This window comes from Pristiophorus japonicus, chromosome 13 (genome assembly GCF_044704955.1).
Source record: "Pristiophorus japonicus isolate sPriJap1 chromosome 13, sPriJap1.hap1, whole genome shotgun sequence".
NCBI lineage: Eukaryota > Metazoa > Chordata > Chondrichthyes > Pristiophoridae > Pristiophorus > Pristiophorus japonicus.
In genome coordinates, this window is record NC_091989.1 from 85511640 (window position 1) to 85583728 (window position 72089).

At 41.5% G+C, this 72089-nt stretch overlaps 1 protein-coding gene across 1 annotated transcript; it reads left to right on the forward strand.

Annotated features, from left to right (window-relative positions):
• Positions 1 to 8845: 8845 nt before the first annotated feature.
• On the forward strand, positions 8846 to 55626 carry LOC139278141 (natural cytotoxicity triggering receptor 3 ligand 1-like). Its single transcript, XM_070896797.1, has 5 exons — positions 8846 to 8951; positions 22024 to 22341; positions 25391 to 25702; positions 48500 to 48537; positions 55240 to 55626. Exons 1-5 carry the CDS (start codon positions 8846 to 8848, stop codon positions 55399 to 55401), a joined length of 936 nt encoding a protein of 311 aa, XP_070752898.1. The 3' UTR covers positions 55402 to 55626.
• The last annotated feature ends 16463 nt before the right edge of the window (positions 55627 to 72089 follow it).

A 72089-nucleotide genomic window follows, 5' to 3' on the forward strand; every position in this document is an offset into this window, starting at 1 on the left:
CAGGCTGTCATTCCCTGTTTCTTCACAGGCTGAGCTTTGCTCCGCCTGCAATACAGAGCCAGCAGTCTGTTAAATCACAGAAAGTGATGAAGATGCTGGCTCTTCCGCAGTAATTAAATAACCAACTCTATTAGATTAGGTGTAACTGGGGTGTTAACAGCGTGTTGCTTTGGATACTGTAGCATAGTATTTACGTTACTAGACCTAATCTAATAATCTACAGACCTGGATTGATTATCCAGAGAACTGAATTCATAATCCCCCCACAGTAGCTGGTGAATTTGAATTCAATTAGTTAAATCAATCTGGAATAGAAAAAGCCAGTTTCGTTAGTGGTGGCCGTGAAACCACCACATTTCTTAATAACCTATCTTGTTCATTAATGCCCTGTATGTATGGAAATCCTTACCTGGTCTGGATTACATTTAAATCCAGACCCACAGTAATGTGGTTTATCTTTGGTGCCCTCTGAAAAGACTTAGCAGGCTATTCAGATGTACTGCTACAGCAAAGTTACTGTGGGGATACCTTTGCAACATGGATTTCAGCTTTTCAAAATGGCTGCTCACCACCACCTTCTTAAGGACAATTAAGGATGGACAATAAATACGTGTCTTGCTGGCAACACTGACACTGCATCATTTGTCTTCCCAAAGAAAGTGCGTATTGTTTGAACGTGACACTAAAGGAGGAAAGGGAAGTAAGGACAGGATAGCCATATATAGGTAAGATATATTTAAAGCATACACATTACTACAGTTGCCAAGTAACTTGGGCCAGATTTAAGTCATGCTACGTTGATGAAGGACGTCAATATAGAAGTAGCAGAGACATTGGTCACAATCTTTCAAACATCATTAGAAAGCTGGTAATGTGATAACATTATTCAAGAAAGGGAAGAGGGCTAACCAGGAAACTACTGGTCAGTCAACTTTCAAGCTACCTTATCAACAGATTGGTGAGTCTGTAGATGTTTGTTTACCTCCCCTGCATGATTCAGATGTCTTGTCTAGTGACCAGCCTACCAAATATAATTTTGCTTCATTATTCAGTAAAGGCAATTCACAGACAACTCTAAGCGAAACCAACCAATAACCTATTCTTAACATCACTTTCTAACTTTACCTAGACTGTACATTCATACCAGCTAGATATATTTGGTCAATCGTGCCCAGATTATTCATATTAGTCTTGGGTGTACCCGCACATCTTTCCCTAACCTATTGAGTTTGGGTTCCATAATTAGTTGACGGTTGACCGATTTAGTGGTGTCATTTTTCTGTTTCTATTTTTTGCCCTCAGTCTTGTCACCTCATCAAATTTATACATCTTAATCATGCATGAGACATGGAGGATTCATACTGTCCAATAAACTAAAAATAAATTCCCCAGACACATGACTTAAAAGTTCCCAGGTTGGTCCAAAGTAATATTTATACTTTTGTTTAATTTATTGAAACTCTTCTTAGCCCTTACTTTGAAAACCTGCACACTATTGTTCATGAGTCCTTTTAAGCATTACAATTTTGTTCAATTCCGAACAGCAATCCAGTCTGCAAGATGAAAGATGTTAGTTAAATGCATATAAATCTCCCTCGTGCAACACCAGCAACAGGTTCAGCCGTAACTGATATTATTGAACCAACAATACTTTTCAATGTTCAGATTAATATCCAAACAAATAAAGTTGCACACCAATGGGCAGGAACCGCCATACTGGGCTTTCTATATCTTAATTAACCATTGAACTAAATGTTACCTTTTCGATTGCATGAACAGAAACTCATATCAATATATCTTACCAATTTTTTTTCAAAAATAATGTCCGGTTACGGAGGTTCTACAATAGAAACAAGAGGAAACTTCAAATTTCTCGCAAATGACGCATTCTAACACGGAAGATGAGAAATGAACCTAAATGTTTCAACACCGATGATTTGAGAGACAAAGTCTTAGTCCACTTTGTCACCATTTAGTTGCACATGGGGAAGATAATCTGATGACTGCAGAATTCTTCTTAATTTTTCAACACCACTAGATTTCCTCTTTGCAACAACACCTTTGCAACTTAGGATGCTTAATAATTTTGTGAAGTTACCTTCATTTAAAATCAATATTTTCATTATTCTGTGACATCAACGTTGATTTGCCCCAGAATGCATGGTCAAATATTAACAGAAACAGTGAGTCTATTGTAGTTCTTCTTGCGATAAATGAATAGATTAATTGTAAAGAGAGGCAAAACACATCTCGCTACCTGTTAATTATTCTGCAGCGGATCAGAAGGGATAGCTGCAGAATCACGCAGGTTACCCGTAAGCTTAAATAAGCTTTGCCGAAATGGAACATTTCAACATCCTTTTATCTAGGTTTAAGTTTAAATGTGTTTTACAATTAAAATAAGATTTTGACCTTGTCCAATGGAGCACATGCTCTACTAATAAATATTATATAGTGAGTATAAATGCATATCAAACTATACTGCCTGGTGTGTTTAATCTAACAAGGGCCAGAATAGTATAGGTTGTTTCTATTCCTCCGAAATCAGGTAATATATTGCGTCTAAAAAGTTACTACTGATCAAAAAGAGGAGAGCGTAACAGGAGAAAGAATAGGCCTGAAAAAGCAAGGGGTTGGGGAAACATTTGATGGAAAGATGAAATGTAGTTATTGGTGAAGAGGAGAAAGATTTCAATATTATCAGAATTTCTCGCACAGTGATTAAATAGGTCCATAATGCTCATATAGATTATAACTGTTTTATATGTAAACTTGTATATACACTGTACAGTCACCAGAGGGCTCATCACCTGGAGTCCCAAGAGATCCCATCATGCCTTGGGAGCAAAGCTATTTAAGGAGCACTCACAGGTTGGAGAGGCAATCTGGAGACCTGCAATAACAGTCTAAGATCACAATTTACTTTCAGCTCACAGTATTGACTCTTACTTCATACATAACAACTGGCGACGAGATACTGATAGTGAACCCAAAGATGCAGAGAACCGTGAGTTTCCTGCAGAAATTCTCGGTGGGAGATGATTGGGAAACATTTGTGGAGCGACTCGACCAATACTTCATAGCCAACAAGCTGGATGGAGAAGAGAACACTGCCCAATGAAGGGCGATTCTCCACACTGTCTGCGGGGCACCAACGTATGGCCTCATGAAAAATCAGCTTGCTCCAGCGAAACCTAGGTTAAATCATACGATGATTTGTGCACACTGGTCCGGGAACATTTCAATCTGAAGGAAAGTGTTCTGATGGCGAGATACCAGTTCTACACCTATAAAAGTTCTGAAGGCCAGGAAGTGGCGAGTTATGTCGATGAGCTAAGAAGTCTTGCAGGACATTGCAAATTTGAAAGAAATTTGCAGCACATGGTCTGAGACTGTTTCGTACTTGGCATTGGCCATGAAACTATGCATCCTAAACTTTTGACTTCGCAAATCCCAACCTTGAATAAGGCCATAGCGAGAGCCCAGGCCTTCATTGCCACCAGTGACAATATTAAACAAATCTCTCAGCACACAAGTGCTGTTACAATTACTGTGAAGAAAGTGATGTTGTTTTCAAATCGCAACATACAAGGCAGTTTACACATGCCTGCAGCTGCACGTCCACAGATATCTCGGAGTCCACCATCAAGGATGATGAATGCAATAACACCTTTTTGGCGCTGCAATTCATGCTGCTTCAAAGGGTACGTTTGCAAGGGCATAGTAACAAAGTGACACCTCTAATGTATGTGCAGGCGAGCTGAAAATTCTGTTAATCCTGCAAAGCACGACGTTGCAGATGGGGACAGATCCATGGTGGAGCACGCCGAACCAGATCCTCAGACCGAGGAGGCAGAGGTACATGAGGTGCATACATTTACCACAACGTTTACCCCGATAATGCTGAACGTTGAACTAAATGGACTCGTGGTTTCAATGGAGTTCGATACGGGCGCAAGCCAGTCCATCATGAGCAAAAAGACTTTCGAAAAACTGTGGTGCAGCAAGTCCTCAAGGCTAGTCTTAACTCCGATTTGCCTGAAACTAAGAACTTGTACAAAGGAACTGATTCTCGTAATCGGCAGTGCTATTGTAAAGATCCCATATGAAGCACCGGTGCACAAGCTGCCACTCTGGATGGTACTGGGCGATGGTCCCACACTCCCTTGCAGGAGCTGGCTGGGAAAAATATGCTGGAACTGGGGAAGACGTCCGAGCACTATCGCCCGCTGACAACACTTCATGTGCCCTGGTCTTAAACAAGTTACCTTCGCTGTTCGAACCAGGCATCTGGAAATTGCAAGGCGCAAAAGTGTATATCCACCTAATTCTGGGTGAACAACCCATTCATCACAAGGCGAGAGCAATATTGTACATAATGAGAGAAAGGGTAAAGATCGAAATGGAATGGCTGGAAAGAGAAGCCATCATTTCACCGATCGAATTCAATGAGTGTGCCAGTCCAATTGTCCCAGTCCTCAAGGGGGATAGTGCCATCAGAATCTGTGATGATTACAAAGTAACTATCAATCGTTTCTCCCTGCAGGACCAATAGACACTACCAAAGTCGGCCAAAATCTTTGCAACGCTGGCTGTAGGAAAGACGTTCACGAAGCTGGATTTGACTGCAGCCAACATGAAAAAGGATTTGGAGGAATCATGGAAGGGCCTCAGCTGCATCAAGACGCACAAAGTTCTCTTCATTTATAACAGACGCCTGTTTGGAACTCGATCAGTGGTGGCGATATTCCAGGGAAACATGGAAAACTTAGTGAAGTCGGTCCCGCGCACTGTGGTCTTCCAGGACGACATCTTGGTTAAAGATTGGGACACAGTCGACCATCTGCAGAACCTGGAGGAGGTTCATAGTCGACTCAATCGCGTGGGGCTCAGGTTAAAATGCTCAAAGTGCATTTTCCTGGTGCCTGAAGTGGATTTCCTGGGGAGGAGGATCACGGCGGACGGCGCAGGCCCAACAATTCGAAGACTGAGGCAATTAAGAATGTACCAAGGCCACCGAATGTGATGGAACTGCGGTAGATTCTAGGACTCCTGAACTACTTTTGTAACTTCTTAACGGGTCTCTGCATACAGTTAGAACCACTGCATGCCTTAGTCGGTAAAGAGGATGAATGGGTATGGGGCAAACGCCAAGAAAATGTCTTTGTAAAAGCTAGAAAATTGTTATGCTCAAACAAATTGCTTGTGTTGTATGATCCATGTAAGCGTCTGGTATTAGCATGTGATATGGCGTCGGTTGTGTATTGCAACAAGCTACTGATTTTGGGAAATTGCAAACGGTTGCTTATGCATCCAGGAGTCTTTCTAAGGCTGAGAGAACCTGCAGCTTATTTGAAAAAGAAACGTTAGCGTGTCTATGGGGTAAAGAAAATGCATCAATATCTGTTTGGGCTAAAAATCGAATTGGAAACTGATCATAAGCCACTTATATCCCAGTTCTCCGAGAGAAAAAACCGATAAATACTAATGTATCGGCCCGCATCCAGAGATGGGCGCTCACGTTGTCCACACACAACTATGCCACCTGCCACAGGTCAGGCACAGAAAACTGCGCTAAAGCTCTCAGTAGGCTGCCATTGCCCACCATGATTTAGTCATGGTTATGGAAGAACTTGAGAGTGAGCAATCACCTGACACAGCCCAGCAGATTAAAACCAGGACGTGCCAGAACACCCTATTGCCCCTGGTCAAAAACATTGTGTTTCACAGGAGCTGGTCCAGTGGCCCAGTGGAAATGCAGGAAGAGATAAAGCAGTTCCAGCGGCGCAAAGATGAAATGTCCATACAGGCAGACTGCCTTCCGTGAGTTAATCGGATAGTGGTTCCCAAGAAGGGCAGAGACACCTTCATCAGTGAGCTCCACAGAACCCAACCAGGCATCGTAATGATGAAAGCGATAGCCAGGTCCCACGTGTGATAGCCCGGTGTCGATGTGTACTTAGAGTCCTGCGTGCACAGATGTAACACATGCTAGCAGCAAACCAAATTACCCAGGAACGCACCACTAAGCTTATGGTTTTGGCCCTCCAAACCATGGTCTAGGATCCATGTCGACTATGCAGGCCCATTCTTGTGTAAACTGTTCCTTCTGGTTGTGGATGCATACTCCAATTAGATTGAATGTGAAATAATGTCAGCAATCACGTCCGCTGCCACCACTAAAAGCCTGCGGGTCATGTTTGCCACGCAAGGCCTGCACAATGACCTGGTGAGCGAAAACGGGCCATGTTTTACCAGTGCTGAATTCAAGGAATTAATGACCCGTAATGGGATCAAACATGTTACATCTGCCCCGTTTAAACCAGCATCCAATGGTCAGGCAGAGAGGGCAGTGCAAACCATCAAGCAGGGCTTGAAGAGGGTAATGGAAGGCTCCTTGCAGACTGCCTATCCGGAGTCCTGCTTCGCGACTGCACGAGGCCCCATTCACTCACTGGTATCCCACCTGTTAAGCTGCTGATGAAAAGAGTACTTAAGACAATGCTCTCGTTAGTTCATCCCGATCTACAGGAACAGGTAGAGTGCAGGCGGTTCCAACAATGTCAATACCATGCTAGCGCAAATGTGTCATGTGAGATTTAAATCAACGGTCCTGTATATGTATTCAATTATGGACAAGGTCCCAAGTGGCTTCCTAACACTGTTGTGGCCAAAGAGAGGAGTAGGATGTTTAGGGTCAAACTTTCAAATGGACTCATTCACCGGAAACACTTGGACCAAATCAAACTCAGATTCACGGATTATCCTCTGCAACCCATTTTCGACCCTAGCTTCTTTGACCCACCAACACACAAACCAATGGCAACCGATATAGCGGTTGAACATGAAGCAGAACCCATCATCCACAACAGCCCAGCAGGACTCACCACACCAGGAAGCCCAGCATGGCCAGCTGCACAGCAGCTCAGCGAAGGTCCCACAGATGATTTACCAATAACAGAATTTGTCCCAAGATGATCCACCTGGGCAAGAAGGGACCCAGACCGACTCATCCTGTAAATAGTTATACTGTTGACTTTGTGGGGCAGTGTTGTTATATATGTAAACTTGTATATACTCTGTACAGCCACCAGAAGGCTCATCCCCTGGAATCCAAAGGGATACCATAATCCCTTGGGAGCACATGTATTTAAGGAGGCCTCACAGGTTGTAGAGGCACTCAGGAGACCTGCAATAAAAGACTAAGGTCACACTTTACTTTGAGCTCACAGTATTTAGTCTGACTCTTTCTTCATACATAACAATAACAGTGCCTAAAACTTGTTCAATGCTGAATGCTCATCGGATATTGCGACACAGTTGTAGGTATCGATAATATAATTTGACATTTGAGAGCTGATTGTGAAAACATGTTTTGTATCTCCTCCTATAACAAATACATGCGACACAAAAAATGTAACGTTTCATTTTGAATATCACTCCATGTGTTTTTCTATCTCTTAATCAATCTATCTGTCTGTCTGTCTGTCTGTCTATCTATCTCTCTATTTATCTATCTATCTATCTCTAAATCTATCTATTTTTCTCAATCTTTTTTTCTATCTGTCTATCTGACTGTCTGTCTGTCTGCCTGTCTATCTATCTAAACATCTATTTCTAATTTATATTTCTTTCTAATTATCTTCTGAACCTTATTATTCTCAAACCGCTTGATCATTCCCCTAATAAAGGGATAACTGTTAAAATATTAGTTCTGACCTAGCAGGCAACAGGCTGTTAATGCACATTTGCTTAGAATCGGATACTGGGTTTGAGGTTTCTATTCCTTTGCACATAAATTATATTTTGAACTAAATTGGCAGTGGTGTTGAACGGATTTTCTTCTTAATTTTTGTTAAAAAATCTAACAAAAATGCTCTCCCTTTTTTTAATAATAAGTTGTGACCAGACCAAATCAAAATTGATCTACTGACTTCGCCTAGCTGCATCCTCAAATATTTTACAAATATATTTGCCTGCTCGGAATTTCTAGCAAAATTATAGATGTATTCATCAGAGGGCATGTACAAGTTAGTAGATATGAAAAGCGGATATGTTGATGAATATATGTTTAATACTGCTTTTACGGATCGACCAATGTGATAGCTATCAACGAGCTCGATTAGTCAATAAAACACTCCTTTCCAAACATCAAAAGGCTACAGTAACTGCAAATCTGAAAACAAAACAGTAAATTTAGGAAACGCTCGACAGGTGAGTCTGCATGTGCGGAGATGGGAAGATCATAGTCCTGAAAAGTTAATCACACTTTCCTCTCTCCACAGATGCTGCCTAATACATTACTTTTTTTAAAAAAAGAATCTTCGAATTTTAAGAAAACATAAAGTATTTCCATGCAAAATTACTGTTTCAACAAGCTTATATCGACAGTTTCAAATATGTTTCAAGCCATTAAATATTGTGTCCTTCATCGTTCTGCTTTCTTTATCAACATTGTGGTACCAATAATCCGGAGAAGAATTATATACAACAGGGTATAATTCTTAATGCTGTGCATGGACCGAGAGACCTAGGGGTGTATGTCCACTAATCGTTGATGGTGGTAAGACAGATTGAGAAAGCAGTTTGAAAAGGCATAGTGGATCCTGGTCTTCGTGAATAGAAGTATGGAGTAAACATCCATAGAAATTATGATGAACTTCTATAGAGCACTGGTTCACCTCAACTTGAGTATTGTGTCCAATTTTGGGCAGAACTCTTTGGGAACAATGTGAATGCCTCAGAGTAGCTGCAGAAAATATTTACAAGAATGTTTCCAGGGATGAGGGTCTTCAGTTGCGTGGATAGACTGGAGATGCTGGGTTTGTTCTCCGTAGAGCTGACAATGTTGCTAGAAGATTTGATGGAGTGTTTCAAGACCACGATGGGTCTGGATAAAGTAGATAGCGATAATCTCTTACCACTGTTGGAAGCGAAGAGAACCAGAGGATGTAGATTTAAGGCGATTTGCAAAATAATCAAATGCGTCAGAAGGAAAAAACTATTTTTCATGCAGTGAGTAGTTATGATCTACAATGAACTGCCTGAACGGATGGTGGTGGCAGTTTTAATCACTGCTTTCAAAAAGGAATTTGATAAGTAACTGAAAGGGAAAAAAATGCATTGGTACGGGGAAATGGCAGAGAAATGGCACTGGCTCTGCTGCTCGAACAGAGAGCCGGCACAGGCTCGATGGGCTGTAGTCCTTCATCCATTTTGCAACTATTCTATGATTCTAACACGAAACGATAGATTAAATTGGTGGGACACTGTAAACGTTTTCGAGAGAAAGGTTAATACCTGTTCATTTCCTAATCATTTACTTCATGACAATATCACACAGATCTTAAGGGGAAGTCATGTTTGACAAATTTTCTGGAATTCTTTGTGGATGTAATGAACAGGCTGGGGAACAAGTGAATGTGTTGTATTTGGACATCCAGAAAGCATTTGACAAGGTGCCACATAAAAAAGAACTGCACAAGATTGATGGTATTATATTAGTATGGATAGATGTCTGGCTAACTAACAGAAAACAGAAAATCGGGATAAATTCTCGGTTTGGAAATGAATAGCTAGTGGGGTGCCACGTGAATCAATGATGGGACCCCAGCTATTTACAATTTATATTAGCGAATTGGAAGAAGGGACCGAGTGTAACGCAGCCAAGTTTTCTGAAAATACAAAGATGGGAGGAAAAACAATAGAAGCATAGAAAATAGTTGCAGGAGTAGGCCATTCAGGCCTTCGAGCCTGATCCACCATGCAATAAGGTCATGGATGATCATTGACCTCAGTATCCCTTTCCTGCTTTCTCTCCATTCCACTCGATCCCTTTAGCTGCCAGGGCCATATCTAACTCCCTCTTGAATATATCTAACGAACTGGCATCAAAAACTGCGGTAGAGAATTCCACAGGTTCACAACTCTCTGAGTGAAGAAGTTTTTCCTATTCTCGGTCCTAACTGGGTCAGCACTTTTCCGTAGACTCTGATCCCTAGTTCTGGACTTCCCCAACATCGGGAACATTCTTCCTGCATCTAACCTGTCCAGTCCCGTCAGAATTTTATATGTTTCTATGCGATCCCCTCTCTTTCTTCTAAACGCCAGTGAATACAGGCCTAGTCGATGCAGTCTCTCCTCATATGACTGTCTTGCAATCCCGGGAATCAGTCTGGTGAACATTCGCAACTCTCCCTCAATAGCAAGAACGTCCTTCCTCAGATTAGGAGACCAAAATTGAACATAATATTCCAGGTGAGGCCGCATCAAGGTGCTGTACACCTGCAGTACGACGTCCCTTACCTTATACTCAAATCCCCTAGCTATCAAGGCCAACATACCAATTGCCTTATTCAACACCTGCTGCACCTGCATGCCAACCTTCAAAGACTGATGTACCATGACACCCAGGTCTCGTTACACCTCCCGTTTTCCTAATCTGCCGCAATTTAGATAATATTCTGCCTTCATGTTTTTGACCCCAAAGTGGATAACCTCATATCTATCCACATTGTGTTGCATCTGCCATTTGTTTTCCCACTTACCTAACCTGTACAAGTCACCCTGCATCCTCTTAGCTTCCTCCTCACAGCTCACCCCGCCACCCAGCTTAGTGTCATCTGCAAACGTGGATATATTACACTCAATTCCTTCATTTAAATCATTGATGTATATTGTAAATGGCTCGGATCCCTGAGCCCTGCGGCACATCAGTAGTCACTGCCTGCCATTCTGAAAAGAATCCGTTTATCCCAACTCTCTGCTTCCTGTCTGCCAACCAGTTCTCTATCCACGACAATACATTACCCCCAAAACCATGTTCTTTAATTTTGCACAAAAATCACTTTTATGGGACCTTGTCAAAAGCCTTTTGAAAGTCCACATACACCACATCCACTGGTTCTCCCTTGTCCACTCGACCAGTTATATCCTCACTAAATCCAGAAGATTTGTCAAGTTGATTTCCCTTTCATAAATCCATGCTGACTTGCACCGATCCTGACAATGCTTCGCTAATGCGCTGCTCTTTCATCTTTAATAATTGATTCCAACATTTTCGCCACTACCGATGTCAAGCTAGCCGGTCTATAATTCCCGTTTTCTCTCTCCCTCCTTTTTTAAAAAGTGGTGTTACATTAGCTACACTCCAGTCGAGAGGAACTAATCCAGAATCGATAGACTTTTTGTCATGTATCTCACATTATTATATATAACTGTATCCTAACATGTTATACATGACTGTAATAAGATATGACCTGTAACCACCAGCATACCTTACCACCTGGGGTGCACTTGCAAGAGACAGGTAGATAAGGACAGGTCTCAGGCAAGTGCAGCATTCCAGAGCTGTGAAATAAAGGTGCAGGTCCAGAGTGACCTTGATTTCACTACATGCCTCGTGTGAATCTGTACTGAGGGGACAGGCCTTTACAGCGGCAACGGGTTACGGGATTACAGCATCCAGCAAATGGCGAACAACGGATCAGATGAAAAGTACAATGCGGGAGACAATTGGGAGGACTTTATAGAAAGGCTCCAGCAAATCTTTGTAACCAAAGACTGGTTCGGCGACGATAAGGCAGACAAGAGAAGAGCCCATCTCGTGACCAGCTGTGGCTCGAAAACATACGCTTTAATTAAGGATCTGTTGGCACCCGAGAAACCAGCAAGCAAGTTGTTTGAAGAATTGAGCACACTGGTAAGAGACCATCTGAAGCCAGCGGCCAGCCTACACATGGCCAAACACAGGTTCTACAACTACAGACGCTGTGTGGACCAGAGCATACCCGACTTCATGGTGGAACTTCGGAGGTTGGCTCGTTTATGTGAGTTCTCCAATGAACTGAGGAAAGAAATGCTGAGAGACTTTTTAATTGAAGGAATAGGCCACGCAGGCATATTCCGAAAGCTCATAGAGACCAAGAACCTGACCTTAGAGGCAGCAGCACTGGTTGCACAGTCATTCTTGGTAGGGGAAGAAGAAACGAGGTTGATTTACAATGCAGGTACGGCAACTAACGAAATATGGGAAGAAGTTCACAGCACTAAACAAGGTGCTAGCCCCACACACAGACAAAACCGAGAGAAAAGGATCTCGACAGCAGGCAGAAGCCATCAAGCTGCTACCCCCACACACAGACTAAACCGGGAGAACAGGATCTCGACAGCAGGCAGAAGCCATCAAGGGCCACAGGAACGGCCTTTCACACCTCATCAACCCACAATGCGAGCAATCAACTACAAACTGAGAGAAGTTCAAGAGAGATCAGCCAGACGCAGCTCATTCTTTGGGAAATCTTTGAACAATGGAACAGGTCTGTGCTGGAGGTGTGGGGGTGGGTACACGTCAAGGGAATGTCGATTTTAGCAGGCTGTTTGCAGAAATTGTAAATATACAGGGCATTTAGCCCGCATGTGCAAAAAAACGGCAGCTCGGCCGTATACGAATCAGATGGGGCGGAAAGCGGACCAGAAGATGATGGGGACAGTACCCGGGACACCGGTGTAAAGCGGGTCAACACGATCAATGGCCACTGCTCCTACAACAGGATGCCTCCTACAATGATGAGGGTCCTACTCAATGGAATATCTGTCAACATGGAGCTAGATACGGGAGCGAGTCAATCTCTCATGGGCGTTCAACAATTTGAACAACTGTGGTCGCATAAAAGAGACAGACCAAAACTCACAAGAGTCGACACCACACTAAGGACCGATACCAAAGAAATCGTACCAGTCCTCGGCAGCGCCATGCTCTCTGTCACACACAAAGGGACAGTGAACCGACTTCCCCTGTCGATTGTCCCCGGAGACCCCCCAGCACTGCTGGGGAGAAGCTGGCTAGCAAAACTAAACTGGAAATGTGATTGATGTCCATGCCATGTATTTAGAGGAACGGACCTACTGCTCAAAAGTTATAAAGCGATTTGAACATCTATTTCAGCCAGGTATGGGCACTTTCAAAGGGCCAAAGTCAAAATCTACATCACACAGGATGCTAGGCCGGTCCATCACAAGGCCAGAGCTGTACACTATGTGATGAGGGAAAAGATTGAACACGAACTAGACAGGCATCTGCGTGAAGGCACTTTATCACCTGTGGAATTTAGCGACTGGGCAAGTCCCATCGTCCCAGTCATGAAGCCTGATGGATCCGTATGAATCTGTGGGGACTACAAATCTACCATAAACAGAGTCTCCCTACAGGACCAGTACCCGCTGCCCAGAGCGGAGGAATTGTTTGCCACATTGGCTGGAGGTAAACTTTTCTCAAAATTAGACCTCATATCTGCGTATATGACGCAAGAATTGACCGAGGAATCCAAGCTACTCACCACCCTCAACACACATTGAGGCCTTTTCATGTACAATCGATGTCCATTCGGCATCAGGTCGGCAGCTGCCATATTCCAGCGCAACATGGAGAGTCTGCTCAAGTCCATCCCGGGGATGGTTGTATTTGAATACTTATCACAGGCAGGGACACTGACTCCCATCTCAGTAATTTGGAGGAGGTACTAAAGCGGTTGGATCGGGTAGGCCGATGAGTCAAGAAATCCAAGTGCCTGTTTCTCGCACCCGAGGTTGAATTTTTGGGCAGAAGGATTGCCGCTGATGGAATCCGCCCAACAGAGTCAAAAACAGAAGCAATTCGCCTGGCACCCAGGCCCCGGAATGTCTCAGAACTGTGCGCCTTTCTTGGGCTACTCAATTACTTTGGGAACTTTATGCAGAACTTAAGCACGCTGCTGGAGCCTCTCCACGTGCTACTCAGGAAAGGGTGCGATTGGTTTTGGGGGGATTCCCAGGAACGCGCCTTCAATAAGGCACACAACCTTCTGTGTTCCAACAGTGTTTTGACTTTCTTTGACCCAGATAAAAAAACTAGTTTTCACATGCGATGCGTCAGCGTATGGGGTTGGGTGCATTTTGCAACATGTCAATAGTGCTGGCAAATTACAACCCATAGCTTATGCCTCCAGGTCACTTTCGCGGGCAGAGCGCAGGTACGGAATGGTGGAGAAGGAGGCGCTCGCGTGCGTGTACAGTGTCAACAAGATGCACCAATACCTTTTCAGGGCCAAGTTCGCGTTAGAAACCGACCACAAGCCCCTCACGTCCCTCCTATCTGAGAGCAAGGCAATTATCGCCAATGCCTTGGCGCGAATTCAACGGTGGGAACTCATGCTGGCGCCCTACGACAACACAATAAGGAACAGACCAGGCACAGACAACTGTGCCGACGCACTCAGCAGGCTACCCCTTGCGACCACGGAAGGGTTTGACGAACAGGACTGTGAGATAGTCATGGCAATCAATGCCTTTGAGTCCACAGGTTCGCAATATGACGGCTCACCAAATAAGAGCCTGGACGGCCAGCGACCTCACATTATCCTTAGTAAAAAGATGTGTCCTAACCGGTAACTGGGCAGAGGCTCGCGATGCCTGCCCCAAGGAATTAAAACCCTTTCACAGGCGTATGCATGAGCTATCACTACAAGTAGACTGCCTGATGTGGGGCAGCCAAGTAGTCATGCCTCTGCGAGGCAGAGAGGCATTTGTCCGGGAGCTCCACCGCTCTCATGAAGGCAATAGCCAGATCCCACGTCTGGTGGCCTGGTATTGATGCGGACTTGGAGCTCTGCGTCCGAAGGTGCACCATTTGTGCCCAACTCAGCAATGACCCCAGGGAGGCTCCACTGAGCCCCTGGCCCTGGCCTACCAAACCGTGGTCGCAGGTGCACTAGACTATGCGGGCCCATTCATGGGCAAAATTTTCCTCGTAGTTGTAGATGCATTTTCAAAGTGGAACAATTGCACCATTTTAAACTCGAGCACAACCTCCACAACCGTGGAGAGCCTCGCAACCATGTTTGCAATGCACGGAATCCCAGACACATTGGTCAGTAACAATGGTCCGTGCTTCACCAGCGCAGAATTCTAAGATTTTATAATTGACCACGGCATAAATCACATCAAGACGGCATCGTTCAAGCCGGCTTCCAACGGCCAGGTGGAGAGAGCAGTGCAAATCATTAAACAAGTCATGCTTAAAATCCAAGGTCCCACGCTGCAGGACGCCTTTCACGACTGCTGCTGGCATACAGATCTCATCCGCACTCATTGACTGGGATCCCCCCACGCAATTGTTGATGAAAAGGACTTTAAACACAAGGCTCTCATCAATCCTCCCAGACGTGCACGAAATCATATAGGCAAAGCACCATAAGCTGACTGAGTACCATGAGAGAAATTCGAGGGGGAGATGGAATGAGATAGGGGACAAAGTGTTTGTACTAAACTAAGGCAGGGAGTCCAAAATGGCTTGCAGGGACAGGAACAGGCAAGGAAGGAAACAGGCTACTGGTAGTACAAATGGACAATGGCAAAACCTGCCGGAGGCATGTAGACCAAGTCAAAAGCATATTTACCAACAACACTGCGGAACCAGAGGCAGGCTACAATGTGGAACTTGCACCACACCTGATGGACAGACAGAGGGAACAACCTGAGGAAAGGGCAATCCCAACAGACAGCCCAGGCAAGTCAACAGCAATCACACCAATCGAAACAGACAGCCCAGGCGAGATACCAGCAACCACACCAAAAGAAAAACAGACACCAAGGCAAACAACTGATCCACAACTCAGACGCTCCACGTGAGAGCGTAGACCACCTGAGAGACTGAACCTATAACGACAATAAGACCTTAGGGGAGGATGATGTCATATATCTTACATTATTATATATAACTGTATCCTAACATGCTAAACATGACTGTAATAAGATATGACCTGTAACCACCAGCATACCTTACAACCAGGGCTGCACTTGCAGGAGACAGGTATATAAGGATAGGTTTCAGGCAAGTGCAGCATTCCAGAGCTATGAAATAAAGGTGCAGGTCCAGGGTGACCTTGACTCCACTACATGCCTCGTGTGAATCTGTACTGAGGGGACAGGACTTAACACGTTTGGAAAATGTTCACCAATGCATCAACTATTTCTAGGGCCACTTGGAATGCAGACTATCAGGCCTTGGGGAATTATCGGCCTTCAATCCCATCAATTTCCCTAACACCAATTCATAAGTAATAAGGATTTCTGTCAGCACTTCCTTCTCGCTATATCCTCTGTCCCCTAGTATTTCTGGAAGCTTATTCATGTGAGGATCACACACAAAAATTTGCAAAAGGACATATACAGGCTAAGTAAGTGGGCAGAAATTTGGCAGATGGAGTATAATGCTGGAAGATGTGAGGTCATGCACTTTGGCAGAAAATAACCATTTAACAATGTATTACTTAAATGAAGAAAGATTGCAATGTGCTGCAATGCAGCGGTATGTATGGGCACTTGTGCATGAAACACAAGAGGATAATATGCAGGTAGAGAAAGTGATCAGGAAGGCTAATGGAATCTTAGCCTTTATTGCAAAGGGGATGGAATATAAAAGCAGGAAATTATTTCTATAGTTATACAGGGTATTGATGAGTTCACACCTGGAATACTGCGTGCAGTTTTGGTTTCCATAGTTAGGAATGGATATACTTGCTTTGGAGACAGTTCAGAGAAGGTTCACTAGGTTGCTTGAAGAAATGAGGGAATTGACTTATGAGGAAAGGTTGACTAGGTTGGGCCTCTACTCATTGGAATTCAGAAGAATTAGAGCTGATCTTATCGAGACGTACAAGATTATGAGCAGGCTTGACAAGGAGGATGCAGAATCGATGTTTCCACTGATAGGGGAGATTAGAACTAGAGGGCGTTATCTTAGAATTAGGGGCTGCCCATTTAAAACAGAGATGAGGAGACATTACTTCCTTCTGGTGCTTATGGATCTGTGGAATTCGCTGCCTCAGAGAGCTCTGGAAGCTGGGACATTGAATAAATTTAAGCCAGAAATAGACAGTTTCTTAAACGATTAGGGAATAAGGGTTATGGGGAGCGGGAAGGGAAGTGGATCTGAGTCCATGATCCTATCAGCAATGATCGTATTAAATGGTGGAGCAGGCTCCACGGGCCGTATGGCCTACTCCTGCTTCTATTTCTTATGTCCTTATGTTCTGATGTCTTGTGTTCACAATGCGAGAAAAACGCGATAAAATTAAGAAAGCTGTTTTGCAAGCATATCTGCAAGATTTAAAAGTAATATTACAATTGCATTTTAGCGCTGAATAGAAAAACATCATTATGAATATTGGAATAACCCCGCAAACAATTAACTGATTAGCACAATGTGACACAAATTATATTCAGCAGTGGGGAAATTAATGTGTGGGCGTGCTGCTCAAAGCCAATTCTGAAGTAATATACGTCCAGGAAGTAGATGACCTTTCCAGTGTGTGGTTTGTTCCACTAGGCTTGTAAGCCTTATCAAGTACTGATTAAACCACACGCGCATTGTTAAAAGCAAAGGAAGTTATTTATTACCTCGGCCCACTGCAGTAGCAGTCTAAGTATAAAATTATACCGTTGATTGCAACATCATGGAAACATACCGTTTGCCTATTAGGTATCATGAGATAGCACAAATATATTCGCATTTAATAGCGACCTACTTTCAATGTATTTTTTTCCATGACCCACTACCTGTAAAGTATATGCTGCTTCAGATCTGAATTCTCTTGCTTCTATCATCCTACAAATAGCCACACTTTTTTTAAAGATCGAAGTTCCACAACACCACACCATCTCCTCAGTTTGTCCTTTTGTGGAGGCACTAACCTATGTATTTTACTGGTTAACTGAAGATTTGCTTTACAAGGTCGCAACAGGGCAGGTACTGAGCACAGTTTGTTCTAGTATCGCATTTATATTTCTTACAATGTAAATAATTTTCAGCAGAAATTATATTGAACAAGTTACAAATTGTTACTTGGTTCGCTCAGATATTTTCTAAACAATGTCCAAAAAATGCAAATATGGTGAAGCTTATAACATTGAATGACTTCATACTTCTTTGCTACAAAGATACACAACGCGTGTTATTTGGAGTGAAAAACACTAGAGATCGTCATTACCATTTATTTACCAACTCCATCGAGCTAAAAACCTAAGATCGTTCACTTTAATTCCTTCAGTGATGTTGTAGGATTTTAATATTTTCTGGGCCACAATTTGCAACGGGCTCTCCAATAATTATGTCACTATTCCCGTTAACCTTCCAGTTTTTTTCCAGTTAAGAAACCTATACTATGTAATCGAGACTTCCACATTATTTATTATATATCTTCTATTCTAGATTTACTGAATGGCATCACCAAAGAGGTCTATCGGGTTATGTGGAGAGATTAAAAGAATGGGAATGTTAACAACAGAGCAGAGAAGGTTGATGGGAGATGCAATAGATTCAACAGCAAGTTCAAAACGTTTAGTTAAGTGTACATAGGTATATACTATTTCCACTGGCAGGAGAGGCCGCTAAAGAACTAGGGGGAGATGATAAAAACATATTTGTATAGTGCGTTGGATGCTGTGCAATGTACTGCCTGAAAGGCTGATGGAGGTACATTCAATCGTAACTTTCTAAGGTTAAATCGATGAAAACATGAAAAGGAACAAGTTTTGCAGGGATTTGGGGAAAAGGCCAGCAGAGTGGCATTAATTAGATAGGTCTTTGAAAGAGCCAGTCGCAGGACCATCGGCCGAATCGCATATTTATTTGTTGTAACATTCTATTATTCTGTGAATATCCAGAAGTGAACTGATGCATTTAATACTGTTAGATGAACACAGTACCCTCTAATCTCTATGCAAGCTCTTTATCCCTCTTATTGCCCTTTCCAGTTCTCCTCTGCACTGTCTATATTCTGCTTGGTCATTGGATATTGAACGTGGTATTAATCATCAGTCTTTTGTCTGTTTCACTAGAATCTCCATTGTTTTAGCGCACCAGGGAGCATTAGCTTTTAATTCCATTCGTTCCTCCTGATGGGAATGTCTTTATTCTGTATCCAACGTAAATCCTGCTTGAAGGTCCCTCATTGCTCAATTACTATTGTACGTGAGACTCTCGTCCATTGTATGTATATATCAACCTAATTGAGCTGTAGTCATAATGAGGATTCCCGTGCAACACATATTTCATATACCGCTTTCTAAAATAACCGGTCTAGTTACTAGCTCTATCTTCCTGAAATTTGCGATTTTCTGTAAAAATATCATTACAATTATGTTAGGAGTTTTCAGTTATAATTTCAAGTCCAATTTCGTTATGGTCGCTACTCCATTCCCCTTCTATCACACAAATGTCTCACTTAATGCAATTTTTGCCAGATCTGCAATTAACGCTTCCTTTGAACGCTTTCATTGTTGGAGTATAATAGACTGAAGAGGGAAATAGTCCTGGGTACATTGTCGTAATCTCAATTATCTTTTCCATTTAAATTAATTTCCCTGCTATCTGCATTTACATATTTAACGTTGCCACTCATTATGATCCTGATTTTGCTACACTTTCTCAAACACTACACATCCCTTCCTTTAATTGTTACACAATTTCGACATCAACCTTATACTCTCGTGCGGTCGTGGAATACTTGATTATTCTGCCAATAATGTTTAACACTGAGCCTTTCGATAGTGAAGACAGCATCTCTAAACATGCTAAGTTAACACACATCCTTCAGCATTTTGTGACTGGTTTATCCAATTTTATTGAAATTGTATGTATAATTAATTAACCGCTGAAGTTATGTGTTTTGCAAAGTTACATGTAATGTTTCCTACATTTTTATTGTCTTATTTATGCTTGCTAGACCCTATCAAAATGTCATTCTAATTTTTGCTTCAACTTCTGGTTTAATTCTCCCCGCACATTAGTGCAAATCTACCCACAACGCGACCTACTCTCCCAGTGTGTATATTCATGGCAGCTTTGTTCTGGTGGCGCTCATTTGGCCTGTGCATATTAGAAGATCGGCTTCTAATATTACTGAAGTCTGAGTTTGTGCCATCTACATCATCTCACCCTGCACGCACATGCCATATCTTATTTTTGCCACACGTAATAGTGAATGGAGTAATTAGTAAATGACTGTATTTGCGGCCCTGCTTTTAGATCGGCACCGAATTCGTGATATTCTGATTTCTTGCTGCTAGTCTTCCTTCAGCAGAATATTTTGCTGCTGCTCCATAATATCGATTACATTAGCCTGTGAGTTGAAATAGCACATTTGGGACACGGCTCTCATGTAATTATGGGAAATACTTTAAACTAACTCCAATTTTGCACTACATCTGATACTGATTGCGCAACAGTTGACACTAGCCTGTTGAATGTGTGTCTGTCAATTTAAAAAGTCTCCAGCATGGCCTGAACTGCCTCACCTCTCCTCTTTCTCACTGAAAGAAAAACTCACTATTTCACTTTTCACTAACTCACTGTGCCTGTGGAGTGATTGAATCCTGGTATGTGTGCTACACAATATCTTGCCTTACAAGATGTGATTGCAGGTCCCAGCTTTTACTCAAGGTCAGATATTTTCCACTCGAGTGCAAGCTGTGCTCGACGCATGCTGCATATGTAATCATCTGGGACGCATGCCCTATCCCAACACTTCATAATGCTCAGAGATCAGACGTGTCACATTTCAGCGGTCGCCCATAAAAAAACAGAATCGTTTGTGCAAACATCAATGAACTTAAACAGAATCTCGTGGTTTATCGCTTAAATATAATTTTGAACACCAAAACTGAACTCCGTTGAGACTGGTTATCTACACGCTTCCTGCTGTGTACAGTTTTGTACCTGGTCAGCACTAATTAGTCGCTATTACACTGAAGGTGATCAATTAGCTGAAAGTTACATCTCTTCATTTTGACAAAAGTGCAAGATGCCACACGAAAGTTAAGGCAATTATTGCACAGCAGATCGCACAACCTACTAAGTCATTCAAATTATGTATCACCAACTCTAGCCAGACCAAAATCCAAAAATTTATCATGCAGTTCCCAGAGTTCAACAGCAAAATAAAATTCAACGAAAAAAAAATGTGCTGAAATAAACGTGTGGGAAAGCAGCATTGGCCGCACTGAAGCTAACGGCGCATTACCCAGGCAGCTTTAACTTTGTTGGTCACTTGCTGCTCAGTTAAACTGTTTTTTTTTGTTTCAGCCTGCATAGATCTCAAAGCACAACTTATTCTAAAAGCGATTATTTTGCAATAGGAGACTGGCCATATATTTGCATTTCAATTGTAAGCAACATAGCAAATGATGGAGAAATACAATCTTTTGGAAAGAATGGCTTTCAGACCCGCCCAAAAGCTTTCGCTGTCTTGTGTTGCAACATTTAGTCTGAACAGGCGATGATATTCAGATATCATTTACCCATTTGAAATCTTCAGCTTTCTCACTTCTCTACATGGTCACAATCGACAATTTTGCACTTACAACTTGGCCAGTTCGCTGAATACTATTATTCCTATCACTGCAAGCAACGGTGGGAGGCTAGCTGTAGTTGGCAGTCAATAATCAGACCCAGCTAAAGTACGTCAACAGATTTAAATTTCCAAAGCAAATATTTTGATCAACTGTTTCATGTAGAAATCATATTTAACTGACATAGCGGTTACAGGGTTTACCAGGTTGGCTTTTGTTTTATTTCAGCCAAATTCCCCTGCTTCTGATTTTTCAAACCATGCAAAGGTCACAATTACGACACATTGCAGCACTTTATTTCTTTCATTGCACGGGTGATTTCTACTTGTGGTTTCACACGTCATTACTTCATGGTGTAAAGCAGATTAGCTGCAAATATGTGGATATAAAAGCATCTGAGTTTCTTGTTGATTGGCTGAAAATAATTATTTTCTTTGTTTAATATGTCTCTGCGCATTGTGCTTCAGTGCATCGTGGTCCTGGGGATTATCTCCACAAGTATTTTCCGCAATCACCATTTTTAATGCTACTTTTTGTGCATTTTCTGCCCGTCTATACATCTTCATGTGTCATGCATTTCCCGTCAAGTTTCATATGTTTAATTAATGTCTGCATGTTTTTAATTTTCTTTGTTAGGTTTTGGCGATGCCATCTTCCAAGTGACCCAAAGCCCGCAGCACAAGATTGTGAGGGTCGGCGGAAATATTACCTTCGCTTGTGCATTCCCTCCTTTTCCAGATAATTCAGAAGTGAATGTTTTCTGGTGGAGATTCGACAAAAGTATATATCTGCAACGCGGCTCGGACAAGCGAAAACAGTATTTCATCAGGAAAGGGCAAGGCTCCTTGCAGATCCTCGATATCCGTTTCCAGGATGCTGGGGTTTATTACTGCGGAGTAATCCAACAAGGAAACACGATTATAAACGGAACTGGATCAACGCTTGTTGTCCACGGTAAGTTATATTGCAGGGAATTATCTCACATGTAATATATAACGGAAAACATGAATAAGTGAGGTAAAATGATTTGTTGTTGATTTTTTACATTTTGTGAGCTGTACATTAATCCTCAATGTTCACGATAAAATTCTAAATGAAATACTTTCAGCGCACACAATGTAATCATAAACATGAAGCACAGTATAGTATTTATTTTAACTGTTTCATGTTGGTTTTGATGTAGGCAATGTACAGAGATTGCGAAATAATTTGAAAATAGTTTAATAAGGTTTTGACGGGAAGTATCTAAATCCGCTCTGATTGGCACTGCATATATTTGTATCGACGTGTTTCTGAAGAAAGTATTATATTGCGTACATTCAGGCGATCTTTTAAGTTCTGTTATCGATAAATGACTTACATCTTTATCGATCGTGAGGAGCCTTTTAGGAACTTTCTCAAACGCCAGATGCAATTTGAGGGTTTTTGTTGAGCGGCACATATAATCATAGAATTATAGAAATTTGGAGCATAGAAGGAGGCAATTTCAGCACATCCTTTCCGCGCCGGCTATCCAAGAGCTATCCAGCCGAATGCCACTTAATCGGTAGCCCTGTCGGTTACGGCACTTTAAGTACACATCCAAGTATTTTTTAAATGTGGTGAAGCATTCTGCCTCTACCACCTTTTTAGGCAGTGAGTTCGAAAACCCCACCACACTCTGGGTAATGGAAATTCCCCTAATATCCCCTCTATACCTCTCTGCAAACACTTTAAATCTATGCCCCCATATTTGTTGAACTCTCTGGCAAAGGAAACAGGCCCTTCCTATCGACTCTGTGCAAGCCCTTCATAATCTTATACACCTCAACCAGGTCTGCACTCTGCCTCCTCTGTTCCAAAGAAAACAGACCGAGCTTCTCCCATCTTACCTCATAGCCAAAATTATTCAGTTCACGCAACATTCTTGTAAATCTCCTTTGCACCCATTTCAATGCAATCACATCTTTCCTGTAATATGGTGACAAGTGCAGCAAACAATACTCTAGCTACAGTCTAACCAGTTCAAGCATATGGTCCTTGCTCTTATATTCCATGGCTCGACTAATAAGACAATTCTTCCATATGCCTTTTAACGACCTTATCTAACTGGCCTACTACATTCAGGGATCTGTGCACCTGCACTCGAAGGTCCCTTTGTTCCTCTACACTGTTCAGTGTTGTACAATTTAATGTGCATTCCCTTGCCTTGCTAGACCTCGCCAAATCCGTTAACCCATGTTATTCGAATTGAGTTTCATTTGCCGCTGTTCTGCCGACCTGACCAGTACATTAATATCTTCCTGCAGTACGCAGCTTTCTTCTTCATTATTAACCACACAGCCAATTTCAGTGTGAAATGCAAACTTCTTAATCATAGCCCCAACATTCAGGTCCAAATGATTGATATATACAACAAGAAGCAAGGGATCCAGCACTGAGCCATGAGGAGGCCCACTGGATAATGCCTTCTCATCACAAAAACACCTATTAACCATTACCATTTGCTTCCTGCCTCTGAACTAACTTTGCATCCAACTTGTCACATTTCCCTGGTTCCCTTGCCCATTAACTTTCATGATTAGTCTGCCAGTTGGGACCTTATCGAAAGCTTTGCTGAAATAAACATACATTACATCATACGCATTGTCCTCATTGATCCTCGTGGTCATCTCCTCGAAAAATGTAATCAAGTTATTCAGACACGAACTTCCCTTAACAAATCTATTTTAACAGTTGTTGATTAATTCATGACATTCCAAATGAAGATTTATTCTATCCCTCAGGATTTTTCCCAATAATATTCCCACCACTGAGGATAGGCTGACTGGCCTGTGATTATTCGGTCTATATCTTTCTCTCCTTTTAAACAGATTTTAAACATTAGCAGCTCTCCTGTCCTCTGGCACAACATCTCTAGGTAGTGAGGACTGGAAAATGAATGTCAGACCCTCTTTAGCTTCTCTGAAGAGCCAGTGATACATTTCATCTGGACCCAGGGATTTATCAACTTTTAAAGCTGCTAAGCCCCTGACTACTTCCACTCTCACTATGTTTATCTCTTCTAATATTAAACACTCCTCCCCCCTCAGTGCAATATCAGATGCACAGTATTCATTAAAAATCTTTCCCGCATCATCTTCCTCCACACATTCGGGGGTGGGGGTGGGTGAGTTGTGAGGGAGGAGAGCACCTCTTACAGAAGATAGATTTTTCACGGAATTAAGGACCAGAGTGATCTCCTGGACTAATTTCAATCGCCGAATTGGGTTGGAGAGTAATTTCCCATTTTTCCTCCCAAATTGGACTATGCTTATCTCACCTGTTTTCCCTCTCCGAGTAGGTCAGATGGTTTTGCGTCGGGATGAGTGTCTATGCACAAGGCGTCCCAAATGTGTGTAACCAACTTGGTGGGCCAGAGGGTCTTTACCTGTCTGTCGTTGTGCCTATATTGGTATGTTCGTAAAAAAAACCCACGATAAATGGCCAGACACTGGATTAAAGCTATACTTTTGGGAATTAACCAATAAACCTTCGTTGTTTCTTTCAGTCGAGACGGATTAGCGCTCCGTTGGACCTACTGTATTTGTGGTTAGAATCCAACCGAGTCCGGGCTGCTGGTCATTATAATGTTAAAATATCTTGCAGCGTTGCTGGAGCGAAAAAAAAGCATACCTCTGCTAATCAATATCGCTATAAACAGACACACTGGTCATAAATATCATTGCAATTTTTTGTATTTCCTGTTTGAAGCATTGCTGTCATATTTGCTCACATCATGTAAATGATTTAATTGAAAATAATAACTGTATTTGAGACTTTTGTGACATTTGTGACAGATGTGAAAGTAATGCGAATGATTTTTGGGAAGTTGTGAAAGTACAGCATGGCCGTCAAGGACATGATATTTTAGCAATTCAGTTAAATGCAGGTTATGGATTATCTCACTTTGAATTACGATATAATAATGTTCTAAATTTAAAATATTAAACGTATATATTATTTTCCCTGATCCCCTCTATAGCTGTGCCAGCTAACCCGACGATTGTCTTCAAATCACCTGGTGGAAATTCAAACAATTATCCTATTCTTGTATGTGAGACAGTTGACTTTTATCCGAATACTATCACCTTCAACTGGTACAAAAATACAAGCAACGTTGTAACCGGGATAAAAACCACGAAGCAGCTGAACCCAGCGGGACTATATGAAGCTATAAGTTACCTGCAAGAGACACAGCCAGTTCAGATAGCGACTTATTACAGCTGTTTGATATCTCATCCCATGCTCCAGACTCCAAAATTAGCTTTTTATGTGGTGTCTCATTCGAAACCAGGTAAGATTTCAAGAACGAGGTCTTTATTAACAGCGCGCAGCATCATTCAGTTGGAAATCGGAGGCCAAATTTTGGGGACCGCACATGTGCAGTTAAATGTGGAGCTCATTAAGTTGCTGGCCGAAATGCTCTGCTCCTATAAAATCTCTTCCAGTCTGGCTCCCGGTGTGAATTTGTGGTTCTGAACTGACATATACGAAAAGAGCTGGGGACAGATCCTGAACATAGTGGCTTGCTGAACATAGTGGCAACGCGAATTTGGTTACAATGTGAATTCAGTATAGAGGGGGAAGCGGGTGTGAATTTTATTAAACTAAGTGGCAACAATGAATAATAAATTACCGGACCAGTGGAGTTAGAAAAAGTGGTGACATAATCAAAACACAAAGAGGAGCGGCAGAAATTGAGGACGTTAATATATATATATATATATACTGGCAAGTATCTTGATATCGCTTTGTTTGTGTGATATCTTTGGTGTTTAATGTTAAGCTTAATTAGTAATGATTTAATACTATTGAAAGAAAGTTTAAGTCAAAGGAGTTAATGATGAATTCGAAAAGCATTTAAAATAATTGATGAAAAAGTGGTGTAATTAATCATAGTAACAAATTACTAATTGATTTAACATTAGCTGAAGGGTCCTGAAGTAAATCTACACTTCAAATGACTAATTCGTTAAATAAATAATCTAAATCAAACAACTAAGTAAAACAATTAATTAATAAATAATAAAATGACCATGCTGAGATTGTACTATGTGGGAGATTGCAGAAAACGAGTCTGTAGCAGACTGCGACACTTACAGAAAAGTTATCTGCCTCGTGACAGTAATGCTCAGAGTCGTGGAATTGGAGTCCAAGCTAGACACATTCCGGCAAATAATGGAGCAGGAGGAGAAATCACTGGTTAATTTATTCTAGTGCACAGTTACACACCAAAGGAAAGCATGAGTGCAGGAAGGGGACGCTGTAACTGCCATTCAACCGAGTCATGGGAACGTTGGATAAGTGGTAACATAATAAGAACATAAGAATATAAGAAATAGGAACATGACGAGGCCATACGGCCCCTCGAGTCTGCTCCACCATGCATTAAAATCATGGCTGATCTGATCTTGGACCCAGCTACATTCCTCCCCCGCTCCCCATAACCCCTTATGCACTTATCATTTAAGAAACATTCTATTTCTGTCTTCAATTTATTCAATGTCCCAGCTTCCACAACACTCTCAGGTAGTGAATTCCACAGATTTACAAACCTATGAGAAAAGAAATTGCACCTCATCTCCATTTGAAATGGACGGCCCCTTATTATAAGATCATGCCCTCTAGTTCTAGTCTCCCCCATCAGTGGAAACATCCTCTCTGCGTCCACCTTGTCATGCTCCCTCATAATCTTATAAGTTTCGATAAGGTCACTTCTCATTCTTCTGAATTCCAATGAGTAGAGATCCAACCTAGTCAACGTTTCATCATAACTCAACCTCCTCATTCCCGGAATCAACCTAGTGAAATTCTCTGGGCTGCCTCCATAGCAAGTAGATCCTTTCGTAAATATGGAAACCAAAGCTGCACGCAGTATTCCAGGTATGGGCTCACCAATACATTGTATAGCTGTAGCAAGTCATCCCTGCTTGTATACTCCATCCCCTTTGCAATAAAGGGCGAGATACCATTGGCCTTCCTGACTATTGCTGTACCTGCACACTATCCTTTTGTGTTTGATGCACAAATAGCCCCAGGTCCAACTGCACTGCGGCACTTTGTAATCATTCTCCATTTAAATAATAACTTTCTCTTTCATTTTGTTATGCCGAAGTGCATGACATCACACGTTTGAGCATTATACTCAACCTGCCAAATGTTTGCCCACTCACTTAGCCTGTCTATGTCCTTTTGTAGATTTTTGTGTCTTCCTCACAAATATGCTTTTCCTCCCATCTTTCTTTGATCAGCAAATTTGGCTACGTTACACTCAGTCCGTTCTTCCAAGTTGTTAATATAGATTGCAAAAAGTGAGGTCCCAGCACTGATCCCTGTGGCAACCCGCTAGTTACTGGTTGCCAACCAGAGAATGAACCATTTATCCCGACTCTCTGTTCTCTCTCAGTTAGCCCATCCTCTATCCATGCAAAGATATCACCCTCAATCCCGTGAACATTTACCTTGTGCATTAACCTTTTAAGTGGCACCTTGTCAAATCCCATCTTGAATTCCAAATATACCACATCCACTGGTTCCCCTTTATCCACCCTGTTCATTTCTTCTTCAAAGAACTCCAGCAAATTTGTCAAACATGACTTCCCATTCATAAATTCATGCTGACTCTGCCTGACCGAATTTTGCTTCTCCAAATTTCCTGCAACTGCTTCTTTAATAATGGATTCCAACATTTTCCCAAACACAGTTGTTAGGCTAACTGTTCTATGATTACCTGCATTTTGTCTGCCTCCTTTTTTTAAATAGGGCCATTACATTTGCAGATTTCCAGATTTGAAGATAATGCTCCTGCGCTTCAGCTATAAACTATTCGATGCGAGTGATAAGTTAGAAGCACTGTGGAGCAGGGGCTTTTCCAAGGGGTGGAGACATAGAATATTTATAATTGTACGGTTTTAAGACTTAGTAGTAGTTAGTTATTTTTAAATCAGAATCGAGATTAAGTGACATATCAAAACGGCTGGGAAATACCTGTAAAGAGAGGGATGGGATACAATTGTTGTACTCCATGTCGGAAGCAGTGATATGGGAAAGATTGAAAAGCAAGACCTCACGGGTAATATTCAATGAATTATTACCGCAACCAGTGCAAATTGGCGTAGGGACAATTAGATTTGGAATGTCAACACGTATCTAAAAGAGTTGAGTGTGAAATTGGGATACTGGCTCCAGTAGTGGAATAGGAAGGAGCTGGGCCATTGGCCGGTCTGCATCTGAAAAGGTCTGGCCAAGATTCGAGCAGAATGGTTAAATGGTCTGCAAAAATGATTTTAAACTCATAACAAGGTGGGACGAAACTGCCTTAAATTATCAAAAACCTAACAATAAAAGAGGAAGGGAAAGAAATTAAAGGACAAACTAAAGAAAAGAGTAAGGATAACACGAATGGCGAGAGATTGGATGAAATCATCGAGCATAAATAGAACACAATTATTAAAAACAAGCAGAGAGGAATAATAAGATAAACTGTTGGCACAGCAATGTATTTTGTACTCAAAACATGAAGGATGAACTAGAGGCAATAGTTTTCCATAAGGATGCGAATATCGTAGGGATTACTGAATCATGTCTAAGTAGAGAACAGAATTTTCAACTTAATATTGCCAGATCCGAATCACTGAGAAAGAAAGGGAATGAAGGAAAGAGTGTGGAGTAGCTATACAAGATAGAGATAAAATATGGCGGTAGACAAAAGGGATGTAACTAGCACTAATAAAGCTACATAATCCATTGGAGTGAGTTAAAAATTAAGAAAGTAAGGATATTAAAATAAGTGGCTGCAGAGATAGTGGATGAATTGTTAGTAATCAGCAAAATTCCCCGGATTCTGGAGATGTTCCAACAAAATAGAAAACCGCAAATTTAACCCCACTATTTAAAAAAGGAGGCAGACGGACAGCAGGAAACTAGAGGCCAGTTAGCCTAATATCTGCCGATGGGAAAATGCTGGAGTACATTTTTAAGGAAGCAACAGCAGGATAATTGGAAAGCATGATTCAATCAAGAAGCGTCAACATAGTTTTATGAAAGGGAACATGTTTGACAAATTTGTTGCAGTTCTTAGGGAATGTAATGAGCAGAGTGAATATAGAAGATACGAGTGGATGTGGTGTATGTGGATTTCCAGAAGGCATTCGATAAGTAGCCACATAAAAGTTTACTGCACAAGATAAAAGTTCATGGGATTGGGAGTAAGATATTAGCATTCAAAGAGGATTGTCTATCTAACCAAATACAGAGTTGTGGGATAAATGGGTCATTTTCCAGTTGGGGTGCCGCAGGGATTGGTGCTGGAGCCTCAACTATTTACAATCTATATTAATGACTTGGATGAAGGAACCGTGTATAATGTAGCCAAGTTTGCTGATGATACAAAGATGGGTGGGAGAGGAAATTGTGAGGACACAAGAAATCTACAAAGGGAGATCGACAGGCTAAATGAGTGGGCATAAATTTGATAGATGAAGTGTAATGTGGAAAAATGTGAGGTTATCCACTTTACTGGAAAAATAGCGAAGCCAATTATAATTTAAATGCAAAAAAATTACAAAATGCTCAGTACAGATACACCTGAGGTTCCATGTGCAGGAAACACAAGAGGTTGGTACGCAGGTACAGCAAGTAATCAGGAAGGCACATGCAATGTTGGCATTTATTGCAAGGGGATGGATTATTAAAGCAGAAAAGGCCTCTTCCAGCTGTGTGATTGCTGAGGCCACACCTAGACGACTGTATACAGTTTTGGTCTTCTCATTTAAGGAAGGATATACTTGCATTGGAAGCTATTCAGGGAATTTTCACTCAGTTGATTCCGGAGTTGGCTTATGAAGATAGGTTAAGTAAGGTAGGCATATGCTCATTGGAGTTCAGAAGAATGAGAGGTGATCTTATCTAAACATAGAAAATAATGAGGGGGCTCGACATCGTGGATGCAGAGATGATATTTCCACGTAGGTGAAACTAAAACTAGGGAGCATTGTCTGAGTATAAGGGGCCGCCCAATTTAAACTGAGACGATGAAGAATTTCTTCTCTCAGAGGGTTGTAATTGTGTGGAATTCTCTGCTCCAGAGAGCTGTGGAGGTTTGTCATTAAATATATTTAAGGCGCATATTGGCAACATTTTGAACAATAAGGGAATAAAGGGTTATGGGGAGCGGGTAGGGAAGCAGAGCTGAGTCTTTGATCAAATCATCCATTATCTTCCTAAATGGCGGAGCAGGCTCTAGCGGCCAAATGACCTACTCTTGCTCGTATTAATTACATTCTTATGTTTTAAAAGTAGTATAATTTAGATTATCAAACCACCAAATAGTTGAAGAGAATTGGCAGAAGACATTTGTAGATGAAATCTACAAAGTGAATAGCAGTCATAGAATAATAAGCGTGGAGAGTTTCTACTGCCCCCAGATGAATTGGAAAGAAGAAGAAGCGAAAGGAAATCCCGGAATAACGTTTTTATATTTTATATATAGAAATCGTATCTCATTCAATACATAACTTCAAAAAGAAAATAATCTCGTTGGATCTTGTAATGGGCAATGAACCAGAGCAGGTAATAGAAGTGAAGGTATGATAGTATCTTAGTAGTAAAGATCACACCTTCATAAGCTTCAAGATTAAGATGTAGAGTGAAATATAAAGGACACGAATTAAGATAATAGATTACAAAAGAGCTAATTATGAGTTACTGAGTGTGGAACTAAAGAAGGTGAATGGGAAAACATTCTTAATATGCAATGAAGCACATGACATTGGGATATTGTGAAAAGTATAATCAATATGGTTCTCGGGAATGTTAATCCATGACATGTCAAAACAAGAAAACTGCTTATGGGCATCGTGAATGAATCCAGAACTATAGGGAACAGTGAATGTAAAAACAATGACAGTTAAGAACTATTGGTTACTAAATTGGAAGAGGGTAGAATGATATACGAAGGAGAGAAGTTAATAAAACACCAGGAACACAAAGAGAACTTACGCATTCAAAATATGGAGGAAGATAAAAAGAAATAACAAACTGTTCGCTCGACATAAAAAGAATAACATTAAAATTGAAGTCAGGATAGAGCTATAATGAATTATCAGGATAAACTCACGTGTAATGGCTCAGAAATGGCAGATGTATTCAATAGCTACTTGACTCAGTTTCTAATAAGGAGTGTAAATAAATAGACACTTCGTGACACGATGTGTTAATATGAATATTAAAAAAGTTGGGACAAAAAGAGAGAAAATAATTGACTTACTAGCAAAACGGAAAGTTGAGAAAACAGCCGATCCAGATAGTATGCAACCAAGCATACTCAAGGATTGTAGCGAGGAGATAGCGGAGGCACTCGTTTAAAAAAATGCAATTTACAGCAAAGAAACAAGCCATTAGACCCGACAGGTTCAGACCTTTGCTTATGCATCAGAAGAGCTTCCTTCCTCGTGCTTAACTAGCAACCCCTTTAAAGTTTCTATACTATTCGCCTCAACTATTCGCTGTGCTTGCGACATCCGCATTATCACCATTCTCTTGGTAAACAAATTTCAGCTGAATTCCCTTTCGAATTTATTAGCAACTATCTTATATTCATGGCACAGAAATCTGCTCTCGCCTGCAAGTGGAACCACCTTCTCTACGTCTAGCCTATAAAACCTTGCATTATATTGAAGATCTCGATCAGGTCATTGCTCAATCTTCAATTGTCAAGAGAAATTATCTAAAGGCTGTTCAATCTTTCCTGATATCATCTGGTTACCTTCTGGTGTCATCCAGTAAATATGTTTTGCACCTTCTCCAGTGCCTCTGTAGCTTTTTTTTTATAATATGAAGGGCAGAATTCTTCGTAATGCTCCAAGCGTGACTGTATACAAGTCTAAGATAACTGATCTGCTTTTCAATGTGATCCCTCGAGAAATAACGGCCACTATATTGACAGCCTTTTATATAGCCTAATTGAGCTGCATCGCTACTTTTAGTGATCTGCATATCTGTACCCCCAGATAGCTATGCTCATTTTCTCCATTTAGATTTTATTTTCCAAAAAGTATGTGGCACCTTTATTCTTTCTAGAAAAATTACCTTCTTGTTCCCCAAGTTTATTAAGATCGTCCTGTATTTGCTGCAGTCTTGCCCTATATTAAGTGCACGTGCAATTTGAGATCATCTGCAAATTTCCAAATAAAACGTCTTCTTCCTGAATTGAAATCGTTTTTGCAAATGGTGAGCAAAAGTGATCCCACTGATCTTTGTGGAAAACCAAGTCAGTTTGATGTCAGTGACAGGAAAGGTACTGGAATCTATATTTAATCAGTGATAGGGAGCATTTAGAGGCAGCAAATATAGTACAACATATGCAGCATGAACCTAAAGGCGAAGAAAAGCTAAGTCCACCTCAAAGAATTCCTTAAAGAAGAAACACAAGAGTTGACCACGATAATGAAGTAGAATCATATATTGGACCATCATTTGCGGCCCTTGAGGGTGTGTACAAGGAGCGCATGCGCCTGTAGCGAATGCAGACGTTCTGTGCTTATGCAAGTGCTGCCCATGTGCTAAAAGCCAGAACTGTGATCTGTCAAGCATTATCTTGTCCGATCCAATGCCTGCCTGGGAATAGTGCAAACGCGGGTGGAGATTTGATTATTTTCCCTATTTCTGCCCAGCGAACGCCCGTGAAATTCTAACACCTGATAAAGACATCCGTAAGGCCTGCTTTTACCAGTGTTACTTTCTGACGTAATGAAAAATAAAATATTATCAACAATTTATACATTTAAAAACCTGCGAAATAAGCTAACTTTAGTTTTTGCCCCTTTAAACACATACATTAATTATGTCAAAACAGTAAAATGTTTAAATATTTAATTCAGTGCTATTTATATTTAATTCAAAGAGGTGATTTTTATTTATTTGAAGTTTAGAGATATTTTGGAGGGTTTACCCATTCATATTTTTGGGGATTCCGTACACAGGGAATCTCCATGAGCATGAATTGGAATCGTTTTCATTTACTGGTTCGGCTGGCCCACATAATCAAAGGAATGCTTTCAAATTGTTCGCATCCCTGAGAAAGGTGGGCCTCTTGTACACACCAGGAGAGGCCCAGGACCGCAAATCTCCATACCTCCCTGATCACCATGCATATGGGCATTCTATTTGTGGATTGGAGACATTTCTCTGTGCGGATTTTCAAATCGGTCTTTTATAGTGTGTCAGACGGTAGATCGATCACAAAGGTTAAGGGATGTGATGTCAGCGGGAAAATTTCTGGATGGATAGTAAATTGGCTGCAAAACCCAAAAAAAAAGTGAGAGTTGGTATATCATGGTTATTCAGATTAGAGAATGGTAGAAAGCGGTGTTCTACGAGCATAATTCCTTTGGGCACTGAAATTGATACTTTACTTTAATATTTGCACTTAACGATAACATACTCAACATCAAAATTGGCAGATGATAGCAAACTCAAGATTATAGCAAGCACCGGAAAAATGTAAGCTATTACAAGAATACGTTAGGATAATTGTAGAATGGGCAACGAACTTTGAACATAATGGCACTGACATTCCGATGTCCCAGGTCCATGCAAAATTTGTACCGACCCGACAAGGCTTTAGAAAAGCCGGTTTTCAGCTCGCGATGTGCATGAGCTGAAAACTGGCTTTTCTGATCTATCAAATTTCTGGCCTGACAGATCTTGTGAATATCGGGAGCGAGGGCACTTGCAGGGCAAGATTTCCAATATTTACGAATGTCTTGTCCAGCAAATGTTGTCAAAAATCCTGCACCTAAAAAAGCAGGCATATAGCCTACTTTTACAGGCGCTAGTGTTTAAAAATATGCATTCAACAAGAAAATTTAATTAAATCAATACGCCTGAAAACATGTTTTATTGTTATAACCCTCCCCAATATGGTAAGGTTATGTTAAGGCATCTTTAAAAAAAGACGGGAAGATTTTTTTTTAAGAACTTTAATTTAACTGATTCTTAAATATGGAGTGGATTTTTCTATTTTTTATTAGTGTTTTGTGTATTTGGTAGGGGGTTTGTCATTCATAATAATGTGAACTCCAGCTTACGGAGTTCCCTTTATTATGAATAGAAACATAGATACATAGAAAATAGGTGCAGGAGTAGGCCATTCAGCCCTTCTAGCCTGCACCGCCATTCAATTAGTTCATGGCTGAATATGAAACTTCAGTACCCCCTTCCTGCTTTCACGCCATACCCCTTGATCCCCCGAGTAGTAAGGACTTCATCTAACTCCCTTTTGAATATATTTAGTGAATTGGCCTCAACTACTTTTTGTGGTAGAGAATTCCACAGGTTCACCACTCTCTGGGTGAAGAAGTTTCTCCTCATCTCGGTCCTAAATGGCTTACCCCTTATCCTTAGACTGTGACCCCTGGTTCTGGACTTCCCCAACATTGGGAACATTCTTCCTGCATCTAATCTGTCTAAACCTGTCAGAATTTTAAACGTTTCTATGAGGTCCCCTCTCATTCTTCTGAACTCCAGTGAATACAAGCCCAGTTGATCCAGTCTTTCTTGATAGGTCAGTCCCACCATCCCGGGAATCAGTCTGGTAAATCTTCGCTGCACTCCCTCAATAGCAAGAATGTCCTTCCTCAAGTTAGGAGACCAAAACTGTACACAATACTCCAGGTGTGGCCTCACCAAGGCCCTGTACAACTGTAGCAAAACCTCCCTGCCCCTGCACTGAAATCCCCTCGCTATGAAGGCCAACATGCCATTTGCTTTCTTAACCGCCTGCTGTACCTGCATGCCAACCTTCAATGACTGATGTACCATGACACCCAGATCTCGTTGCACCTCCCCTTTTCCTAATCTGTCACCATTCAGATAATAGTCTGTCTCTCTGTTTTTACCACCAAAGTGGATAACCTCACATTTATCCACATTATACTTCATCTGCCATGCATTTGCCCACTCACCTAACCTATCCAAGTCACTCTGCAGCCTCATAGCATCCTCCTCGCAGCTCACACTGCCATCCAACTTAGTGTCATCCGCAAATTTGGAGATCTACATTTAATACCCTCGTCTAAATCATTAATGTACAATGTAAACAGCTGGGGCCCCAGCACAGAACCTTGCGGTACCCCACTAGTCACTGCCCGCCATTCTGAAAAGTACTCATTTACTCCTACTCTTTGCTTCCTGTCTGACAACCAGTTCTCAATCCACATCAGCACACGACCCCCAATCTCATGTGCTTTAACTTTGCACATTAATCTCTTGTGTGGGACCTTGTTGAAAGCCTTCTGAAAGTCCAAATATACCACATCAACTGGTTCTCCTCTGTCCACTTTACTGGAAGCATCCTCAAAAAATTCCAGAAGATTTGTCAAGCATGATTTCCCTTTCACAAATCCATGCTGACTTGGACCTATCATGTCATCATTTTCCACATGCGCTGCTATGCCATCCATAATAATTGATTCCATCATTTTACCCACTACTGAGGTCAGGCTGACCGGTCTATAATTCCCTGTTTTCTCTCTCCCTCCTTTTTTAAAAAGTGGGGTTACATTGGCTACCCTCCACTCCATAGGAACTGATCCAGAGTCAATGGAATGTTGGAAAATGACTGTCAATGCATCCGCTATTTCCAAGGCCACCTCCTTAAGTACTCTGGGATGCAGTCCATCAGGCCCTGGGGATTTATCGGCCTTCAATCCCATCAATTTCCCCAAAACAATTTCCTGACTAATAAAGATTTCCCTCAGTTCCTCCTCCTTACTAGACCCTCTGACCCCTTTTATATCCGGAAGGTTGTTTGCGTCCTCCTTAGTGAATACCGAACCAAAGTACTTGTTCAATTGGTCTGCAATTTCTTTGTTCCCTGTTATGGCTTCCCCTGATTCTGACTGCAGGGAACCTACGTTTGTCTTTACTCACCTTTTTCTCTTTACATACCGATAGAAACTTTTGCAACCCTGCAAGCTTCTTCTCGTACTCCATTTTCCCTGCGCTAATCAAACCCTTTGTCCTCATCTGCTGAGTTCTAAATTTCTCCCAGTCCCCGGGTTCGCTGCTATTTCTGGCCAATTTGTATGCCACTTTCTTGGCTTTAATACTATCCCTGATTTCTCTAGACAGCCACGGTTGAGCCACCTTCCCTTTTTTATTTTTACGCCAGACAGGGATGTACAATTGTTGTAGTTCATCCATGCGGTCTCTAAATGTCTGCCATTGCCCATCCACAGTCAACCCCTTACGTATCATTCACCAATATATCCTAGCCAATTCACGCCTCATACCTTCAAAGTTACCCTTCTTTAAGTTCTGGACCATGGTCTCTGAATTAACTGTTTCTTTCTCCATCCTAATGCAGAAATCTACCATATTATGGTCACTCTTCCCCAAAGGGCCTCGCACAATGAGATTGCTAATTAATCCTCTCTCATTACACAAAACCCAGTCTAAGATGGCCTCCCCCCTAGTTGGTTCCTCGACATATTGGTCTAGAACACCATCCCTTATGCACTCCAGGAAATCATCCTCCACCGTATTGCTTCCAGTTTGGCTAGCCCAATCTATGTGCATATTAAAGTCACCCTTTATAACTGTTGTACCTTTATTGCATGCACCCCTAATTTCCTGTTTGATGCCCTCCCCAACATCACTACTACTGTTTGGAGGTCTGTACACAGCTCCCACTAACGTTTTTTGCCCTTTGGTGTTCTGCAGCTCTACCCATATAGATTCCACATCATTCAAGCTAATGTACCTCCTAACTATTGCCTTAATCTCCTCCTTAACCAGCAATGCTACCCCACCTCCTTTTCCTTTTATTCTATCCTTCCTGAATATTGAATACCCTTGGATGTTGAGTTCCAAGCCCTGATCATCCTGGAGCCACGTCTCCATAATCCCAATCACATCATATTTGTTAACATCTATTTGCACAGTTAATTCATCCACGTTATTGCAGATACTCCTTGCATTAAAACACAAAGCCTTCAAGCTTGTTTTTGTAACACCGTTTGTCCTTTTAGAATTTTGCTGTACAGTGGCCCTTTTTAATCTTTGCCTTGGGTTTCTCTGCCCTCCACTTTTCCTCATCTCCTTTCTGTCTTTTGCTTTTGCCTCCTTTTTGTCTCCCTCTGTCTCCCTGCATTGGTTCCCATCCCCCTGCCATATTAGTTTAACTCCTCCCCAACAGCACTAGCGAACACTCCCCCTAGGACACTGGTTCCGGTCCTGCCCAAGTGCAGACCGTACTGGTCCCACCTCCCCCAGAACCGGTTCCAATGCCCCAGGAATTTGAATCCCTCCCTGCTGCACCACTGCTTAAGCCACGTATTCATCTCTGCTGTCCTGCGATTCCTACTCTGACTAGCACTTGGCACTGGTAGCAATCCCGAGATTACTACTTTTGAGGTCCAACTTTTTAATTTAGCTCGTAGCTCCTTAAATTCGTTTCGTAGGACCTCATCCATTTTTTTACCTATGTCGTTGGTACCAATGTGCACCATGACAACTGGCTGTTCTCCCTCCCTTTTCAGAATGTCCTGCACCCACTCCGAGACATCCTTGACCCTTGCACCAGGGAGGCAACATACCATCCTGGAGTCTCGGTTGTGGCTGCAGAAACGCCTATCTATTCCCCTCACCATTGAATCCCCTATCACTATCGCGCTCCCACTCTTTTTCCTGTCCTCCTGTGCAGCAGAGCCAGCCACGGTGCCATGAACTTGGCTGCTGCTGCCCTCCCCTGATGAGTCATTCCCCCCAACAGTACTCAAAGCGGTGTATCTGTTTTGCAGGGGGATGACCGCAGGGGACCCCTGCACTACCTTCCTTGCACTACTCTTCCTGCTGGTCTTCCATTCCCTATCTGGCTGTGGACCCTTCTCCTGCGGTAAGACCAACTCGCTACACGTGCTACTCACGTCATTCTCAGCATCGTGGATGCTCCAGAGTGAATCCACCCTCAGCTCCAACTCCACAACGCGAACCGTCAGGAGCTCGAGGCGGATACCCTTCCCGCACATGTAGTCGTCAGGGACACCGGAAGTGTCCCTGAGTTCCCACATGGTACAGGAGGAGCATAACACGCGACCGAGCTCTCCTGCCATGAATTAATCCTTAGATTAACTTAAATTGGCAACACAATGTTAAACGTTACTGACTAATATAAAAAAGAAAAAGAAAAACTGCTCACCAATCACCAGCCAATCACTTACCCCCTAGGCTGTGACGTCACCATTCTGTTTCTTTCTACTTCTTTTTTGCCTTCTCCCTGTAGCTGCACCAGCTAGCCTTTTATTGACCTCTGTTGATCCCTGGACTCACGCCTCAGCGACCACGAACTCCCAATGCCTCTCGCGGCCTTTTATAGGCCTCTGTTGATCCCTGGACTCACGCCTCAGCGACCACGAACCCCCGGTGCCTCTCGCGGCCTTTTATAGGCCTCTGTTGATCCCTGGACTCACGCCTCAGCGACCACGAACTCCCGCTGCCTCTCGCGGCCTTTTATATGCCTCTGTTGATCCCTGTACTCACGCCTTAGCGACCACGAACTCCCGCTGCCTCTCGCGGCCTTTTATAGGCCTCTGCTGATCACTGGACTCACGCCTCAGCGGCCACGAACTCCCGCTGCCTCTCGCGGCCTTTTATAGGCCTCTGTTGATCCCTGGACTCACGCCTCACTGTCCCTTGACTCGCTGCCCAGAGCCATGTGACTACAGCCCCAGCCCTGCGCACATCTGACGTGCACACGCTCCGATGCATAGGAGTAAAGGCCTCAGGCTCGGAAGTTCGAGCGGGAGCAGCAACAACAGGTAAGTGTGCATCTTTTTTTCCCTTTTTCACTCGTTTGCTTATGGGAAGACCTTGATCAAAATTTTAGGCCCAATAAGGAATTTAAGATATACATAAGTTAATACATTCTGTTTAGAAAACCGAAACACGATCTACACCTTGGAAAATAAAACATTGAATGTTGCAGAAAAGAAAAGGCATCACGGGATACAGGAGAACAAATCATGGACAATCAGAAAAATAATTGAAATGCTAACAAAACAATGAGAATTTTTTGTAAGCCTATGAATTCAAAAGTAGTGAAGTTATTTAAACTTGTATGGGATGCTGATCAGGACACAATTGGAGAACTTTGCACAGTCGTGGTCTCCATACCACAAAAAAAACGGGGAAACACTGGAATAAAAGGCTAAAAATGCACGGACCTGTTCCAGCTACTGGAAAAGCTGGAACAGGTTGGTACTTTTTTCCTTAGAAAAGGGAAGAATTGGAGGAGACCTGATAGAGGTGTGAAATTATGAATGGTTGGAAGGCTAGATGTGGAGAAAATGTTTTCACTTGTGGGAGAATCAAAACTAAAGGCCATGAATATGTGATATTTAGTAATAAATCCCATAGGGAAATAAGGAGAGAAGTCTTTACTCAAAGAGTCATGAGAATGTACAACTCGCTATCCCAAGAAGTGGTTTATGCATTCAAATATGAGAAAATGAGAGAAAAGATAATCGAATGCTCTGCACAAAGAATGAGCTGAAGTAGATGGAATGTGGGGGAAGAGCTTTGTCAGGAGAATGTCGACCGGCACAGAACATGCCAAGTGCTTTGCTGGATATTCTAAATAATTACCTGTATAAAGTTAGGGCTTTTCGCTTCCTTCTCAATGAGTGACAAGCAACTTCCCTGGCACTGAAAATTAAGTTTTACAAGAGTGCAGTCTCGTCCCTTCAGATTGAACTTATTGGTTAAAATTTAAATCGTTAACAAATTTAAATATTTAGTTGACATTTAATTCAATGTTCTAACTGACAATTCTTGCAATACACATTGCGTTTCTCCTGAATGATCCTTCAATCTGACTGATTACCGAGACAGAAACAATTGTTTGAGTTTTTCCACAGGTGCCAGATATTATGTAGATGGCATTATGCTTTTGGATCTGCGCTGAGAGCAAAATGTGGTCCATTCTTATGCTGAGCATAGCAAACACTAATGCAAAAGTTCTTCAAAAGTACTTGCAATTTCTGGTTCCATACTGGCTATGTCACGGATCAATGGCCTGGTTCCAGCATATGTTCAAAATAGCAAGAGGCAAAAATTCTGTTGATCTCCCGCTGTTACTTGGCAAAAAATAGATGGAAAACATATGGAATAGTGGTTGATGCTCTTTCAACGTGGTTGCTGCTAATCACGGGACATAAGAACATAAGAAATAAGAGCAGGAGTTTGCCCCTCGAGCCTTTTCCACCATTCAATAAATTCTGCCTGATCTGATCTTGGTTTCAACTCCTCTTTCGTGCCCGCTCCCCATAACGCCTTGACTCTCCTATCGTTCCAAAAGCTGACTAGCTCCACGTTCAATACATTCAATGAACCAGCTTCACAGCTCACTAAGGTAAAGAATTCCAAAGATTCACGACCATCTGAGAGAAGTAATTGCTCCTTTATCTGCGTTTAAATGTGGAATAGATTATTCAGAAATATTCCCCCGTAGTTGTACTTTCCCACACGAGAGGAAACATCGTCTCTGCATCTATCCTGTCATGCATGCTCAGAATCTTACACGTCTCAAAAGGGTCACCTACCATTACTCTAAACTCCAATGAGTAATTGCCCAACCTGCTCAACCTTTCTTCAAAAGACAAATCCTTCATATCAGGAATCAACTTAGGGAACTTTCTCTGAACTGCTTTCATTACAAGTACAACCCTTCTTAACTAAGGAGAACAAAAGTGTAAACAATACTCCAGTATGGTCTCACCAACGCCCTGTACAGTTGTAGCAAGATTTTACGACTTGCATACTGCATCCCCCTTGCAATAAATTTCAATATTCCATTTGCCTTCCTAATTATTTGCTGTAGATGTATGCTAAACTTTTGTGTTTCATATACACGGATACCCAGATCCCTCTGTACCACAGCATTTTGTAGTCTCTCTTCATTTAAATCATAATTTACTTTTGTATTCTTCCTCTCAACGTGGATAACCTTACATTTTCTCGCATTATATTCCATTTGCCAAATTTTTGCCCACTCACTGAACTGATCTATTCACCTTTACCGATTCTTTGTGTCCTTTTCGCAACTTTGTTCCCCAACTATCTTTGTAATTTCAGCATATTTGACTATATTACACTCGGTCACTTCATGCATGTCATTAATATAGATTGTAAATAGTTGAGGTCTCAGCTCTGATCCCTGTGGCACCCCACTAGTTAGAGTTTGCCAAACTGTAAATAACCCATTTATCCCGATTCTCTGTTTTTCAATCCTCTATCCATGCTAATATATTACCCGCAACACTGAGCTTTTACCTTGTACAAAAACCTTTTGTGTGGCACCTTAACAAATGCTTTCTGGAAATGGAAATGCACTACATCATTGGTACCTCTTTATGAAGCCAGCTTGTTTATCCTCAAGGAACTCTGGCAAGTTTGTCAAACATGATTTCCCTTTCATAAACCATGCTGACTCTGCTTGATTTTATTGTGGTTTTCTAAATGTCCTGCTGCTACATCCGAAAGAATGGACTGCAGAATGTTCCCAATTTTAGTTGTTAGGTTAACTGGTCTATAGTTTGCAGCTTTTGTCTCGTTCCTTTCTTGAATAGGTGCGTTATATTTGCGGTTGTTCATTCCAGTGGGAACTGTCCAGGATCCAGGGAATTTTGGTCGATGCCAACCAATGCATGCACTAACTCTGCACACACTTCTTTTAAGACTCGAGGATGCAGGCCATCATGTCCATGGGCCTTATTCACCTTTATTGCCACAAGTTTGTCTAATACATTTTGTCTAGTGAAAGAGATTGATTTAAGTTCACGCTCCCAATAGGCTATTCATTATCTATTATTATTGGGATGCTTTTAGTGTATTTTACCATGAAGACCAATACAAAATACTTGTCAAATCTCTGCAGTTTCCCTGTTTCCCATTATTAATTTCCAAGTCACATCCTCTCAGAGATCAACTTTTACCTTAGCGACAGTTTTCCTTTGTACATATCTGAAGAAGCCCTTACTGTTTGTTTTTGTTAATGTTATGCGTGATTACTCTCATAAATTTTCTTCTTTCTCTTTCTTTTTTTTAGTCGTCCTTTGATGGTCTCTAAGAATTTTCCAAACCTCTGGCCTACCATTAAATTTCGCAACAATGTATGCCTTTGGTTTTAATTTGATACCAAAATTAACTTCCTTATATTAAAACTGGTGGTTCCACCTTCTCCTAAAGTCTTTCCTTCTCACTGGAATATGTATATGCTGAGAGTTATAAAATATTTCCTTAAAAGTCTGCCACTGCTCATCTACCGTCTTATCCATTAAGCTATTTTCCCAGTTCACTTTAGTCAACTCTGTCTTCATATCATTGTAAATGTCTTGATTTATGTTCAGGGCATCGTTTACGACCCAAGTTTCTCAGCCTCAAACTGAATGAGAGATTCTAAAATGCTAAATTCACTTTTCCCTAGGCGATTACTATGAGATCATTAACTAAGCCTATCTCATTACACATTACCAAATCTTAAATAGCCTGTCCCTGGTTGGTTCCACAATGTATTTATCTGAGAAGACATGTTAAATACATTCTATATCAAATCGTCCTTAGGATAGCTTTTCAAATTGGATTTGTCCAATATATCAGAAGATTAAATCACCTATGGGTATTGCCATACCATTCAGACAAGCCTCCAAAATGCTTTGATTTATATTCTGTCCTACAGCTTAACTACTGTTGGAGCAAGATATAGATTTATCCCACTAGTGATATCTTACTCTTACAATTTCTTAGCTCTACCCAAAATGATTCTACATCTTGATCTTCTGCGCCAAATTAGAACATAAGAACATAAGAAATAGGAACAGTAGTAGGCCATATGACCCCTCGAGCCTGCTCCGTCTTTTAATAATATCATGGCTGATCTGATCATGGACTCAGCTCCGCCTACCCGCCCGCTCCCCATAACATAGAAACGTAGAAAATAGGTGCAGTAGTAGGCCATTCGGCCCATCGAGCCTTCACCGCCATTCAATGAGTTCATAGCTGAACATACAACTTCATTACCCCATTCCTGATTTCTCGCCATACCCCTTGATCCCCCTAATAGTGAAGACTACATCTAACTCCTTTTTTAATATATTTAGTGAATTGGCCTCAACAACTTTCTGTGGTAGAGAATTCCACAGGTTCACCACTCTCTGGGTGAAGAAGTTTTTCCTCATCTCGGTCCTAAATGGCTTACCCCTTATCCTTAGACTGTGACCCCTGGTTCTGGACTTCCCCAACATTGAGAACATTCTTCCTGCATCTAATCTGTCAAAACCCGTCAGAATTTTAAACATTTCTTTGAGATCCCCTCTCATTCTTCTGAACTCCAGTGAAGGCAAGCCCAGTTGATCCAGTTTTTCTTGATATGTCAGTCCTGCCATCCCGTGAATCAGTCTGGTGAACCTTCGCTGCACTCCCTTAATAGCAACACTGTCCTTCCTCAAGATAGGAGACCAAAACAGTAGATAATACACCAGGTGTAGCCTCACCAAGGCCCTGTACAGCTGTAGTAACAACTCCTTGCCCCTGTACTCAAATCCCCTCGCTATGAAGGCCAACATGCCATTTGCTTTCTTAACCACCTGCTGTACCTGCATGCCAACCTTCAATGACTGATGTACCATGACACCCAAGTCTCGTTGCACCTCGCCTTTTCCTAATCTGCCATCATTCAGATAATAGTCTGTCTCTCTGTTTTTACCACCTTATCCCCTTATCTTTTAGAAACTGTATATTTCTGTCTTAAATGTATTCAATGTACCAGCTTCCACTGCTTTCTGAGGCAGCAAATTTCACTGATTTAGAATCCCCTGAGAGAAGAACTGTTTCCTCATCTCTGTTTTAAATGGGCGGCCCCTTATTCTAAGATCACGCCAAGATTTCTAATCTCCCCCATCACTTGGAACATCCTCTCTGTATCCCCCCTGTCAAGCTCCCTCGTAATCTTATACGTTTCAATAAGATCACCTCTCATACTTCTGAATTCCAATGACTGGATCCCAACCTTCTCAACCTTACAAATAAGTCAACACCCTCATCCCAGGAATCAACCTAGTGAACCTTCTCTGAACTGTCTCCAAAGCAAATATATCATTTCGTAAATATGGAAATCAAAACTGCATGCAGTATTCCAGATGTGGCCTCATCAATACCTTATATAGCTGTAGCAAGTCTTCCCTGCTTTTATACTTATCCCCTTTGCAATAAAGGCCAAGATTCCAATGGCCTTCCTGATCCCTTGCTTTACCTGCACAATTTCCTTTTGGGTTTCATGCACAAGTACCCCCAGTTCCCGCTGCACTTTGCAATCTTTCTCCATTTAAATATTAACTTGCTCTTTAATTTTTTCTGTCAAAGTGCATGACCTCACACTTTCCAACCTTATACTCCACCTGCCAATTTTTTGCCCATTCACTTCGTCAGTCTATGTCCTTTTGCAGATTTTTTGTGTCCTCCTCACACATAGCTTTTCCTCCCATCTTTATATCATCAGCAAACTTGGCTATGTTACCTCAGTCCCTTCTACCAAGTCATTAATATAGATTGTAAATTGTTGGGATCCCAGCACTGATTGCTGCGCCACTCCACTAGTTACTGGTTGCCAACCAAAGAATGAACCATTTATCCTGACTCTGTTTTCTGTTAGTTAGACAATCCTCCATCCATTCTAATATATTACCCCCAAACCCGCGAACTTTTAATTTCTCAATAATGCACTGATCTCATCCTTTATTAACAGAGTTACCCTACCTCATTTTCCTTTCTCTCCATCTCTCCGAAATGGCAAATACCGCTGAACATTCAGTTCCGAACCTTGGTTAGCTTGCAAGCAGGTCTCTGCAATGGCAATCAGATCATACTCATTTATTTATTTGTGTACCTTCAACTCATCTATCTTGTTACGACTGCTGCATGCATTCAGACAAAGAGGTTTTAATGTTGTTGTTTTCCCATTTTTCCCTATCTAAGTCTTCTTTCTAGTGCACGATGATAAATCCACGCTCTGTCCCTTCCTGTCACATGTGGTTATCATTACCCCTATCGCTACCCTTCATTATTGGCTTCTCCTTTGTCTTTCAATTTTTAAATTCCCCGTCACATGAATCCTCCTCCCCTACTATATAGTTAAAAAGCCTAGCTACAGCCCTAGTTATTCGATTTGCCAGCACACTGGTGGGAGCATGGTTCAAGTGAACCCAGTAAATTGGAACAGCACTGTCTTTCCCCAGTACTGGTGCCAGTGTTCTATGAATCAAAATCCATTTCTCCCACATCAATCGTTGAGCTACGCATTCAGCTCTCTGATCTTATTTACACTCTGCCCAATTATTCGTGGTTCACGTAGTAATACAGACATCATTACTTCCGTGGCTCTATTTTAAAATTTAGTCCCTAGCTGCTCCTAGACCCTCAGCAGAACCTCATGTCCTACCTATGTCGTTGGTACCTGCGGGGTGCACGACAACTGGATCTTTCTCCTCCCACTCCAACTTCTTCCCCAGCCCAGTGGATATGTTATGGCGGGAAATATGGGAAACTTGAGAAATATTTTATTGCACAAAATATTTCACTGCACAAAACATACAGCAATCTGGATGCAAGCATAGCGATAACTGTCTCCCAATAAATAAAGACATACAGGCTGAGCGAACGGGACATAAATCTCAGTTCACCAGATATTTAATACCAAGTTACGTCGGTTTGCAAATTGTGCAAGAGATCCAAGATATTTTATCGGATTCATAACGTAATTACAATGTAAATGATTACTGATACAAAAGCAAGTTGCCTCACAGTGGAACAACAATTATTATGTAAATTAATTCTCAAATTATATTATTGTTAGTAATTCTCATGCTGATTTCATTCTTGATTGAAAACTCTCCCTGTAGACATTTGCGTGTGCTACTATCAAAGTTATACCCATGTACGTTTCGATCGAGTACCAGCAGCTTGTACCTCTGTTAGAAAATTCAATGTTACATAGAATTTACAGCTGAGAAGCACAGCTTTGGCAGATCCGCCCGTGTTGATGCTCCACCCGAATCTCGTGCCGCTCTATTAACTTCATCACATTCTCGACAGCTGCTTCTATTCCTTTGTTCCTCATATATCTATATAGATACCGTTTTGATGGATCTGTACTCTTCAGCTCAACCATCCCTGAGATAGCGAGTTCGACATTTTCACCAATCTCTGACAAAAATACATTTCATGTGAATTGGTTATTGGATTAATCAGTCAGTCTTATATTAATGACCCATTGGTCTGGACTCACCACCACGATAAACTTCTGATCCATGCCTACCCTAACCAAATTCTTCATAATTTTAAGGCACCTACAAGTACACCTCTGATTCTTGTATTTTCCGGAGAAAAGAACCCCAGCCACATAATTTTTGTTGATAGTTATACCTTTCAATTCTAGAATTATTCATGCAAATATTTTTTGCACTGTCTCTAGTCCCTCTATATCCTATCAAGGCTCTCTCTCACACCAAGAGTTTTTCTTCAACTTCAGATCTTTCTCTTCGCCTGCCATATATTTTCTCTAAGCTGTAGCCAGTGGAATTTGTAAGTTCTTCAAAAGCTTCAAACTTTTAAATTTTGATGTTTTCAAATTTGCGGCAAACACGATTTCCTAAAAGAATTGATGGCGTTTTATATTCTCTTTTGCTTCCTGTGGCCTCGACTCCATCTCCTGGTAGGATTCTCCAAGGCGCTTTGTTTGTCTCTGGCTCTTCGACTGGCTTCAGTCTCAAATTACCATGATTCTTTTCTAACTGTAGTAATCCCAGCTGCTGGTGATCCTGCCGACCCAATGCCATCAGGTTTCCTGTCAGTTTTACTGGTTCCAGCAATATTATTCCCGCGGACTGTGCCTCCCTTCCTATAAATGATTGAACTATTTAGACCAGGTCCAGAACAAGTCAGGTGCCCCAAAGCTCAGATCAATATACAGGTAAAGCGTGCTATAATTGGATCTATATTTCTTATTAGCGGAAAATATCAAAACTGCGACTTGTCTGCTGTATATTGTGCTGAGGTGGGTCCAAGCAATTGCACGGCACAGCTGGATTCGGTCAGGTAGAAGGCTTTCACTTGCAATATCCAACATTAGACTTTGAACCAAACACACAGAAAAAATGAACACCCAAATCAATGAAAGGGGCATTGGGGACGTGCCTGTGATAAATACCAATAATCAAGCCTAATCTCATCAAAATGTAGTTTATTATATTTATAAAAACTTTTCAGTTCCGATACTCCAAAGTGAAATGAACTTCATAAAAATAGAGTTTAAATAAATGGATGACCTTAATTAATACTGTTGCAGTACCGAAATTTCAGTCTTTTTTGTGTTTTGACTATATGGTAACTCCTAAATTGCACAGCTTCTAAGTTACATTTATTAATCTTACAGGAATTGACATTAAAAGCAAAAACTTAATTACAGTTGCATGTATAGTCAGTGGACTCATATGTCTAGTGCTGGGGATCATGATTGGAAAACTATGCCATTTACGGAATCACATAGGTAAGGAATGGCTTCACTTTTTAGGAATAACAAGCTCAATAAAAATATAAGGGCTCGTCAGTAGGTCAAGAGACGCGGCCTTACTTTTACAATCAGTAATGGTAATGTTTTAGTGGGACTAGAAGGGATGTCTGATAACTTGAATAGAGAAATCCTGTTTCCGTCACGAATACAAGATACATGTTTGTATGTTTAAGCAGCTGAGATGAATGTTTATTTAAAATTGACTTAGAATTCTGTTACAACATTTTATGCTTTCTTTTAGTAGAGGTACAATTCAGGGTCTGTGATTTTGAGCAGCTAGTTATAGAAATGCTTGCATGAATTATCATACAGGATAATTAAGATGCATTGAGATATATGTTGAAGTGCCATCACAAAATATTGACAGATATTAGGCTAAGTCGACTTCGTATGTATGTCTATTTGCTCACTTGCTCCGTAAACACGAAACTCAATTTATTTCTGCACTTTTTATTTTGCTGAACACAGAGACAATTCAAGATGGATCTCATAATTGTGAAGAGCTGGTATGTTCACAAATTTTACCCCTTGTTTGTAACATAAAGCGACGGTATTATTTTAAAATAAACATTCGTCTATGTTAGGTCAATGTTAAGTAAATGTATAGAGCTTAATATTTGATGTTGTATATATGTTCAATCTGATGCACTACGTGAGATTTACAAGATGAAAGCAAACTACCGTAGTCTCCTTTATCTTTATCCTTGTAAAGTACCAGAGATGTTTTAACTGGAAACCGAACCAACTCTGTCCTGATTTCATGAAATCCGAGCTAGAAAAAAATTCACACGTCACAACAGTTCCACAATTTTCGCTTCGGACACTTTACTCTCACTGTGGTAAAATTGCAAGCCATTCTTATTAGTGTTAACTTGCTTATGTTACTACTTTACCGCATATTTCACATGGATTGAGATTTACTATGCCATCAGAGGCCATGCAAAATCTGGGCTAATACACAATTTAAGCTCATGTACAGCAAACGAAATAAAGAGAGGGAAAGATTTATGAGATTAAGAGAATAATGAAAAAGACACAAACGAAAAGCAAAATAATAAATTAATGTTTTTTTAAAAATCACCAACTTTTGTAAAATTACATCTTTAGTGCCGGAGAGATTGTATTGAAGAAACGAAAAGTTATCACACCGTTAAAAATTCACATATACCTGAATTCACAAGCCCTAACTGCTTCTATCATGTATAGTGGGCAACTGGTGGGGAAGTACTGAAACTTAGCATCTTTACATATAATTCAATGCCGAGTCGATCGGCAATGTATGGGTGTCAGGAAGCTTGTGGAGCTGCAGGGCAAATCGGAAAGCAATTTCATGATTTCTTGGTTTATTGTGCATGTGCGGAGGCCAGACGTTGCTGTCCAATTGACTTCGTAACAATGGTGAGCACGGATAGCCTCACTATTATTTTAACGCAAAAGTCCAGCTAACATTACACGATAGGACGTGGAATAGAAAGAGCTGAGAAAAAATTATTGCACAGTTTTGCTGCTAATCTCCAAATCCCATGCTAATGTCGACTAAAAATCGACAGGGATACTGAAGAAAAGTCATCAATGTGCATTCGTTTTTTTTGCCATGTATCCCTTTAATCAGGGTTCTACCATTCTTCGGCCGAATAATTGCTATCGAATTTAGAGATGATTTACTCGTTGAACTTGGATGATACCAGAAAATGAGGTCTGCTTTTTTATCCCTGAGTGTCTTTCTGTTTCGGATGGAGACAGATGAGGCTTTGGGATTGTTGTTGATGATTTTTTTGAAAACTTCCACGTAAAATGTTGTAGCAATGACGTAAGAAAAACAATAACTAAAATAAATTCATTTACAGCGAAGAAGGACGGACGGTAAGTTCGAGTAGTAGCGCCTTGAATTTAGAAATAAAATTGAATTTGGTCAAATTTACAGCTGACACCAAACTCGCAAGGGAGGGAGCGAAAGGTAGGGGAGAGAGATTTAGGGGGAGGTAGAGGGATGGGAGGGAAGGGGAGAGGGCGGGATGGGAGTGAGAGGAAGGGCGAGAGGGGGTGGAGAGTGAGCGAGAGGGAGGAGAATGACAGTAGGGGAGGAAGAAGGAGAGGAGGGACGGGGAGGGAGCGCAGATGAGTGAGAGGGAGGGGACGGATAGGGAGGGGCGAGGGAGAGGAGGGATGGGAGAGAGGTGAAGGAGAGGAACGGACTGAGAGGGAGGCAGATGGAATGGAGGGAGAGGGAGGGTATGGAGGGGAGGTGAGGGGAGGTAGAAGGAGAGGATGGTGGGGGAGGGACCAGAGAAGAGGGAGAGGGAGGGAGAGTGACATTTGGCGAGACAGCAGGCATTATAGCTGACATAAGTAAGTAGGTAAAAGAATATTAGTTTCAATTTAAGACTGACAAATATAATCTACTGCACATAGAAACAAATACAGGCAAGACATCTCCACTTTGATTTGTGTTGAAGTAACTGACGACCAACTGAAAGTCATTAGAGTCTTATTTGACTTGATACTCAACCGGGCCAGTCAATCTCGAGGAGCTCTCAAGTATGCCAACACGTTCTTGAACTATGTAGCCAAAGCAATAGAACACAAGTTATAAGAAGCCATAATAAAATTGCTTAGACCTGCTGTAGATTACATCCTGAGTACTTATCCCAAACCTAGAAATATTACATAAATTCAAGGATTGAAGGTAGCGCATAGAAGAACACGATTAATACCTAGCATCAGAGGTTCGATCTATGAATAAATAGTTAGGTATCTCGGGGTTTTCAGTCACTTAAAGAAGCTTGCAAAAGGTGGGATTAAAGAGGTATACTTGATTCCAATTAATGTGATCAGAGAAATTCGGAAAAATAAATTCAATTCAATTAAATTTCAATCGGAGGAAAAGGGTCAACGGATGCAAACCATCAAAGGTAAATTGATGACTGATATCAGGGTGATTTCATTCACGCAAAAAAAGATCAACGCATGGCATAGCGATCTGGAAGAAGTATATCAACACAAAAGCCTGAAATCGTCCAAGAAACAGCGAGAGGCTGTAGTAGGAAAACCTGAGTGTAATTTTGTAAAGATCAAATGAGAAAAACAAAAGCTTACTCCTAATCTTGCAACCAGTAATTTTTGATAGGTAATGTATTGAACCCAGTAGTTTGGAGATTTATGTGTAGTTGTGGTCAGGCAAATATACATTAGATATCCGACTTGTAGAGAGTATAGAGGAGAATAACTAGTTTAGTATCAATGTTATATACTTAGGGCAAAAGGAGACACAAAGACAGCACCAGATATTTGGAACAGTGAACGGAAGACTGAAGGGCATCAATATTCTAAGAGGAAATCATGAACTGAATCAAAATAAATTGTTGGAGTAACGATGTGACGGTGAATGGCTACAACTTCAAGAGCGTAGATGAATGTTGGGAAGAGAGCGAGCCCCTGAAATTACATAATGCATCTTCCCATGTCCTACTCTAATCTCGGGGGAACATATTTGGACCCAAAATAATTTCTGTAAATGGGCAATCGCAATATTACTTTGGAGTTTGACGGTCTCTCACCAAAGATTTGAAAGATCGGGAGAACATTTTCAGAATTCCAGTGCCAGCGTTCCAACTGAAGTTTTACTTCTGCCTTTACGTGCATTTCAATTATTTGAATGCTTGGAAAAATACTACGGGGTGTCTGGCAAAGCGGAACTTCGGCATCGACAGTCTGGGTGAATTAAAGAAGGGAATCGATTGGTTCCAAGTCGATTGTTCAATTTAGAGATGCAAGTAATATAGCATTGTGTGCCACTTGAAATACAGGGATTGAAAGATGCTTATTAATGACTTTTCTGGTGCTGTAAATACGTATGTTTACATAACAGGCATATATTATTTGAGGTACACAACTCGATGGCAACATTTGTTTTTAGAAACATAGAAGCATAGAAAATAGGTGCAGAAGTAGGCCATTCGGCCCTTCTAGCCTGCACCGCCATTCAATGAGTTCATGGCTGAACATGCAACTTCAGTACCCCATTCCTGCTTTCTCGCCATACCCCTTGATCCCCCTACTAGTAAGGACTTCATCTAACTCCTTTTTGAATATATTTAGTGAATTGGCCTCAACAACTTTCTGTGGTAGAGAATTCCACAGGTTCTCCACTATCTGGGTGAAGAAGTTCCTCCTCATCTCGGTCCTAAATGTCTTACCCCTTATCCTAAGATTGTGTTCCCTGGTTCTGGACTTCCCCAACATTGGGAACATTCTTCCTGCATCGAACCTGTCTAACCCCGTCAGAATTTTGAACGTTTCTATGAGGTCCCCTCTCATTCTTCAGAACTCCAGTGAATACAAGCCCAGTTGATCCAGTCTGTCTTGATAGGTCAGTCCCGCCATCCCAGGAATCAGTCTGGTGAACCTTCGCTGCACTCCCTCAATAGCAAGAATGTCCTTCCTCAGGTTAGGAGACAAGAACTACACACAATACTCCAGGTGTGGCCTAACCAAGCCCCTGTACAACTGTAGCAACACCTCCCTGGCCCTGTACTCAAATCCCCTCGTGATGAAGGCCAACATGCCATTTGCTTTCTTAACCGCCTGCTGTACCTGCATGCCAACCTTCAATGACTAATGTACCATGACACCCAGTTCTCTTTGCATCTCCCCTTTTCCTAATCTGTCACCATTCAGATAATAGTCTGTCTGTCTGTTTTTACCACCAAAGTGGATGACCTCACATTTATCCACATTATACTTCATCTGCCATGCATTTGCCCATTCACCTAACCTATCCAAATCGCTCTGCAGCCTCATAGCATCCTCCTCGCAACTCACACTGCCACCCAACTTAGTGTCATCCGCAAATTTGGAGATACTACATTTAATCCCCTCGTCTAAATCATTAATGTACAATGTAAACAGCTGGGGCCCCAGCACAGAACCTTGCGGTATGCCACTAGTCACTGCCTGCCATTCTGAAAAGTCCCCATTTAATCCTACTCTTTGCTTCCTGTCTGACAACCAGTTCTCAATCCATGGCAGCACATTACCCCCAATCCCATGTGCTTTAACTTTGCACAGTAATCTCTTGTGTGGGACCTTGTCGAAAGCCTTCTGAAAGTCCAAATACACCACATCAACTGGTTCTCCCTTGTCCACTCTACTGGAAAAATCCTCAAAAAATTCCAGAAGATTTATCAAGCATGATTTCCCTTTCACAAATCCATGCTGACTTGGACCTATCATGTCACCTCTTTCCAAATGCACTGCTATGAAATCCTTAATAATTGATTCCATCATTTTACCCACTACCTATGTCAGGCTGACCGGTCTATAATTCCCTGTTATCTCTCTCCCTCCTTTTTTAAAAAGTGGGGTTACATTGGCTACCCTCCACTCCATAGGAACTGACCCAGAGTCAATGGAATGTTGGAAAATGACTGTCAATGCATTCACTATTTCCAAGGCCATCTCCTTAAGTAATCTGGGATGCAGTCCATCAGGCCCTGGGGATTTATCGGCCTTAAATCGCATCAATTTCCCCAACACAATTTCCCGACTAATAAGGAATTCCCTCAGTTCCTCCTCCTTACTAGACACTCCGACCCCTTTTATATCTGGAAGGTTGTTTGTGTCCTCCTTAATGAGTACCGAACCAAAGTACTTGTTCAATTGGTCCGCCATTTCTTTGTTCCCCGTTAGACTTCCCCTGATTCTGACTGCAGGGGACCTACGTTTGTCTTTACTAACCTTTTTCTCTTTACATATCTATAGAAACTTTTGCAATCCGTCTTAATGATCCCTGCAAGCTTCTTCTCGAACTCCATTGTCCCTGCCCTAATCAAACCCTTTGTCCTCCTCTGCTGAGTTCTAAATTTCTCCCAGTCCCCGGGTTCACTGCTATTTCTGGCCAATTTGTATGCTACTTCCTTGGCTTTAATACTATCCCTGATTTCCTTTGATAGCCACGGTTGAGCCACCTTCCCTTTTTTATTTTTACGCCAGACAGGAATGTACAATTGTTGTAGTTCATCCATGTGGTCTCTAAATGTCTGCCATTGCCCATCCACAGTCAACCCCTTAAGTATCATTCACCAATCTATCCTAGCCAATTCATGCCTCATACCTTCACAGTTAGCCATCTTTAAGTTCTGGACCATGGTCTCTGAATTAACTGTTTCATTCTCCATCCTCATGCAGAATTCCACCATATTATGGTCACTCTTCCCCAAGGGGCCTCACACAACGAGATTGCTAATTAATCCTCTCTCATTACACAACACCCAGTCTAAGATGACCTCCCCCGTAGTTGGTTCCTCGACATATTGGTCTAAAAAACCATCCCTTATGCACTCCAGGAAATCCTCCTCCACCGTTAGCCCAATCTATGTGCATATTAAAGTCACCTTTATTGCATGCACCCCTAATTTCCTGTTTGATGCCCTCCCCAACATCACTACTACTGTTTGGAGGTCTGTACACAACTCCCACTAACGTTTTTTGCCCTTTGGTGTTCTGCAGCTCTACCCATATATATTCCACATCATCCAAGTACTTCCAACTATTGCCTTAATCTCGTCCTTAACCAGCAATGCTACCTCATCTCCTTTTCCTTTTATTCTATCCTTCCTGAATGTTGAATACCCCTGGATGTTGAGTTCCCAGCCCTGATCATCGTGGAGCCACGTCTCCGTAATCCCAATCACATTATATTTGTTAATATCTATTAGCACAGTTAATTCATCCACGTTATTGCAGATACTCCTTGCATTAAGACACAAAGCCTTCAGGCTTGTTTTTTAACACCCTTTGTCCTTTAGAATTTTGCTGTACAATGGCCTTTTTTGTTCTTTGCCTTGGGTTTCTCTGCCCTCCAATTTTCCTCATCTCCTTTCTGTCTTTTGCTTTTGCCTCCTTTTTGTTTCCCTCTGTCTCCCTGCATTAGTTCCCATCCCCCTGCCATATTAGTTTAACTCCTCCATGAGAATGAAAACTTCTATTAGGGGCTCGTGAAATGTAAAGCAGTGGATTCGCCAGTTCTCAAATATTGAATATTCTGTGTCAATATATATTAAATTATAAACTTCAATCGCGGTATCACACTGATATTAACTAAGACATCATAATCTTGCAAAACATTTTAGAAGCAAAAAATGTTTTGCACAGTAATCTGCAAACCGACGACGAAAATGATTGGACCCTATATGTATTTACTGTTACAGAAAAAGGAACGAACAGACGACAAAAAGTTGACCTACGCTGCTCTAAATATGACTGGCTCAAAGAATAGAGGTATGCACAAACAGAAGGGAAAGAGTACAGAATATGCGGCAATCAGATTAGAGCGACATGGACGAGAGTCACGAATTGCTTACAGAGAATAAATAGTCCAATTGTTTCAGATAAGGATATCATATTACATTAACTGAAAGATGCTGGACCTTTTTATCCATGTTTCCTGGCGTGGAATTAATCTAGCGTCATCGCAGTGTGAATAACTCTGTGGGTTCAGTCTGTGTCTGTGCGAATTGCATGTAATAATCATAGTAGTACTTCTCTTACTGTGTACTTTGGTCTGGTCCTGGAATTTATATCATCGAACCATTCAATTAAATTGACTTTATTATCAAAATTTAATGCTTAGAACATAAATTATTTCCAAGTTCATTTTTGCACCATTTTGCATCAGCATGCGCCAACTCCTATTTCAAAGTAATTTCCCCCATGTACCTGTGTACAACGTTCTAGATTTGAATCCGCCCGATTTTCTGGTTCTAACTATGACTGCCGAAGCTTCCTTCCATTCATCTTGACATTTAAATGTTAATGCCGCGATCTAGAAATGCTGAGATAGACTTTCAACTTGCCCTCGACACACGGAATGTCTGACATTGCAAATAGGTCTCCTTTCCAAAAAACCATTTCCATTAACATTGCAATCAATACATTATACTCCAAATACGTAGGATAAAATTTATCTTCAGCAGTAGTGCATATGGTCGACAACAATTTATTTTAATGGTAGATAAAATCGAGTGGGATGTTAAACAGTGCACTAATTCACTATCACCTAATTTGCGCTAACGTTGAAGACATACATGTACATCCCAAAAATGTAGTAATTTGTTGCCGCCACTCTCACTGTTAAAATAGAAACATCGCAATTAGGGGCACGAGTAGGCCATTCGGCCCTTCGAGCTTGCACCACCGTTCAATAAGATCATGGCTGATCATTCACCTCAGTACCCCTTTCCTGCTTTCTCTCCATACCCCGTGATCTCTTTAGCCATAAGGTCCGGATCTAACTCCCTCTTGAATATATCTAATGAACTGGCATCGTCAACTCTCTGCGGTAGAAAATTCCACAGGTTAACAACTCTCTGAGTGAGGGACTTTCTCCTCATCTCGGTCCTAAATGGCTTACCTCTTAACCTTAGACTGTGATCCCCGGTTCTGGACTTCCCCAAAACCTGGAACATTTTTCCTGCATCTAACGTATCAAGTTCCATCAGAATTTTGTATGTTTCTATGAGATCCCTTCCCATTCTTCTAAACTCCAGTGAATACAGGCCCAGTCGATCCAGTTCTCCTCATATGTCAGACCTACCATCGCTGGAATCAATCTGCTGCACGTTCGCTGCACTCCCTCAATAGCAAGAACGTACTTCTTCAGATTCGGTGAAAAAACTGAACACAGTATTCCAGGTGAGCCCTCACCAAAGCGCTGTACAACGACAGTAAGACCTCCCTGCTCCTATATTCAAATCCCCTAGCTATAAAGGCCGACATGCCTTCACTGCCTGCTGCGCTTGCATGCCAAACTCAATGACTGATGTACTATGACACCCAGGTCTCGTTACACCTCCCCTTTTCGTAATCTGCCACCATTCAGATAATAGTCTACCTTCAAGTTTTTGGCGCCAAAGGGGATAACCTCAGGTTTATCCACACTATACTGCATCTGCCATGGTTTGCCCACTCACCAAACCTGTCCAAGTCACCCTGTAGCCTCTTAGCTTCCTCCTCACAGCTCACACCGCCACCCAGCTTAGTATCATCAGCAAACTTAGAGATATTTCACTCAATTCATTCATCTAAATCATTGATGTATATTGTAAATAACTGGGGTCCCAACACTGAGCCCTGCAGCGCCCCACTTGTCACTGCCTGCCATTCTGAAAAGGACGCGTTTATCTCGACTCTCTGCTTCCTGTCTGCCAACCAGTTGTCTATCCACGTTAATACATTACCCCCAATACCATGTGCTTCAAGTTTGCACACCAATCTCTTGTGTGGATCTTTATAAAACGTCTATTGAAAGTCCAAATACAACACCTCCACTGGTTCTACCTTGTCCACTCTTAGTTACACCCTCAAAAAATTTCACAAGATTTGTCAAGCGTGATTTCCGTTTCATAAATCCATGCTGACTTGGACCGGTCCTGTCACTGCTTTCCAAATGCGCTGCTATTTCATCTTTAATAATTGATTCCAACATTTTCCCCACTACTGATGTCAGGCTAATCGGTCGATAATTCCCCGTTTTCTCTCTCACTCCTTTTTTCAAAAGTGGTGTTACATTAGCTACCCTCCAGTCCATAGGAACTGATCCAGAGTCGATAGACAGTAAGAAACTGATCACCAATGCATCAACTATTTCGAGGGACACTTCCTTACGAACTCTAAGATGCAGATTGTCAGAAGCAAGGGATTTATCGGCCTTCAATCCCATCAATTTCCCTAACACAATGGGCTGACTAATTAGGATTTCCTTCAGTTCCTCCTTCTCGCTAGACCCTCGGTCCCCTCGTATTTCTGAAAGATTTACTGAGTCTTCTTTCGTGAAGACAGAACAAAAGTATTTGTTCAATTGGTCTGCCATTTCTTTGTTCCCCATTATAAAAACACCTGATTCTGACAGCAAGGGACCTATGCTTGTCTTCACTAATCTTTTTACCTTCACATATCTATAGAAGATTTTGCAATCAGCTTTTATGTTCCCAGCAAGCTTAATCTCACGCTCTATTTTCGCCTTCTTAATTTCTCCCTTTGTCCTCCTCTGCTGAATTCTCAATTTCTCCCAGTTCTCAGGTTTGCTGCTTTTTCTGGTCAATTTATATGTTTCTTCCTTGGATTTAACACTATTCCTAATTTCCCTTGTTAGCCTTGGTTGAGCCACCTTCCCGGTTTTATTTTTACTCCAGACAGGGGTGTACAATTGCTTTTCATCCGTGTGATGTTTAAATGTTTGCCATTGCCGAGAAACTGTCAACCCTTTAACTGTCATTTGCCAGTCTATTATTGCCAATTCACGTCTCATTCCATCGAAGTTACCTTTTCTTAAGTTGAGGACCTTAGTTTCTAAAGAAACTGTGTCACTCTCCATCTTAATAAAGAAATCTACCATATTATGGACACTCTTCCCCAAGGGGCCTCACACAAAAAGATTGCTAATTAGTCCTTTCTCATTTCAAATCACCAGTCTATGATGGCCAACCCTCTAGTTGGTTCCTCGAAATATTGGTCTAGAAACCATCCCTAATACACTCCAGGAAATCCTCCTGCACCGTATTGCTACCACTTTGGTTTGCCCAATCTAATGAGGATTCAAAATCAAATTCAGAATAATTAGTGTTCTTCAGGGCTGCCAGAATGTACTTGTTGAATTGGCAGCAACATTTGTACTTTCCTCAATATGTCTTCTGGTGTACAGAGGTGTGGCAAAATGTGGCGTACATTAATTTTCCTGGGACACCCTTACCACCACATATTTCGATATTCCTTCTGAGCATTATCACTGTCCATCTGGCATATCAAAGCTCTTTGGTTTCTGCCTGAAGTGATGTAGAGCAGATTACATAAGAGCGTAAGAACATAAGAAATAGGAGCAGGAATAGGCCATACAGCCACTCGAGCCTGCTCCTCCATTTAATACGATCATGGCTGATCCGATCTTGGACTCAATTCCGCTTCCCTGCTCGCTGCCAATAATGTCTTATTTCCTTATCATTAAATAAACTGTCTATTTCTGTCTTAAATATATTCAATGTCCCAGCTTCCACAGCTCGCTGAGGCAGCGAACTCGACAGATTTACAACCATCTGAGAGAAAACATTTCTCCTCATCTCAGTTTTAAAAGGGTGGTCCCTTATTCTAATATTATGTCCTCGAGTTCTAGTCTCCCCTATCAGTAGAAACATCATCTCTGCATCCACCTTGTCAAGCACCCTCATAATCTCAGATTCTGCTGTGATATTATAGGTACTCTATTTGTAAACGATCTCAGTTAAAGTCCATATGAAATCTCCTATTCCTAGGGGAATTTTACAACATCTACATAAGAACATAAGAAATAGGAGCAGCAGTAGTCCATTTGGCCCCTCGAGCCTGCTCAGCCATTCAATAAGATCATAGAAACATAGAAAATAGGTGCAGGAGCAGGCCATTCAGCCCTTCTAGCCTGCACCGCCATTCAATGAGTTCATGGCTGAACATGAAACTTCAATACCCCCTTCCTGCTTTCACGCCATATCCCTTGATTCCCCCGAGTAGGAAGGACTTCATCTAACTCCCTTTTGAATATATTTAGTGAATTGGCCTCAACTACTTTCTGTGGTAGAGAATTCCACAGGTTCACCACTCTCTGGGTGAAGAAGTTTCTCCTTATCTGGGTCCTAAATGGCTTACCCCTTATCCTTAGACTGTGACCCCTGGTTCTGAACTCCCCCAACATTGGGAACATTCTTCCTGCATCCAACTTGTCCAAACCCGTCAGAATTTTAAACGTTTCTATGAGGTCCCCTCTCACTCTTCTGAACTCCAGTGAATACAAGCCCAGTTGATCCAGTCTTTCTTGATAGGTCAGTCCCACCATCCCGGGAATCAGTCGGGTGAATCTTCGCTGCACCCCCTCAATAGCAAGAATGTCCTTCATCAAGTTAGGAGACCAAAACTGTACACAATACTCCAGGTGTGGCCTCAGCAAGGCCCTGTACAACTGTAGCAACACCTCCCTGCCCCTGTACTCAAATCCCCTCGCGATGAAGGCCAACATGCCATTTGCTTTCTTAACCGCCTGCTGTACCTGCATGCCAACCTTCAATGACTGATGTACCATGACACCCAGGTCTCGTTGCACCTTCCCTTTTCCTAATCTGTCACCATTCAGATAATAGTCTGTCTCTCTGTTTTTACCACCAAAGTGGATAACCTCACATTTATTCACATTATACTTCATCTGCCACGCATTTGCCCACTCACCTAACCTATCCAAGTCACTCTGCAGCCTCATAGCATCCTCCTCGCAGCTCACACTGCCACCCAACTTAGTAACATCCGCAAATTTGAAGATACTACATTTAATCCCCTCATTTAAATCATTAATGTACAATGTAAACAGCTGGGGCCCCAGCACAGAACCCTGCGGTACCCCACTAGTCACTGCCTGCCATTCCAAAAAGTACCCATTTACTTCTACTATTTGCTTCCTGTCTGACAACCAGTTCTCAATCCACGTCAGCACACTACCCCCAATCCCATGTGCTATAACTTTGCACATTAATCTCCTGTGTGGGACCTTGTCGAAAGCCTTCTGAAAGTCCAAATATACCACATCAACTGGTACTCCTTTGTCCACTTTATTGGAAACATCCTCAAAAAATTCCAGAAGATTTGTCAAGCATGATCTCCCTTTCACAAATCCATGCTGACTTGGACCTATCATGTCACCATTTTCCAAATGCGCTGCTATGACATCCTTAATAATTGATTCCATCATCTTACCCACTACTGAGGTCAGGCTGACCGGTCTATAATTCCCTGCTTTCTCTCTCCCTCCTTTTTTAAAAAGTGGGGTTACATTGGCTACCCTCCACTCGATAGGAACTGATCCAGATTCAATGGATGTTGGAAAATTACTGTCAATGCATCCGCTACTTCCAAGGCCACCTCCTTAAGTACTCTGGGATGCAGTCCATCAGGCCCTGGGGATTTATCGGCCTTCAATCCCATCAATTTCCCCAACACAATTTCCCGACTAATAAAGATTTCCCTCAGTTCCTCCTCCTTACTAGACCCTCTGACCCCTTTTATATCCCGAAGGTTGTTTGTGTCCTCTTTCATGAATACTGAACCAAAGTACTTGTTCAATTGGTCTGCCATTTCTTTGTTCCCCGTTATGACTTCCCCTGATTCTGACTGCAGGGGACCTACGTTTGTCTTTACTAACCTTTTTCTCTTTACATACCTATAGAAACTTTTGCAATCCGCCTTAATGTTCCCTGCAAGCTTCTTCTCGTACTCCATTTTCCCTGCCCTAATCAAACCCTTTGTCCTCCTCTGCTGAGTTCTAAATTTCTCCCAGTCCCCGGGTTCGCTGCTATTTCTGGCCAATTTGTATGCCATTTCCTTGGCTTTAATACTATCCCTGATTTCCCTAGATAGCCACGGTTTAACCACCTTCCCTTTTTTATTTTTACGCCAGACAGGAATGTACAATTGTTGTAATTCATCCATGTGGTCTCTAAATGTCTGCCATTGCCCATCCACAGTCAACCCCTTAAGTATCATTCGCCAATCTATCCTAGCCAATTCACGCCTCATACCTTCAAAGTTACCCTTCTTTAAGTTCTGGACCATGGTCTCTGAATTAACTGTTTCATTATTCATCCTAATGCAGAATTCCACCATATTATGGTCACTCTTCCCCAAGGGGCCTCGCACAATGAGATTGCTAATTAATCCTCTCTCATTACACAACACCCAGTCTAAGATGGCCTCACCCCTAGTTGGTTCCTTGACATATTGGTCTAGAAAACCATCGCTTATGCACTCCAGGAAATCCTCCTCCACCGTATTGCTTCCAGTTTGGCTAGCCCACTTTATGTGCATATTAAAGTCACCCATTATAACTGCTGCACCTTTATTGAATGCACTCCTAATTTCCTGTTGGATGCCCTCCCCAACATCACTATTACTGTTTGGAGGTCTGTACACAACTCCCACTAACGTTTTTTGCCCTTTAGTGTTCTGCAGCTCTACCCATATAGATTCCACATCATCATGGTTGGTCTGCTCATGGACTCAGCCCCACTTCCCAGCACGCTCCCCATAACACTTCACTCCCTTATCGCTCAAACAACTATCTCCACCTTAAATATATTAAATGAGCCAGCCTCCACTGCTCTCTGCGTCAGAAAATTTCATAGATTTAAAAATCACTCAGAGAAGATATTCCTCCTCATCCCTGTTCTAACTCGGCAGCCGCTTATTATGAGATTATGTCCCTTAGTTTTATTTTCATCTATACTCTCTGCATCCACCTTGTGGAGCTCCCTCATTATCTTATATATTTCGATATGATCACGTCTCATTCTTCTGAACTCCAATGTGTATTAGCCCAAACTACTCAACCTATCTTCATAAGTCAAACCCCTCATCTCCAGAAGAAATATATTGAATCTTCTTTGAACAGCCTCCAATGAAAGTATATCCTTCCTTAAATACGGCAAACAAAACTGCAATACTCTAGGTGTGTCCTCACCAATGAAACAACACTTCTCTACTTTTATGCTCTATCCCCCTTGCAATAAAGGTCAACATTTCATTTGCCTTCCTGATTACTTGCTGTACCTTTGGTTAGAGACCCCTGAAATTGCTGCGAGAGCTTTACTGGACTGCCAAATCGTTGGCAGGAAATCAGGGGATTCGCGGATAAGCAGCATATATGAATAATGATAAACGTAATTTATGTAGAGTTGATGCCGATGTTCCACCACAGTTATGGTGTAAGATCAAAAAAAAACAGGAGCCATTCCCCTTTTCTTGAGTTTCATTACTTTAGCAATAGTTCAATAATTTTTAGCTGCATGTTAAATCGTAGATATAGTAGTGACAATTTTTGCGGTAACTAATTCTTGGCAGTTCAACAGATCTGTCGAACAGATCAGAGAGTGGTAGTGATTCACTCAGCAAAGCCCTATCTTAAATTATGAACCAATGAAATGACAAGGGACCAAGGGCACATTGGGAAGATGATGGGTGGGGGGTGGGGGTTTGCTGCAAGGAATCCCTTTATGGATATGCAGATCTAAGTATTGTGAGGATAGTTTTCTTAGAAAATCTGTGCGCTGATTACCACGGGATTGGGGATGATCATCTCTATAGCCAATCTACTAGGCAGTTAAAGTACCTACAATTCACGAAACTGACATTAGCTATCAAACTCATTCCTAATATAATTTAAGGGGTGTTTTATCATTATGAACAGTCAGCAATACATGTGTCAAATGTATCACTATGTAGTAAGAAATCTACGATGATTTATGTTAGAATAAAAACCAATCATCATATGCAAGGTTAAACCTACTGATTTTCTCCGTTCAACGCCATAAAATGGTTTGCGACCATAGCAGCACCCTAACGCCCCTCATGAGTGGAATGATCAACAAAACTAATCCAGTATTATTCAAGACATAGAATAGAAATGATTCGTAAATATATTTTTCCAAAAGTAGTGAAGCAGACTTTCTTTCTTTAGATCTACAAATTATATTTGTCTCCTTTTTCAATTTAATCTGATCTGATACATAAAGTAGAAGCCGTGACACCCACTTTAATTATTATAATTTTCTTTGCAAAATTTTTATCTGACATATTCGGAACATGATCAAAAACATAATTCCAACGCCTCACAGAAGATATACTGTTTCGCAACTGCCAGTAATTAAAGTACACGTCCACACGGAGGTGCAATCTGCCCATAAATGCAAATCCAGCAGTTGCTTAACCATCCATTGTAGGAAGCCACTTGGTTGTTTCATCTGAAAGACCAACTGTGGAATAAGGTGAACGAATTAACTGCGCAGATTGCAGTTAATGGATATTGTGTAATTAACATCACGGAGATATGGCTCCTGGGTGACCAAGGCTGGGAACTCAACATCCAGGCGTATTCAACAGTTAGGAAGGATAGACAGCAAGGAAAAGGAGTTGCTGGTTAAAGAAGAAATTAATGCAATATTAAGGATGGACATTATCTTGGATGATGTGTAATCTGTATGGGTGGAGCTATGGAATACCAAAGGGCAGAAAATGCTAGTGGGAGTCATGCACAGACCACCAAACAGTAGTAATGAGGATGGCGACAGCATCAAACAAGAAATTAGGCCCCTTGGTGAAGAGTGAACATAATATGGTAGAATTATTTATTAAGATGGAGAGTGACACAGTTAATTCAGAAATTGGGGAAAGTAACTTGGATGGTATGAGACGTGAATTGGCTAGAATAGACTGGCGAGTGATAGTTGCGTGCAATAAAAGTACAGCAGTTATCATGCGCGACTTTAATCTACATATTGACTAGGCTAACCAAACTGGTAGCAATGCAGTGGAGGAGGATTTCCTGGAGTGTATTCAGGATAGTTTTCTCGACCAATATGTCGAGGAACCAACTAGAGGGCTAGCCGTCCTAGATTGGTGATGTGAAATGAGAAAGGACTAATTAACAATCTTGTTGTGCAAGGCCCCTTGGTGAAGAGTGAACATAATATGGTAGAATTATTTATTAAGATGGAGAGTGACACAGTTAATTCAGAAATTGGGGAAAGTAACTTGGATGGTATGAGACGTGAATTGGCTAGAATAGACTGGCGAGTGATAGTTGAGGTGTTGACGGTGGATAGGCAATGGCAAACATTTAAACATCACATGGATGAACTTCAACAATTGTACATCCCTGTCTGGAGTAAAAATAAAACGCGGATGGTGGCTCAACTGTGGCTAACAAGGGAAATTAAGGAGAGTGTTAAATCCAAGGAAGAGGCATACAAATTGCCCAGAAAAAGCAGCAAACCTGAGGACTGGGAGAATTTTACATAGAGCAGAGGAGGACAAACAGTCCAATTAGAAGGAGGAAGATAGAGTATTCAAAGAAGCTTGCTGGGATCATAAAAACTGATTACAAAAGTTTCAATAGATATGTGAAGAGAAAAAGATTAGTGAAAACAAAGGTAGGTCTCTTGCAGTCAGATTCAGGTGCATTTTTTAATGGGGAACAAAGAAATGGTGGACCAGGTAAACAAATACTTTGGTTCTGTTTGCATGAAGGAAGACACAAATAACCTTCCAATAAACACTAGGGGACCGAGGGTCGAGTGAGAAGTAGGAACTGAAGGATATCCTTTTAAAGTGAGAAATTGTATTAGGGAAATTGATGGGATTGAATGACGATAAATCCCCGGGGCCTGATAGTCTGCATCCCAGAGTCGTTTAGGAAGTGGCCATATAAATAGTGGATGCATTGTCGATCATTTGCCAATATTCTATCTACTCTGGATCAGTTCCTATGGATTGAAGGGTAGCTAATGTTACACCACTGTTTAAAAAAGGAGCGAGAGAGAAAACGGGTAATTATGGACTGCTTAGCCTGACATCAGTAGTAGGGAAACTGTTCGAATCAATTATTAAAGATGAGATAGCAGAGTATTTGGAAAGCGTTGACAGGTTCGGTGCAAGTCAGCATGGATTTAAGAAAGGAAAATCTTGCATGACATATCTTCTATAATTTTTTGAGGGTGTAACTAGTAGAATGGGGAAGGCAGAACCTGTGGATGTGGTGTATTTGGCCTTTCAAAAGACATTCGACAAGGTCCCACACAAGAGATTGGTGTGCAAAATCAAAGCACATGGCATTGGGAGTAATGTACTGACGTGGATAGAGAACTGGTTGGCAGACAGGAATCAGAGAGTCGGGATGAACGGGTCCTTTTCAGAATGGCAGTCAGTGACTAGTGGAGTGCTGCAAGGCTCAGTGCTGGGACCCCAGCTATTTACAATATACATTAATGATTTAGATGAAGGAATTGAGTGTAATATTTCCAAGTTTGCAGACGAAACTAAACTAGGTGGCGGTGTGTGCTGTGACGAGGATGTTAAAAGGCTGCAGATTGACTTGGACAAGTTAGGTCAGTGGGCAAATGCATGGCAGATGCAGTACAATGTGGATAATTGTGAGTTTATCCACTTTGGGGCAAAACCACGAAGGCAGAATATTATCTGAATGGTGGCAGATTAGGAAAAGGGGAGGTGCAACGAGACCTGGGTGTCATGGTTCATCGGTCATTGAAAGTTGGCATGCAGGTGCTGCAGGCGGTGAAGAAGGCAAATGGTATTTTGGCCTTCATGGCTAGAGGATTTGAGTATAGGAGCAGGGATGTCTTACTGCAGTTGTACAGGGAATTGGTGAGACCTCACCTGGAATATTGTGTTCAGTTTTGGTCTCCTAATCTGAGGAAGGACATTCTTGCTATTGAGGGAATGCAGCGAATGTTCATCAGACTGATTCCTGGGATGGCGGGATTAACATATGAGGAGAGATTGGATCAAACTGGCCTTTATACACTGGAGTTTAGAAGGATGAGAGGGGATCTCATAGAAACTTACAAGATTCTGATGGGACGAGACAGGTTAGATGTGGGATGAATGTTCCCGATGATGCGGAAGTCCAGAACCAGGGGACACAGTGTTAGGATAAGGGCTAAACCATTTAGGACTGAGAGGAGGAGAAACTTCTTCACTCAGAGAGTTGTTACCTGTGGAATTCCCTAGCGTAGCGAGTTGTTGATGCCAGTTCATTGAATATATTCAAGAGGGAGGTAGATATGGCCCTTGCGGCTAAAGGGATTAATGGGTATGGAGAGAAAGCAGGAAAGGGGTACTGAGGGAATGATCAGCCATGACCTTATTGAATGGTGATGCAGGCTCGAAGGGCCAAATGCCCTGCACCTATTTTCTCTGTTTCTATGCTTCTATGTTTCAATTGTGCTACTGAACAAAATAAAATTATAAACCTTGCAATGTTCTGCTGCATCAGCTAACCGCATCCCGTGGATGCCCCTTACTCTTTTTCTGATTCTTTAGCAAGAAAGATTTGCAGTTATATAGCGCCTTTCTTGACCAACAGACGTTTCCATGCGCTTTACAGCCAATGAAGTAATTTTGTAGTGTAGTAATGTAGGAAATGCAGCAGCCAATTTGCGCACAGCAAGCAACCATAAACCTCAATGTGATAATGACCAGATAATCTGATTGGGGTATAAATGTTGGCGAGCACACCAGAGATAACTGACAATCTCTTTTTCGAGTATTGCCATCGGAGCTTTTCCGTCCATCCGAGAAAACAGTTGGGGCGTGGGTTTAATGTCTGGCCCGAAAGACAGCACGTCCGACAGCACAACATTCCCTTAGTACTGCCCTGGATTATTAGCCTCTATTTTTGTGCTTACATCCCTGGAGTGAGACAATGAACCCACAACTTCTGACTCGGTAAGAGTCACCTACTGAGCCACAGCTGACACAGACTTAAAGTCTTAGATCATTGTTATTATGACCTTTGTGACCAATTTGTATCCTGGTATGCCTCACTTTTCTGGTGTGCTCGCCAACATTTATACCCCAATCAGATTATCTGGTCATTATCACATTGAGGTTTATGGTTGCTTGCTGTGCGCAAATTGGCTGCCGCATTTCCTACATTACTACACTACAAAATTACTTCATTGGCTGTAAAGCGCATGGAAACGTCTGTTGGTCAAGAAAGGCGCTATATAACTGCAAGTCTTTCTTGCTAAAGAATCAGAAAAAGAGTAAGGGGCATCCACGGGATGCGGTTAGCTGATGCAGCAGAACATTGCAAGGTTTATAATTTTATTTTGTTCAGTAGCACAATTGAAACATAGAAGCATAGAAACAGAGAAAATAGATGCAGGGCATTTGTATCCTGGTATGCCTCACTTTTAAAATTATCTTCCTCGGATTCCAATCGCTTATTGGCTTCAGCACTTCCTGTCTCTGAAATTTGCTCCAGCTCTACATCCCTTCAAAAGATAGGGTTTCTGCCACTATGACCTCTTGCACATCCCCAATCGTTTTGCTCCAGTATTAAACAATACCTTCAGTCGTATAGTTCCTCAGCTCTGTAAAAACCTCCCGCAACTTCTTGGCCTTTTATATCCCACTTAAGCACTGTCTACTTGATAATTTTTTCTGCCAACATTCCTAATATATCCTTTGTTTTAGGTGTGTGACACATTCTTCTTTGACTACACTTATGGTAACCGCATTCGGACGTTCCTCTGTGGTAAAGGCTCTATATAAAGACATATATTGTTGAAACTCGTCACGCAAGTATTCAAAGAGGCCTGTAAAAACCCGTCATTTTTGAATAGCGCCTTTATAGTATTTCAAAAGGTCCAAATTGAAATTTAAACCTGGTAGTGCACAGTTATTCAATCACTGGTAAAATACTTGTTCTTTATGGAGATCTGCTTATTTCCTGCTCCTATAGTTCTTAAATTGTAGAACTTCAGTACAGATTACATCAAAACCAATTACTGGGTAAGAGTGCAGATTTTTCGAAAATGCATTTTCATGACACCATTTTCCAGCACATATGCCATCGACATTCGGCTTTAACTTTCCTACCGTTGACAGTCTGTATTAATTCAATCCCTGCTTCTGATACACGGCTCGAAATGCTCAGTGCTATCTCCATGTGCCCACGTCAAATTGTTTTCCCCGACCCGAGATTGCGACTTTTTTGACTGGGTTACTGAAAGAGATTAAAGTCGAGAAAGTATGGAAGAATATCAAAAGATTCCCTCTACCTGATCATTTAAGCAAACTTATATGAGCAGAGCGAATAATAGCACCAGACAGAATAAAGGAGTCAGTGAAAGGAGGTTTATGGAGTGTATTGTCGTGGTGTTACTCCCGAATGTCAGCCAAAGATGCAGATAAGGAGCAGTTTATGTCAGTCACTTTGTGAATTCCACGAGAGAGAGATTCCTGAAGCGTCCTCTAGATTTTGTAGTGAATTGAAAGCACGATAATTTTAGGCTGAACAGCTTCTATGCAATTTCTGTGGGGTTTAAGGTGATTTTGCACAGAAGTGACCAGTTAAACCTTGAAACGCATGGAAAGGAAATATCTTTGAAACTAAACAGGAAAAACAATCTAAAAATTTAATATAAAGGAATGAATAACACTCCAACAATAGATACAGAATGGTTCATCTTTAATCAGGGAGGGTGGAATCAGCATGTGGAGACATTGGTCGACTTCATTTGAAATCGAGGCTGAATATCCCCAAATTCTGCAGTACAATAAGAAGGAAATAACTTGAATATCAATCGACACGGAAAGTTAAAAAACATTAAAAACAAAACGAACACATACAGCTAAATGGATTATGAGCCAAACCGATTTTTTTTTAGAATTTTTTTTTTATTAGTTCCTGGAATGTGGGAGGCGCTGGCATGGCTTATATTTATTGCCGATCCCTGTGGCCTCGAGAAGGTCAGTGGTTGTGAGCCACTTTATTGAACTGCTGCGGTCGGCTTTGTGAACGTACTCCAATAGTGCTCTTAGGGAAGCAGTTCAAGAATTTTAATTCAACGACGATGAAGGAACGGCAATATTTTCCAGTTCAGATTGTGTGTAAATTGAGAGGAAATTGCAGGTAATGAACTTACAATGGGCCTGCTGCCCTTTTCCTTCAAGATCATAGAGGTCGCTGGTTTGGGAGGTGCTGGCAAAGAAGACTTGGTGAGTAGTTGCATTGAATCTTCTAGATGGCACACACTACAGCTCACATGCGCCGGTGATGGAGGGAGTGAATGTTGAAGGTGGTGGATGAGGTGCCACTCAAGCGGACTGCTTTGTCCTGGATGTTGTCAAACTTCTTGACTGTTGGAGGTGCACTCATCCAGGGAAGTGGAGCGTATTCCATCACACTCCTAACTTTTATTTTGTACATGGTAGAAAGGCTTTGGGAAGGCAAGATGTGAGACACTCGCTGCAGGAGTTCCGTCTCTGAACCGTATTTGGAGCTACAGAATTTACTGCCTGACACACTTAAGTTTATAGTTAATGGTGACCCTCATGATGTTGATGTTGGCAGACTCAGTGCCATTGATTTTAAAGTACCGATGGTTAGAGGCTCACTTGTTGGAGATAGTCATTGCTTCGCATTTGTGCGGCAAAAATGTTATTTGCTACTGATCTGTGCAAGCCTGAATGTCATCCACGTCTTGCCTCATATGAGCATTGACTGCTTCATTGGTGCTAAAATTCCCCTCGCAAGTTTTTGCAAAAGTACCTGGTGATCCCGGAGACGACTTTGATTCCAGTCGGAGGCCTTAATTCCATGTGACGCATATGGGAAGAGGACTTACACTTATGTGCGAAAAAGCTGGAGTCACGTGGGCTTGGACCACCAATCACTCTGTGATGTTTTCATTGATAATAATTCGAACATAATTTTTATGAGTTTCCATTATTATTGTAAGGGGGTGGTTTCTATGACGGGACCCGTTCCCTTCTGACCAACTTGAGCAATTCGAATCGCTCCCACTACTTTGGGTTCTGTACTCTAGATTTATTTGGGGTGTGTGACAAAAGTGCAAAGGACACTGGTTTAATGCAAAAGAACTTTGGTTTTATTTCAGTCAAGGTAATACAAGCGTATTAATCTAGTAAGAAAATACAAGGCCAAACTTATAATCATTTTAATAAAGAACAATATAAGGAAAGGTACAAGGTCAAACTTATAATCACTCTAATAAAGAACAATACACTACACATTCAAAGCGGGTTACAGTAAAATTATACCTCCAACCTCCCAATATCTAATTCTAGCTAGGTTGGACTCCAGGGCAGGCAGGGACTATGCTTACCAATCTTTTTGACAGTTAATGGTAGATTGCGGTTGTTTTTCCATTGATACTACGATGACTGTGGTCGGTCACTGCCACGATGGTGATGTAGTTCCTTCTTTCCTTCAGGACATCAGGACTTCGAGGTTGGAAATGCTAGTTTACAACTGGTCGCAATGGTTTCTCTCCTTGTCTTGTTGACATACTCGCAGTATAGCACCTGGTGTCGTATGGCATACCGTCTGTTGAAACAGTGGGACAGTAATATGATTTCACTGTTCTAATCTTGGCGCCACATCTGTTCAAAATTCTTTGTATAATTTTGGTGGGCTTGGTTCTTCTTTGTAATATTTTGGTGGGCTCGTTAAAAGTTGATATGTTTTTGGTGAGTTGATGTTCAAAAACTATTTCCTGATGGAAATATTAGTTTGGTAATTGCAATGTCCTTTTGTGCTTAGTCTTTCGCATACAAGCTGGATTGGGATTCTTTGTGATGTATATGCTGAAATGGTTGTCCAGACCCACGTTGATGGGTAGCTACCTCTGTGTGATTTTGTGATGTAAATGTTACTTGTGGGCGAAGAATTTTCGAATACTCATCCCTCCAGACAGGTTGTCTTAGTCCTCACACCCAGGTAGCTTCACTTAACTAGACTGTCTCCTGCTAGTTCCATTGCTCCGACACAGCCTTGAGTTTGTCTTTTAAAATCCAAAATACTATTAAATTCGTAGTTTCTTCCATAAGCACTTTAGAGTTCCAAACCTTTGGGTAGATAGTCCCAAATTAAATTTCCTTTCGAATGAGCGCAAACACAATGAGGTTTTCTTGTGAATTTTGCACCTGCTTCAGTATCAATGAGAATAAACCCCTAAAACAAGAAGCACAACATAGTAAATAAATAAGAAAACTCACATATTTAAAATTCTTTGAAATTAAAGTGAATTAAATGTTGTCAAAAAATAAATATTTCTTGAATTTTTATTAATGAGTTTTAGTACGGTTTAAATTAAACTCACCTTAATGAACTGGGTTGCTAACATAAAATAGTGATTTTAAATTTCATTTTCAGATGTTTCAAAACTCTTATGCTGGTAAAAGTAAACTATGCCCCTGCTTTCACCAGGCATAACATTTTGAAGGACATTTGCTGGGCATGATTAGGGAAAATTGCCCAATCTCACCCAATCCCTCCTTCTCCCAGGGATGCAGAGAATCTATCAAGAGAAATCTTGACAGTACGGAAAAGCCGTTGTTGGCACATACACAGGCCACTTGAGAGGTCAATTAAGAGAAAATCATATTGCTGTGGCTCTGGAATTATACACCAGTTCAGTACGGCCGATTCCTTCCCTAAAAGACA

Excerpts from the sequence above, each read along its gene's own strand:
- LOC139278141 (XM_070896797.1), top strand. The coding sequence starts at position 8,846 with ATGTTGCTAGAAGATTTGATGGAGTGTTTCAAGACCACGATGGGTCTG. Across the intron at positions 8,952-22,023 it reads AGCGAAGAGAACCAGAGGAT|GTTTTGGCGATGCCATCTTC; the intron begins GTAGATTTAAGG and ends TTTCTTTGTTAG. Across the intron at positions 22,342-25,390 it reads ATCAACGCTTGTTGTCCACG|CTGTGCCAGCTAACCCGACG; the intron begins GTAAGTTATATT and ends TCCCCTCTATAG.